The sequence below is a fragment of the Cariama cristata genome, unplaced genomic scaffold, assembly GCF_000690535.1.
Source record: "Cariama cristata isolate BGI_N322 unplaced genomic scaffold, ASM69053v1 scaffold40202, whole genome shotgun sequence".
Lineage (NCBI taxonomy): Eukaryota > Metazoa > Chordata > Aves > Cariamiformes > Cariamidae > Cariama > Cariama cristata.
In genome coordinates, this window is record NW_009603011.1 from 1 (window position 1) to 54,325 (window position 54,325).

Consider the following 54,325-nt stretch of genomic DNA (forward strand, 5'->3'; position numbering starts at 1 on the left):
TTTTAAGGGTATAAATGGTGGTATATAGTTGATAAGCTGAATATTTTTTGACCAGACAGAAAAGTCTATCTTATTTCCTTTAGTTACAAAGAACCGATGCCTCTCTTTCTTACACCACACACAAAGTGGGACAGAACCTGAGGAGCTGAGTGAGATAACAGGATAGGGATACTTGTTAGGGGTTGATGGGGACGTTTGGAATAGTCCTCAAGGATGCTTGAGATGAGCCTTATGGTAAGCAGAGCATCCCTGGGAGTGTACGGAGGTCAAGGGGGATCTGACTGGGGATGGTGAAAGGGGTGACTGGGATGAGACTGGGCCTTGAAGGAGCAAGAACAGAAAGAACTGAAGTTTTCACAGAGGGAGGGACTCTGTGGTTGGGATTTGGGTAGAGGGATGTGAACTTCAAAGCATTCACTGGCTTCTGGGGTGAGAGCGCTGTTGAAGGTGCTCATATAGTTACAGGGATGTTACAGGTAAAGGGGACGTTTCCGTTCTGCTCTTTGGAGGGTAGAAAACAGCGCAGGACTGGGGTGGGGGGGAAATGAGACCCCAACACTGAGTCCTGTGGTTCAGCTGCTGCCATGGGGGAGATTCCTGCCTTGGTCTGGGTAACCCTGCCTGCGCCTCGCTGCTGCACAGGAAGCGCAGCAAAGTGAAAAGCATCACCCAGCTCAGGGCCTCCCCCTTAGCTGCTCCCTCTCCTGCTAGGAAGCACTGCTTTAGGGAGAAGTTGTTTGGACTAATGAATAACCACAAGAAGTTGTCTCCTGTTCTGTGTGAGGGCTTCTCTTAACTTGCTAAGTAATACTGCTTGTGTTTTGGCTCACATTTTTCCATTGGAGAGAGCTGGGTGTCTAAGGAGTGCCATAAAGTCATACAAGAGCTCCCTGACAGCTATCTTGACAGGGATGGTTGAAGAGTGAGAGAGTAAGGCAAACTTTAAACCTTTGAGAAACCCCTTGTCAGGAGATGTGGGGAATCTAATCTATTCACGCATGTAAGTAGGAAGCACACATTTTTGACAAGCTAATGAAAAAATGCAGGCTAGCTCACCGTTAGTTGCACTTTGGGGTATGTTAAAAATAGCTTTGAACCACAGAGTAATTGATACTGAATGAAGACACAAAGTTAGCTTGCTGGTGCTCAAATTTTGACCTACCTTTGGCATTCTCTGTAGTCTGGCTGGAGGTGTCAGGTAATATGCTTTCTCTTTAAATCTTTCACTTTTTATTAAGAGAATTAAAAATCCAGAAGGGTGGAGTGGTAGTCAGAGATTGGAAAATAGATATTGCAGCTTCTATTCCTCTATTTTACGATTAAGGAAAAAGCAGTATGTTTGTCTCTGTTGCACCAGGTACTCAGCAAAATTCTTATGTAGGCTCTTTAACAAGTCAAGTTATGATTAAGAACAAAGTTGTAGTTATTTCTAGGATCAGCATTCTGCATGATAGGTTTCTCAAAAATAGTTGTCGTAGAGATACGTGCTTTTACAAGTGCCGCTGTAAAACTTACTCCTTTTTTTATTAGCACCGTTAAGAGAACAAGTTCAGCTGAGCGTGTGTCCCCAGGCGGTCGGAGGGAAAGCTATGGAGATTCCAAAGGGAGTCGCAACCGCACTGGATCCACCAGCAGTTCCTCTAGTGGTAAAAAGAACAGTGAAAGGTAATGTCGTCTGAATATCTATCTCCTTTCTCTGCATACTGCCCTAATAATGAAATGTTGTTTTTTTAGTGAAATTAGTTTCTCTAGTTTAGCAAATATTGGGAGCTTTTTTTTTTAAAAAAAAAAAGCTCCAGCACCTGGACAAAAATATATTTTAGAACATTTCAAATAAAACAGGTTTTCAAATTTAGATGAAATTTATTTGCTTTGTTTCCAAACAATTAACAATGTGAGAACCTGGAGTTGCCCAGAAAAGTTTGTAACTATTAAACATGCCTTTTCCATTATCTTAGAGGTTTCCCTTGATCTTCAAGTTCCTGACTTGTACTTCTTCAAGTTCCTGGTTGTGGCGCATTGACCCCAGCTGGCAGCTAAGCACCACACAGCAACTCACTCCCTCTCCCCCAGCAGGATAGGGGAAGAGAATAGAAAGGGTAGAAGTGAGAAAACTCATAGGGCAAGATAAAGGCAGTATTAATAAGTGAAGGAAAGAGGAAGCAAAAACCAAACAAGTGGTGGAGAGCAATCACTCACCACATCCCATGTGTAGACTGATGCCCAGCCAGTCTCTGAGCAATGACTGCCTTGGTCTGAGGGTCAACTTAAAAGAGAAATGGAGGGAGAGGCTTACATGCAAGTGCTATCCAAAGAAGTGGAATAAAGTGATGCCTATCGCTGTGCATCTCTGATGATGCTTCTCTGTAATGCTGACAGTCCATAGTAAAGAGAATGTCTTGTGCAAGGATTTCAGACTTAGGATGGTCTTGGACAAATAGGTGATTCATTGAGGTTTGTTGGTATTGTCAGTATCGGTCAACTGGTTCTCTCCTGTATTTACTAGATAGATTCTAGTCTTGGCCATTTCACTTGACCAATCCTATTCCAGTTTCCTATGCAAACTGTGGTGTTGGTGGTACTGTTTCACTATCTCACAGATGATGTGACCATAGAAACACAATGTTAATGAAGATCACACAATAATCTAACTTAACTGCTCTGTCTGGGCATCAGTGCCATCATAGGAATCATCGGGCTGCTCATGAGCCAATGGTGTGGCACAAAACATCCCTTCCTTTTCATCCCTTCGGCATCTTTGCTTGTTGTAAGGTGTGACTGAGGTTGTTGTGTAGTAATGGACAGGCTAAATATGGGTGATTACATTATTAATAGTTTGTTTTCTGGTTTATGTTTTCAGCTATGAAGCAAGACAGCAAGTGTACAAAGTTTATGAAACTTGTGAAAGGTTTAGCAGATTATGGGAATAATGAAAAAATTAAGAATACCATCAGACAAAAGGTTATAAAATTGTAACCAAGGAAGATATAGTATTTACACAAACTAAAAATTTAGCCAGTCTAAAATCTTCTTGGCATTGTGCATCTATGCGTATGAATGAGATTTTTATAAGCCAACAGAATTCTGCAGGACTGAGCCTTCTGGTACTTACAGAAATTTTACTTTGTCTCAGTATATGATTTTTTTTTCTTAATTTTTTTGTAGAACAGTTATGAACAACAGATAACTAAAATTCCTTTTAAATTCCTAAAAGACTGAAATATAATTTAAAAAAATTACTCTAGCAATTAACTGTTTAAGTCATTCATAAATAAATACTGCTTTTGAGAGGGAAAATCAATCTTTTATTGGATTACGTAGGAGCCACATGTCTTTCTACTTGTGCAGACTTGGACAAAGTTGTTAGTAAACACCTCTGACTATTCTAGCACAGAAAATGTGTACCTTGATACATCTGATAGAGTACTGCTGAAGCAGCAAACCAAATATCAACACTCTTAGGCACAAGTGAGCTTGAAAGTTTTGAAAAGCAAAACTAAGCAAAAAATTAATGACCAGTGAAGGGACTGCTAAGAAGATGAAAGCTTGGTCTTAGTTTAAGCTGGAAATTCTGTGTTGCAATAGTGCATAACTTCATGCAGCTGCATTGCCTCAGTGAAGTCATTAACAAGGAGCTGCTGTTTTCTGTATTGATCTTTTGAAGCTGATGGATTTTTCTGAGGCCTTACTTTTTATTTTGCTTGCGTGTGTAACTTCCTACTTTATTGCATGTATCAAATTATAGCAACAGCTCTTATGTTGTGACCTCATTGATTTAAAAAAAACCCTTATATAAACAAAACAAATTTCTTATGGAAAGTTTTTGTTAAAAAAAAATTAAGTTTCTATAATTAGATGGGTAGCCTTGTTTCTGGAATATGAACAGGAATATTTCACCTACCAATGGTGAATGTCATTACTTTTCCAATTTACTGTAGTAATTTACTGTAATTTTTATTGAAAAAGTTTTAACAAACATATACTGATCCTGCAGTGTCCTTTCTCTGTGTATTTTATCTTGTATAAAAAATTTCATTAGATCAAGTCCCCAAAAGGTGAATTCTGTGTGTGTTGTGCAATGGAAGATGTAACTGTCAAAATCTAAATATAGTGCTTTACAAAGTTTGGTTTTTGACGATATCCGTGAGTTCCTGCTAAGGTGATAATTATCTGAAATCAGTTATGTGTTAAAGATACTAAAGAAATAAGGTGAGAATATTAATTAGGTTGTTCATTTAAATTACGGAAAGATATGACTTCTGGCGGCTACATAGAGCTACTGTACACTTGAAAAATGGATTCCAAAATAGCTGAGAAATAAAAAAGTTACAACATAATTTTGCAGATAACCATTAATTGTTTTGTTTCTGCTCTAAAGTTGATCATTGTATTTGAGATGCATTTTTAATATTTTTGTACTATTCTAACAGAAACCCAATCGTTATGTCATTCTGCAGTTGTTAGGCCATGAAGGGTTGAGCAACAGCATTGATCAGAAATCACTTTGGACTCAGGGAGGAGGTCCAGCACACAAGTGATGCAATGCTGAAATAATGTGCAAGTACTAATTGAGACTGCGTGTTAGATTTCCTTAGCTGGAGCTAGTGATGTTGGTGCCACTATGAGAAAAATCATTGTATGGTTAGAGAGTTTCCCCTGATTTCTGTCACATGCAGCCTGAAAATGTTCAGCACCACAGCCCTCACCTCCTTGAACAGTGTCCTTGTCCTGTGGAAGAGGCTGGCTAAAGACTTGCCTCGTGCTTCATGTTGAAGCTGGGCCACCATGCAAAGTACAAAGAAAGAGTCATGGGACTAGAAGGAAAATGAGCATGATTCTGTATGCTGGGGGCTAAGGTTGTCCTCCTAAAGCTACCTGTATGTGTGAAAGGGTGAGGAGGAGGGTGTTACTTAACCATCTACTCACAGCCTTATTATTTGTGTCGTTGATCCTTATGGGTCCCTTCCAACTTGAGATACTCTGTGATCCTATTGTATGATTCTGGGTCTGGTGTGTAGATGAAGCTTAAAAGAGAATGCATGCCAGGAATCTAAAAAGGCAATAGTGAAATTATTGTTTTTCAAAGTATATAGAGTTGTAGACTGTTGTGCAAAAACATAATGCTATGGAAAGCTATTTTAAGGAGTTTTAAGCATAAGGAGTAAGGAGATGACCGTAATCTCCCATGCTACTATGGGGTATCCCAGCTCCCTACGGCTATGAGCCAGGGGTAAGCCTTCCTAAGGGTTAGATAAGTAGGAAGTGACTGAAGTTCACGAAAAGGAAAAAAGGATAGTCAGAGCTCTGAGCTGTGTGTGTGGTTAGGGTTTGTATAATTAGAAAGTACACATGATTTGCTTTATTACTGTCATGATTCAGCCTTTCACATTAACTTGATTAGCTTGAATAAGTCAGCATGGTCTGTTCAGAGCTAGGGACTCATTTGTCTCTAATATGGCAGCATTTCTGACTAGTGCTCCATCCCATAAAGTTTTTTATTTTCTAAAAATATCTTCATTCATAGGAGAAAATGTTAATCTTGGTGTTAACAATGGCAACACATCATGCTATTTATATAGATGAGATCGGCTATGCACGCCAGCTTGAAGCATGAATTTTGATGCATGATTAATACTAAGGCTGGTACTATGAAAAGTTACTAAATTGGTGGGTAGGATCAGTAGAATTATTTTTTGGTTTGGTTTTATCATTAAGTAAATGTATTATTCTCAGTATAACTGTAAAATCAAGGCAAAAGGAAAAATACTGTAAAATTATTAGCTACAACTTCTATCATAGAGAGAGAATCTTTTATGCTTAGAAGAAAAACTGTGTGTAAAAATCCAACCCAATTTCGTTTCTTCTTTTGGTTTCTCTTTATCTGCCCACTGCAGTCTAGGAACAGATGTGGAGATGACATCACAGCTCTAGGGATACTTCATGCTTCAGCATTTCTCTGTCAGACTGATAGGGCTTTCAACCCTTTTGGGATCACCCTAAGAAACACACAACAGTAATCTGATATTTCAAAAGTTTTACTGGACAGAAAGAAAATGGAAGTGGGAGGAAAAATAACTGCATAATATGTGTCCCTTTCATGCTTCATCAGAAACAACACCCTCAAGCCTGATTATGCAGGGGCAAAGGACAAAGAAAACAAATGACTGACTTTTCTTGAAAAAGGTTGCTTCTTTCTGACCAGAGTTTTAATATCTAGAGAGCTCCTCAGCTTTTCTATCTCTTCCTTTTCCACATGCTTCATGTATTTTTCCCCTCAAGTTTTGCCAAATATTTTCTCAAGACAAAAAGACAAACCGATTTCAGATTGTCTTCCAGGCAGCAGTGCAGTGAGAAAGAGAAGATATTTTAATCATGGTGGTTATGTGCTTTCTGGGTTTTACCAAGTACTGTCATTCACCAAGAAACAACTGGGCAGTTCCATGCTTTATGTAAACTGTTTGGAAAAGCAGAATTGAAACTTTGGTTTGCTCCTTAAATCCAGAGAGAACAAAGCCATGAAGTAAGGGAACACCCACACATGCACTGATACAGTAGCACCCCCCGCTCCACATGTGCAGAGGGATGTTGTAGTTAAGAATATATTCCTAGCTTTTTATTATAGTTGTAAACTGCTTCAGAGTAACAAATCTCACTGACTGGAAACTATAACTGATGCAGCTGCACATGACCAGTTCCCATGTTCTCCTATAACTAGACTAACTTTGCAGAAGGAGAGGCTTTGCTACTTAGTGGAGGAAAATCTATAGTTTTGAGAATGTAAGGAGAATTGAATGTAAAAGTTTTAACATCTGCCATCAAGGAGCCAAAATGTATACTGGTTTTAACCGTGTCTGCCTGGACATTTACCTTGTAAATGCTTTTATTGAAAAAGTATTTTTATTTATATGTACACACACAAAACTATTTTATATCTTTTATATTACATTTTTAATTTTATATAACATTGATACTTTTATATGTGCAGACTGTATGTGCATGCTTTTTTTAAAATAGAAATTTCTTCATTATTTTCACAGCAAACCCAAGGAACCAATGTTCAGTGCAGGTAGGAACTTTTAAAATTTTTAAGCAGATAACAACAAGATTTTTTTGGGGTTTTTTTGGGTTTTTTTTTGTTCTGTGGATGCCTAGAAACTGGTATTGGGAATCTAAACATGATACTTACAGGCTGCTGATGACATATTTTGAAAAGTTGATCAATTTGCTCTAGTTTTTATTGGACCAATAGGTTTATTTTGCAGTTAGGATTCTTTGTAAGAAGACAAAGAAGAAAAAGGCCATGTCTTCTTACTCCAAATATGTCTTCCCTTTCAAAGCAGTATTAAGGTTTTGTTAATTAAAGCATATACCAAGTTCCAGCTATAATGCTGTGATGTTAATTTAGTCATAAAAGGGAACCCTCAGCTACTGTTGTAGAATGCCACATCTGTCCCAATGCCTTGTAATAAGATTTGTCAAATTACAAATAAAAAAGGTGTTTAGTTACTACAGTTTTGGAAGTCTGTCTTTAATTTGAAAATCACGTTAATTTTTTCCTACTTATGTATTATCCCTGCAAAAAGATTTTAAAAGTGAAATAGTAGGTATAAGTGAATGCAAAGTTTGTCCTTGTTGTTAGACAGTTACAAACTTTTGACCCATCTTGATAAAGATATGAAACTCAATAGTTTATAAAACAGTTATTTTTGTTCTGAAAAACCCAGGACAACTAGGATAAAACCTTTCTTTCAACAAAATAAGGAAGGAAAAAAACTTGTTGATTTATCAGATGTATGTTATTCTTGTGTATAGTTCTGTGATAGTAATCATATAATAATGGAAAAAGTAGAAAATCTTTTTGTTTACTGTGCTGGTTGATCAGCATCCAACAAAGCTCTTAAGCCATACTTCAAGGTTTAGTGTAATTGATTTTGAAGTCAACAATACCTAAGCACTTAAGTATCTTCTGACAATACATTCACGGTTCATATCCCTTTCATGAAAACTGTTGATTTAGAAAAAGTGAACTTCTGATTCATGCAGAATATACTTTTCTTGCATAACTTTTCTGCTTCCCTTGCACCATGTAAGCAAAGATATTTGGAATAATTTTTCTTTTGAGATTTTCCCTGTAGATAAAGACCAGTAATTAAACAGTTGTCACACTACTTTTACCCTTCTCACTTGAGCAAAATTCCTACTGAAATGAATGATTTTTTCTAAGAAAGTTGTCCTTGGTATTTTACTTACTTTAAGGATATAGTTGCATAATGGAGCTTAAGCTACTATTTTAATGATAGAAGAACTAGACAGAGCCCCTAGCTGCAGGAAAAGGGATTTGACTGTAATTACCCAACGTATGGCGTGGAGTATGGCTCTGTTTTGTCAAGCACCAGGTTAGCCTCCAGCAGAATACCACTGGACAGCCTATAGAGCAGGTATTTAGTGAGTTTATTGTATTCAAACACATCTTTATCTAGCCCTTCTGTCTCTGTCTCTGTAATCACAAGGGAAGCGCCGTGTGACACACTGCAAAGGTAGGCTTCACTTCCAAAACCTCATAGCTCTCGAAGCAAAATGGTACTGGTGGAATAAAAGCTCAGTGTGTAAACGGTTATTTTCTAACTTGCAATGTTAAAACTTTTCTAGTTCTTTTGAATGGAACAAAAATATTGTATCATCTATTATACAGTCTACTGAATTATAACCCTCAGGTGCGCTTTAATAATAATAACGGGTTATAATTTAGATTACTGTGGACTTGTTCCAAAGAATTTGAATTAGAAAAAATATGTTGAGAGAGCTATATGGCAGCACATGGATGTTCACTGTGTTTGAAATGGTGTTCTGCACTTTTTGCTGAAATTTGTATAGAATTTGCCCCTTTGTTGGCTGTTTTGCTGTTAGCCTAACATGATTATAGAAGCCTTGGTTTTCCCCTTGCTTTTTCTTACTAAGTAGACTAGATTTTTCTGAATGTTGAATAAACAGACGTAGGCCTCCAACTAATTTCTGAGTGCTTTTTGCTCAATGTCATAAAACAGAGTGACATTTGGTAAACATACCATATTGTTTTCTAAAGCTTTAGTTAAATTGTAGTGTAAATGTGCACATTTTTGATGCATGTTTATATCTGTGTTATAATCACAGATTTGTCTTGCTTTTTAGAGATCCTAACAGTTTTTCCACTAATCAGCATCTTTCAGCTTTGCAACAAAGCTAAAATTTAACAAAACAGTGTTTGTTCTCGAGGCAAAGTCTTTTAGCGAATCTCTACCTCCGTGTATTCTTTGTACAATTTTATGCCTATAATCAGTAGTGATCTCCTTTGCAGATCCTAGTAGCATTCATGTGCCTTCTTATTTCAGTTCAGTAACAGTTAATTTTTGCAGTTATTTTCAACAACAATTTCAAATTTAGAAAATTGTAGATGTAAAAGATACATTTGTCTAAAAATGTCACCATTGGTCTTTGTAGTTTGATGATTGTCTGTCTTTATATCTTCACATGTAGAACTTTGCTGTCTTAAAAACTTAGTTAAAAATAGAACAAAAAAAGAATGTAGATTGATTATGTAGATAGTATGTTCAAATTAGTAACAAAAATGAGTACAGATGGAATTAATATTACCAAAAATTAGAAGTAAATACACAGTATGTATTTCTGACCCTGACCTAGTCAGCCTAAGTTCCTCTTTACAGTTAGTAGAGAGAGAGAGGCATTCTGAAGGCATAATGTATATACTTGGTATAATTTACTATACTTTCTTTTGGACATCTGCTTTAAAATGTGATTAGTTTGTCCAAAAGTACCTGTTTCTCCCTATTTGCTCTAAAAAGGAGTTTTGATTGACTAGGTCAAATACTTCCATTGTAGATGGCTAAATGCAAGTTTTAAGAGTCCCGTAAGTTTCAGGTGAGAAAAGCAGTTCAATTAATTAAACTTGTGTTCATTCCCAGTCTTTGATAAGCACAGTCAGTGGTTATCACTGCTGAAAATCTATTGACTTCTAGTGCACCAGTGTCAGTAGTATTGGCATGTGTTTCAAACTCATTAAATAGATACGGCATGCGCATACAAATAGTGCTGTAATGCTTTGCTATTTAATGCTCTACCCTCTATAGTTTGTTTTCCAATATAGATCTATTGGAGTAGATTTTTAAACAAAGTTCCAGTATTCTAGTATTTTAACAGGCATCTCTAAGCTCCAACCATCTGTCACCATTATTTCTCCATTATTTCTTCTTTTTAGCATTCAATTTTCTGTTTTCGTTATGTGTATGAATTCTGTAAATGAAACTAGAAAGCCCTAGCTATAACTTTGTTGTGACAGATCAGGCAGTTCTCTTTCCCAAATGAATTATTCTAAAGGCAAAATACACATAAATTTAGGTAATACAGCATAGCTATGATGTTTATTTGTTCAACCAGTAACTTTTATTCAGTTAGTCAGGATTTGTAACGTATGCATATTTCCAATTAAAATAAAACCTTAGATTTCAAATTAAAAAAATAATGGTATAGTTGTAATGATACTTAACAATTCATAGCATAATTTTAACAGTCCTAAATTGTATAATTTTTTTCATTTACATGATTTTGTTACTTCTGCCCTTCCATTTCCTCTGTGCCCACGATTATTCTGTCTAGTAACTCTACAGATGTCACTGACTCCAAAACTGCTTGATTCGCATGAGAACAAGGCTGAACCCCTTGATCTGCCGATGAAGCAGCAAGAGCCAGCACGTTCTGAATCTGGACAAACTTCACCAGAAGTTCACAGGACACCCACTTTGGCCTTGCCAGTTCCCAAAAGTCCTAGTCAGACCTTCATGGCATTTCCCAGATCTCCTAGTTTTATAAGCCCCATGAAGTCCCCAAGTCAGTACTTCCAGATCTGTTATTAATCCCTGCTTCTCTCCCCCAAAAATATTTCTTACCAGTTCAACACATTACTTTTAGTATTTTCTTCTAGAAATGTTTACTTCTGTCAGCCATTTCAGTTTTTGTAGCTTCTCTCCTGTATGTCATTTTCCTTTCTTTTAATGTGCTGTCAATGTTGTCATTCCTTTTTCAATGTTTAGTAATTCTTAAAGCACATATTTTTTCTGCATGTACATCAGCATGATTCCTTTTACTAATTGTTTGTGTTCCTTATTTCGAATGTATCTCTAACACTGTATCAAGTGTAAAGCATATCTTTACACTGAGATGCAAAGAATGCAACTGAGTGTTGGAAAATACTTTAGATGCTGATGCTCAACTGTAAATATTGATTAAAAAATAAAATTAATTTTAAGTGGCATTTCTGCGTTAATTGTAATCTTTGATGTTTTCCCCTTCATTTTTAATATTTAAAAGCTGTAATATTGTAACATTATTTCTCACCAAAAAAGTTTCAATTTCAGCCTTTTTAGTTTTGTAGTTCTTCATGACATTGTTTAGTTCTAATTCTGCTGCTGAAAATATTTAGACAAAAAAGGGACTTTGTATGTTTTAAAAAAATTCTGCTTAGTGATTATGATTTAGGAAAAAAAAAACCTGCTTAATTTCTAAGTTTGAGATTGCATGTCATTCTGTAATTGTAACACACCAAACTGTTAAGTGGGAAGGGATGGAGGACCACTGGAGTTCTCCGCTGATGCTTTTTTTGTGTAACATTAAACATTTCTGACCTTTTGTAGAGGAAGGATACGTAAAAATGTTTCTTCGTGGACGTCCTGTTACCATGTACATGCCCAAAGAGCAAGTGGAATCTTACAATTTGGAAGCAAAAGTAGAACTACCGGCCAAGAGGCTTAAACTGGAATGGGTGTATCCTTTCTGTGCTAGAGGACTACTGGAAATCAGTCATTTCTTAATGATTTGGTTTAAATAATTTTTCGAGCTAAAGCATAGCAAAATTAAGATCACAGGGTTAATTTCATTAATGAAGAGTGATTCCATTGCAAATAGGTGTTAATTTCTTGTGGCTGCTGTTCTGCACCTTGCGGAGTACAGGGTGGGAGCTTAAGAAAGATTTTGCTTAAATGTTGCCTGAAGGTTAAGTCTGAAGCATGCTAATTAGCTAAAGATTAAACTAGGCGTATTGTAAGAATGTAGTGAGCTGTGATTATTAATTATAATATGCATAAAACAAGCTCAGGGTTTTTGCTGATTTGCGGCAGTAATTTGTGGTTTTAAATGGTGTTTTATAAAATGTGCACCATTGTCCTTTAGAGGATGCTGTCATCAACTTCAGTACTTGCATAAGCCCTGAATTGAATAGCGCTTTGCAACTGATAGGTGCTAAGCAATAAAATTAATAAGATATTGTATATAAAATAATGTTTGAATTTAGATTTTAAACTATGTTTAAGCACTGTAAATACTGAACATCCAGAATTTTCCACTTACTTCTATGAGTGGACACAATTACAGAATTCTAACTTGAAAGAAATCAGTGTTTCATTACATACAGAAATTTTCACATTTCACTTTTAAATATAATGACAAAATATATTCTTTATTGAAAAAAGAAATGACATTTCATTTTTGTAGAATCTTAGTATGTGTAATAGATGATTCAGGATAAAATATAAGCACAAGATCTGAGTCTCATTTGTAATATCCACTGTCTTTAGAGAGATGAAGCCTTCATAAGGTTTTCTGTTTTAAGAAAAATTATTTTTTTTGTTCCTAAACAATGCAAATAGGAAGTTGTTTTTTCTTCATAAAAAAGAAGACAGGCTGCATGTAGTCTTTTTCGAGGTTGTATATATAGAACTGCATGTGGTTTCAGAATGCACACAGGGTTTCCAAAAGTCCCATTGTATTCACAAGAGATTAATGACAGATTTAGTAACCATTCTTATTATTCCTATTGCAGCTGAGCCTGTGGCCCCACTCTGCTGGAACTGCATAGATAATGCATACAGAAATAACTGAAGATGAATTAAAAAACAAAAATCCACAAAATTAATAAACCAGCTGAGATTAGAGTGATAAATACTGCTTGCAGCATTTTTACCATCTAATTGTTATACAGGCTTTCACCATATATCACAACAGAATTGAATGATGTCTTTTTACACTTATAAGGTGCCTCTCACTTTGGGGGCCTACGGATAGTACAGGAAAAAGTGTTAGGATGCTTGCTGAAACAACAAAAAACCCAACTACAAAACAAAACAGATTGTCATTAGCAGTGTGTAGGTGGGAGCTGAAGTTAATATTTCAGACTATTATAAGAAATGATAATTAGAGTAGGTCATGATTTCAGTCTTGTTAGTTTCTCACTTAAGCTTACTAAATGACTGAATATTTGCCAGATGAAGTATTATTTTTAGTTTGAATATTCATATGTCCTTCTGTATACCCAGCAGAATCCTATATATAAAGGTTATCTTTGAATAGAAAAGGTATGAATTACTAAAATTGTCTAACTAACCCTAAGTGGTTACTGAGGAGGATGCATATTTTTCTAAAAATACGTTTTCAAATTTTAATTTCTTTGCAGTTAAACCCAATCATGGTATCCATACTTACAAGTTACACCAATGACTGTGTATATGAAAGACTTTAAAGAAAAAAAAAAGAAACAGGGAGACACGATAATGCACAATTTACAGACTATCACAGACTGTAATAATGAGAAGAAAAGCTGGGGGCAGGAGCATAAAATAATTTAAGCAGATAGACAAAGACAGCAGAAGAGCAACCAATATTGCAGGCGTTCATTCCAGTTAAGTTAGAGAAGCTGAGCTGTTTGGCTGGAGGGTAACAGAACTGGAGTAAGAGAAAACATCTTTATAGTAGACAAATCAGCCTGGCTGTGGGATTACAGCCAGAAATGCTTTATAATGTGAGCATGGGGATAGAGAAACAAGATATTGGAGGTGAGACGGACAAACAGAAATGGCAAAGCAGACTATGATGAGAAACAGAAGGAAGAAAATCTAATGTGTGTAGATTTCAGGGCATACCTGAACCATAAAGGGGTTTTACAGTCATGTTAGCAGGTATCTGGGTAAGCCAAAAAAGTTTCAGACCACATCAGATGTATTCAGACATGAAGAAACAGGCATGCTGAGAGATGGAGTGTGAGAGAGGGCTGGCACAGAGGTGGTAAAACCTGAGCAAGAAATCCACACTGGAGACATCAGGGCAGGAGCAGTGGTCTGCACGGATCAGTTTGAGACCAGCTTACTTGGCAAGCAGGAGGTTTGAAACAAAAGCTACAGGCCAAATGAAAAGAAAAGGTCAAGGTAACATTCCTTGAAGTGCCAACTCGCCAAATCAAAGTTGAAGCCACCGAATCTGAGTGTGGGAAACAGTGAGGAGAAGGAGAGATCAACCCCAGGAGTTTACATCTGAGAAAAAAGGCTGATAGAAAGAAACTGAGTGTTTGACAACAGCAGTCATGCAAAGGGTTGAATGCAGCATTGTTCCCTACAGGAAGAATTGTAAAGAAAGGAGATTTTCCCTCAAGAATGTAGTCTTTCCCATTTAATAGCTATTTTTATGCACAGACATTTGTTCCTTATGAGTATCTGTATAATGTTTTCACTTCTTCTAAAAGTTCAATTCCTTAAGCTAACTTCAACTACTAGTTCATGATAAACTTGAGTATATATTGTTGAACTAGCAAAATTTTATGTTAGCTTCAGTTGATAATGCTATCTGGCCTTATAGGGAAAAATAAATTTAAGCAAATAAAGCATTCTCCTGTGATCTAGAATAGTAACTAACCTTTACAGACAGAATCAAAATTGATAGTAAATGCTTTGTAATTTGAAGATACATGTCTTCAAATTTGAATATCTCAAACTTGAATCAACTTTAGTTGAAATATTTCAGTTTGGGAGTCCAAAAGCTGTATTTTTGAATGCACATTTTAATGGTTGGGTATGCAGCATTATTTCTATTGCATTTCCTAGGAAAAAATCAGCAAGTTGCTATTTAAATTCCTACTTTAGAAGTACGATAACTATCATCTTTACTTCTTGGATAATGTTAACGTGAGTTTTTTAGTTTGACTGGGTTGTCATTGACTGTAGAGAATAGTGCACCGGTATCTTTTTAATATCATATAATTGAGGTTTCAGTACCTCTCCGTGTATTTATCACAGCCAGTTTCTCCATATTGACTGAATTAGAATGCACATATGTTTTGCCAAGATTCTGCTAGTCCTGTTTCTCTCTGTTCCCATAAAAGAGGAAAACCAAAATAGTTGTAGTCCCTAATGACTCTTCAGAAGAATAAAACTGCATAATTTGGCTAAATTAACATTCGGTCTAAATGAGATTATTTCTGGATTAATTCCAGTTATTTCATTGGATTGATTTTAGATTAGTGTTGATATGACTAGCACCAGAATCTGGGCCACTGCGTTTTAAACACTACAAAATTAAATTGGAATGGATGATGTATCCCTTTTACGATTTCATATCCATCTGGCTGATAATGCCCAGAATAATGAAATCAATCAACCTGCACAAAGGATAATGCAATCAATCCTAATGTAATGCAGGGAGATGTACTGAATGACTTATTAGTGTTTCCATCAAGTCTACATTTTAGTTTTAATTAGTCAACCAGTGTAAATAGTAAATACACTTGGGAAAAAATTAATATTGCCTTAGTCTGGTATTTAGCAAATTCCAGAGGATACTAAAGGGATAGTATGTCACAAAATCCTGCCTCCTTTACCATGTATTTTCTGTAGGATGTGTAGGTTTTCGGTTCATCTCTGAAATGCTTTAGCTCTCTTTACTGTAGTAAGGGAGGGAGTTCTGAAGGCTGCCAAATGATAAAGCTGTGCTCAAGGCAGGAGATGCCAACTTCGGGAAATTCAGGGATAGAGAATCCGTTTTGGTTTTCCTTGTTTTTAACTTCTTCATTGGTAGATAATGTTATTGCTGCTTGACCAACATGCTAGCTATGGATATAGGGGCCGGGACTGTCGCAGTAATCTCTATCTTCTTCCAACGGGTGAAACTGTGTATTTCATCGCATCTGTAGTTGTGTTATTCAATGTTGAAGAGCAACTTCAAAGACATTACACTGGTCATAATGATGATGTGAAGTGGTAAGTCACCTAATAGCCTTTTTTTTTTTTCTTCAAACAGTATTTGTGTGGTAATGTTTTGTTCTTTTAATATAGTTCTGAAAATTTTATTTAACTTCTAAGCCTTGTATAGGTTGGGTCCTTATGCTGGGCAGTGCATTCGCAAAATCAAATAAAGGTCTCACTGTAGTCGTGGTACAGATGTCAAATGACTGTTATAGCTCTATCTAGTCAGCACACAAAGCAACTGCTGTCAGGATATGATGGTACAGACCTGAGGATATCTGAATACATGCCTAATAGAGCCTCAGTTTGCCTGTGAGACCTGCCTTGAAGTCTGTGCTGCCATATGTGCTGTGCTGCCTCATTTGGATGTGTCTGTATGCAATTGCTGTATTGAAGTTCTCGAAGTTACTGCTTGTTTCTGTGTCTCAGCTGCCAACAATTCCTCCTTGTGTTTACTTGAAAAAATGTATTTTCCATAACTAATATGCTTTTTACATTAAGAATACAGAAAAGTAGAAATCTGACTTAATCTGTAGATCCACTCATTTTCCTTGCTCTATTTTTAGGATGATTTGACATTAACTTCTTCTTTAGACTTCTCTTCTTTCCCTTTTTAAGTAGGATTGAATTATTCATCTTCACCTGGGTCTGGGTGCCAAATACAGGTCCTTTGGGCTCAATCTAACCAATGAAACAGTTTTAATCTCATCTGTGGTCTTCCTAGTAGTCCTCAGGCATGTCTACATCATGGCAGATATGCTGCAAGCTAGTCCTGAGCAGCCTGGCTTGTCTACTGCCATGCAGGCATGCCAACTTGGGATTCAAAGTGGCTTAGCTATGTTCAAACTTAGAGGAGACTAGGTATCAGGAAATAGCAGTATCGTTAAACTGAAATCTAAATAAACATATGATTTATCTTGACTGTATCTATCTGCTTGCTGAGTGTAGCTGAAAAAGAGCACCCAGGTTATCTGATGGACCCTAATGTATGAAATGAGTTTGACATCCCTTCTTTAGATTAAGCATTATGAAACACCTGTTGTCCCTCAAAGCCAAAAATAGACATGATAATCAAATCTGGTTGCATTGTAAGCGTGTTTCATAAAATTGAATTATTTGTATAATCTAGTTGTTTTACAAGGAGATTTTTAACTTGGACCTGTTCCATCTCATTTCTTTCTTTCAAATTTTCTGACTCTTTAGATATTTGAAAGCTTTCAGGTTTATTAGAAAGAGGATACCTTTCTGCATTATGAAGCTAAATGAATTATTGCCACAGTTCATTTTGCAGGGCACTTTGCTTCTGGAACTGTATGTAAAACAGTTGCAGTATGAAAAGAATTAAGAGAGGATTCAGGGCAAAAGGAAACTGTACTCCAGGCTTTAATACAAATTTTAGGTTGTTTTTTCCTTAGAGACATTAGTTAACATTGATAACAGTTTTAAAAATCTCAGTTTTAATTTTAGAATTAAAATTCCTAATTTCTGTATCTTGGTTATAATTCTAGAATCAAAATTCCTAATTTCTGTATCTTGGTTCTTACTTACTAAAGGACTTTTCCACCTTTTAAAAAATACTAGAGAGAAGTCGGTATCTCCCTATAAGAGTCACTGAATATCTGATCAATACAATCTGAAGAGCAATGTTGGAGTGGATACACATATGTTTGCTCTGGAGGATTGTTGCTAGACAGCATTGACTGTACTGACCAGGTCTCTACAAACTCTGATTAGAGATATCTGAAGTTCGAAAAATAGCGCAAACTGTAAACTCATTATACACTGCAATCACTTTAGATCTAGGTGAGATGAATCCCAACATAAGTTAGACTGAGGCTTGTTTGTTACATGCTTTGCAGTGTTAGGCCTTAAGCAAACTACTGCCTTGTTCACAAGGGAATATTTTTTTCAAAGAAAGAGCACAAAAATTCTTTTATGAGTTCTGTATTAATATTTTTTAAATTTTTACGTGTGTGTTACATGTCATATATGACTGAAATAAGGCTATTTATTACAGGCTTAAGTAAAAGTTTGGTGAAATAGATAATAAAGGGCTTTAAGTTTGGCCTCTCTTTCTTTTCTTTAGCCTGGCTGTCCATCCTGACAGGATCACTATAGCAACAGGTCAAGTTGCAGGGACATCCAAGGATGGAAAAGTGAGTGACCCCTTTGCCAACATATAGTTGCTTGTATTTCACAAGAATATGCTGTCAAGAAGTTACATGTGATATTCTTTTCCTGTTGCAGTTAAACTGGTCTTACATTTTAGGACTGAATGCAAGTGAAACTTAATTTGAGAGTGCCTGTTGCACACTATCAGAGTTACCCAGTTCCATTATCGTGATCAGTCAGTGGTTTCTGGTTCCATTACTTACACAGGCTGAAGGTAAATTTGGAGCTGTTCTCCAAAAGAAACGTAGAAGGATGAGGCTGCAAAGGAGACCTGAGGGGGCAGATGGATGTGGAGAAAACGAGGAGAAGCAGCAGAGATTAAATTGTACACTATGCAACTTCATTTCTGACCACAACTACCAAAACCAAAGTACAAATAAGAATGACTTTGAATTGTTTGCTGAAAGAAAAAATTCTTACTCATGCCATCATCTAGGCAAGAATATTTTTCTCTCTTTTACTACCTGTATTGTTTTAAAGCTAGGAATTTATTTGAACAGAGTAAGATGAACATTGCTCCAAAGAGCTAAGACAAGTGAGAAAGAATGGGTACAAGCAGAGGCAGGAAAAGCACGAGGAAAAAGTCACTCAGCAGAGTATGCAGCTGATGTCACAGCCAAACTGTTGCAAAAATTTTGGTAGATGTCAAAGATGAATTTTAGGATAAAAATGGATTATCAGTATGCTAACTACTTTAAGTAAATGAGGAAAACAGAATCCCAGTTATGCAATATAAGGTTTGTGTAAAGATAATTTAATTGAGTAATGTAAACTATTACTTTTTATTGTGTGTTGAGAAATCTCTGGAATTTTTTTTTTTTTAACTTCATAAATACAATTCCTTGCCATTGTATTTGTGAAATAAAATCTAAAGGTCTGATGTCTATGCTAGAGGGGAAAGTGGTGTATAGGTATGCTTATATAAAGCCATTTATATACTGAGATACTGAGGTGGCCTTGATTTATTAATTTATTTATTTCTAAGGGCAATTTCACTACTTATTAGCAAGAATGACTGATGGCTGTTGGTTTTGGTTTTGTTTTTCCCTGATATTGTAATAAAACATATTCACTTCATTTGAAAAGGCAGGGAAAAAATTGAAATAAAACTTGACCTTTGCTGTTTTCCTGCAAAGGCTGAAGATACTGTGTTAAACTCCTATTTTTAAAATAAACCTTCCTCAGCAAGTACTTCCTGGGGTTGCCCTCTAGTGGCTTTGAGAAGCAGTTCTGTCCCCATGAGGTTCAGCCTGCGTGGGGCTGTCTGTGGGGTGCAGAAGTCAAAGATAGAGGGGAGGGAGGGGGAACCACCTGGTTTGCATAGGGAATTCATCTTGGACCTTTATGGATACCTGGAATTTTATGTACAAAAAGGAATTTAGCTCTGATTACAGTTGTACAATTCTTTTCTACAGCCATTTTTATAACACTGAAATTAATTACATTTTAGAAATTCTTACTCTTTTTTTTGCACTTGCTGTTTGATGTTGACCAGAATTATCTCAGTAGCTACAGTTTAAACTGATGATCTTGGACCTACAACAGGTCCCATGTTGCAAGGTCATCACCAGTTTTCACTTATTGAAGGACATCTCAGTGCCCATTAACTTCAGTGAACTAAAAAATCAGTGAGACCTGACAGGCTGTACAGTCTGGATAGTCAGTCCCAGATATTCGTTCTAGGCACAGTCATCAGCAAATCACTTGTAGCGTATGTGTGCTTACATGGGTGACTCTAGAGAAGTTCTGATAATTTTCATACCTTAAGTAGTATTAAAATGTTTTTTGGATGCATTCTCATTTTTTGAAATTCTGATTTTTTTTGCCACCATTGTTTCAGCTATTATTTCTGTGTCTGTTTTATAGCAATTACCACCACATGTGCGTGTCTGGGATTCTGTAACTCTGAATACACTGCATGTCATCGGAATGGGTTTTTTTGACCGAGCTGTCACATGCATTGCTTTTTCTAAATCTGTAAGTAAAGTAAATGAATAGTCATATTAACGTTTGCTGAACAGGTCTTTGAAGTCTTTCAAATTTAGCTTCTTTGACCAAAACAAACTTCCAAGCTGTCTTTTTTCTCAGCTTCCTCTTTAGAGGAGGAAATCTGCTTGCAACCCAGTTGTTTCCAACAGTTTATATTGCTACTGAGGTTAGCAGTATCTCAGCAGTCTCAGAGGTCTACCTTATGCATAGCATAAAATGCAATTAATTTCTTCAAAGACAAGTAGTTGCAGAAGTACTTGTCTTCTTGAAGTTTCAGTATCCTTACTTCTTCTGTTTAATCATTCCATTGTGTTTCTCCCTACATAAGAAAGTTGCGCTCTCTGCATCTTTTATCCCGCGCACTGTGTCTAAGAATGACTGATAAAACACCTTTACAATGGCCTGTACCTCTGATTTTGGATTTAAAAAATGGGAGCTCCCATAGAAGCATCAAAATCTTTTGCTTGAAAGCAGCAAAGACATATGGATAAAGGATTGTAAAGAATAAGAGTTCTGTTGTTAGCCTCTTGAAGCCATCCTTTGAGCTCCAGTCTATCAAGGAGGTACAAAAATAATCATGTGGGCAGCATTCAAGTCCCATATAAAAACGTGAGTTTGTAACCTGACAGGCACAAGTCTGGAAACCCTCTGTGTGGAACAGAATCCGTAAGCGGTGTATGTGTGGGGTCTGGTTGTCTTCACAGTATTTTTAAAAAGCAGAGGACTAAATGGTGTATTCCCTAGGCAAAATGTACTTCAATGAAAGTTTCCACAAGTACTTGAAATTTACTGGTGACAATATTTTATAGAAAATAAGAAAGAGAGAAATTAATTGGGAGAGCTGTTTAACAATACAAAGGTGAAAGACAACACAGTTCAAGATCAGCTTTGAAGGATAAATAAAAAGGAATAGCAAGCAAATACTCTGTAAATATCTCCCTGGAGGAAGAAATAACTGCTTAATAACAGGATCCCTATTGGCAGATGCCACAAGAAAGTGAGTGTTTAATATGTTTGCTTTATGCTGTGATTTCACAGTCAGAGCTTAACCTTGTTTTGAGCATCACTTCCCAACCCATAGCAATACTGCTTATCTCATTTTAGACAGCTGTCTCTTCAGGCTACTCAGTCCTGTCTCTGTCCCACCTCTTGAGTTGTGTTGGCACAGTTATTTTTGTAGCTGCATCTGAGATGTGTATTAGGGACCTGATTTGTCAAGAAAACAACCGTGCATCCTTATATATAAACAAAATGAAGCAGAGTTTGCTTGGGTCTTTTTTTTCCTCAAAAAAGTTGATCCATTCCCAAAACAGGCTCACTCCATGATAGCCCAAAATTTTGCGGTAACACAGCTCAAGAGGCAGCAACAAGCGGCCTTGCTATGGGTGGCAGAAGAAGCACTGTTTGTGTCAGTGTTACTGCCAAAGGAATGCTTGTGTAACCACAGGCTGGCTGTTCTGGCAAGCTCATCTGCAGTCAAGGCTAACATAGCTGATGCCAGGAGCAACAGGATACAAAGGTCAGATTTGAATGTGTGTAGACACACAACTAGGAATGAACACCAAAGACAGGAAAAAAAGATCCAAAAAGTACCTTCCAGATGGCTGCTATGTGGAAAAAGATCTGATGATTGTACAGCAGTTCCCATCACTAGTGAGACCGATGTTGGTCACCTCCCCTCAGTTCAGGTGGAGTCTCGGTTGGAATTCCTCATGCAGTCTTTGGATTCATACTTCAGAAAAATGGGTACCAACTGGAGAAGGTCTAGCTAATATGATGCATAAAGAAAGACTGAAGGAATTAGGGTCAATAAGATTATAAAGACTGATAGAAGATATACACCTGATAGCAATAAATTGTTTTCTAATTTCTTACTACATTCCCTGATTTTGATCCGTTATTCCTATATGAAGAGTAATATTGTTCCCCCTGTCCGTAACAGATCTGACAAGAAGTAATGGGTTTAAATTGCAAACAAAGAAGCTCAATATAATTGTCAGGAAAAGTTTGCTTAACAGTGTAGATAATGACATGTAGTTTGCCTTGGGAATTTCCATCACTGAGTGTTCGGAAAGAGATACCTATCACATTCCTGACAAAGTGTGTTTGTCCACAGTTTGCAAGAGTTTCTCTTCTAGATCCCTTTTTAGCCCTATTTTTCAATGGTCCTATAAATTACTATATTTTATGGACAGCTATGGGATAACTAAAATTATAACAGTTTTTGTAAATATGTGTAAATATTTTCACCTACACAGAAGTACTGAATTATTTTAAATGTTTATTTACATGTTTCTAATGTTGGTTGGTGGATGCAGTAATATTTTCCATTTTTTGCCTCAGAATGGAGGAAGTAGCCTGTGCTCCGTGGATGACTCAAACGACCATGTGCTTTCTGTGTGGGACTGGCAGAAAGAAGAAAAGCTGGCAGATGTCAAGGTGTTGCAATAAGATATTTTGTACTATTTCCTTGTATGTAGATTTGGATTTCTTGTCATAAAATGTGTTTCTATATTTAACATCTTGTGCCTTTTTAACACTTTCATTTTATAAAAGGCAAAGAACATGAAGAAAGGGGGTATTTTCTCTTACTGTTGAGATTATCTCAGTAGTTTGGCTACAATAGCAACATTTTTTAAAAAGTCATTCTGGAGTTGATTAGAAAAGTCTAGGCAGCAATGATAGGAGCGTGTGCAGAAAATAAATGTCTTGAACTAATCTTTTGTGTAGAACTTCTCGTTATCTGACATAGTTTTGAAGAATAACTTTCGATATTAACTTATAAAAACATAAGATCTTTTGACTTCAAAGTATTTTACCAAAGTATTCCAGTCTACACCAATAAATGAATAGCTCAGAATTTTTCTAAAGTCGGGAGTTCATCAGTTCTAACTAGATAACCATTTGATATTGTTTTATTTTCTTTGAATTTTAAATTTTGATACAATGTTTTTCTTTTTTCCTTCCAAGTGCTCTAATGAGGCTGTATTTGCTGCAGATTTTCACCCTACTGATACAAATATAATAGTTACTTGTGGAAAATCACACCTTTATTTTTGGACACTAGAAGGGAATTCCCTTGTTAAAAAGCAAGGATTATTTGAGGTAAAATAAATATTTTCCTTAATTTTATGTTTGTAATAATGGTACAATCATACAGAAGTAAGAGTTAATAAGGGTTGAGTAAATCAAAACAACGGATCATTATGAAACTTGAAAATTTGCAGAAACTCGGGTAGCATTCATGGTATGGCACAGAGAACTTTTCCGTGGGTAGAACTTCCACAATGAAGTTTTGAAATGCAATTACTATTTTTCTCCTTGCATTCTTTTTCCTATATTCTTTATGCTACACTCTCCCCCCGCAAAATAAAATTACCTTAAAACTCCCTAGGTTAAAAAAGAAATGTAGAGAGTGATATATGCTGGGGTTTTTTTATTTTGTCAGAGGAGAGACTTGCAAAACCCCATAAATTGCGTGAATACGAATATTCTTCCCTTTTCCTCTGTTCTGCTCAGACACATACATAATGTAATTCACGTACAGATTGAACTGGCCACTATTTGTTAAATATAATTTTAATTTCAAGGTCTTGATTTGATTTTGTTCTTAAATATAGACTAAGCTCTACAACAGTTGCATGCACAAATGAGGGATGTTTGTGGTGACTGCAGATAACTCCAATAGGGCCTACTTAACTGCTTGTGGAGTCGTGGCTCCAAATTATAGTCAAAACAACTATTTTAAAATGTCAATTAATATACTTTGTGTGAAATCAGGAGGAGATGCTGAAATAATGCATTTAAATTTTGTTACATTTTATTTTTCATTCATTTTTAACTCCTAAGCTACTTGGGCAGATTTCTGCCTCTGTTATGGCTCTGTTATTCTTGATATTTGTTGCAGATGGAAAAGTGTGGTGGCCCTAGTTGAGAACAGTTCTTAGTTTGAGGGAGAAAGAGGCCGTACACACTGGTAGTCAACAAACACTGTAAATAATGTCCTTCAAAGCTACTAGCTAGTGAATTTTTTTGTCTCCTTATACGTTTCACTGTTTTGTTGCCATCAGTATCTTAAATGCTGGGTCTCAAAGCAATGTTTCCATTACTGAACCTTAGAATTCTTTCAAGAGATGATTTCTTAATTCTTAACTACAGCCAAACTCTCTAGTAATATTTTTCTCCTAGAAACTTTGGAGTTAAAAATTACAGTAATAAAGCTTGTTTACATCTTCAGCCATTTCTAAATACCTAAAGCCTTTGGGATTGTGTAGGAGTTGGGGGATTTGATTTATCTCGGAGCTTTCCTGGTCTTGTGTTAAAAGTTGACAGACCTTCTCACTTGCTCTGTCCGCAACTTGTAATTAAAGGATGCAGCATTGGGCCAACCTCAGCTGATGCATCTTTTGCCTTTGCATAGATTAACTGTTTAGACTGTAGGAATGAATTTAACTCCTGTGTAGATATTTAAGTAATTACAGAGCTGCATAAGATTAAACTAAATTACTCAAATGCATACAGTTAAAATGAATGGGTTGTGTGTTGCTGTGAGTGTATATTTTTCATAACCATGCAGAAACAAGAGAAGCCAAAGTTTGTCCTGTGTGTGACCTTTTCTGAAAATGGTGATACTATTACAGGAGACTCAAGCGGAAACATTTTGGTTTGGGGGAAAGGTAAGACAAGATTGAAGTTAATAGTGAAATTTTAATATAAAACACTGAATTTTTACATGAGTGTAGCCCCATTTTAAGAAGAATAAATTTTCTATATCTGGAGTTCTTTCCCAAGACCAATCCAGCAGGTTATGTCTGGATTCTCCTCTATGAGCACCTAAAGAACATATATACCTGACTGCTAGCAGACAAAATTCTGTGGAATGTGTTCCCTATGGTCAAATTTTGAATCATAATGCTCTGCCAGCATGTATGGCTTTTACTGATGTAAGAAATTGCAGGAAAAGTTCTTTTCCTTAATCAATGTGATAGTAAGAAACACCGTTAATATAATTGATGATCTCCGGTCTCCTGTACTGTCACTCTGTAGTGTTTGCAAAAATTATGCCTATTGACATACACTTTCAAAACGACAACAAATAGCTTGATTTGTTTTCCTAGGGAGTCAAGCTAAAATATATGCGGATCTAAATGAATTCCTCAGCTTTATTTCAAAAGAACAGATGGATAGGACAAACTTCTTAAAAAGCATTTTCTAGTAAGAAAAGACTTTTTTTTTTTTTTTTTTGAGGCAGCAGAAGGCAATGCCTGCCGGAAGGCAAACAGCAGCAACATCCTAAACGTTTACTTAGTGCATGAGATGCTATGCATAGAAATAAGGAGAATCCCCTAAAGGAGACCTTATTAGTAAAGGAAGAAAGGATATGAATGACAGCTGCTTCTTATTTACTCAGTGCCTTCTCCCAAGATACTCAAAGAATATAAGACCTGGGAAGCAACATGGTGAATCGGTTACACAGTTGAGCCTTACTGAGCTGTTTTAGTAGACTTTTTTTCATCCAAGGACTGTCACCCAATTATCTCCTTGTGCTTTTGACCAATATACTACTGTTGAGGAAAGGGGTGGATATGGTGTTTGTAACTCAGCTCCTCTTTTATTTCCCTTTTTCCTATGATAGTTTAAAGTGAGGCACTTGGACACTTTTCCTTCCCTACAGGGTTTAGAAATTGCATAGTCCCATCTCCTCCCTATTCTTGGTTGTTATTTTGGACTGCCAACAGACAAGGGAGATAGTGGCAGCTGTAGAATAATTTCTGCCTTGACTGCAAGCAGCCTCTTCTGCCCTTTCTCCTAGGAACAAAAGGGAATTCTTTGTGTGCTGCAAGATGTCCTCACCTCTGCCAGTTCTTTTGGGTTGGACAAAAATGTTGATTTTGTTTTTCTATCTCAGTACAGTGTACTTCCTATGTCTTCACTACTTTTGTCTCAGAGCTCTATGTTCAAACGAGGGCTGCTTCCAGCAGGGCAGAGTACCCTTAGCAAAAACTTCTGTTAATAGAAATCACTTGTGACTGTCACATTACATCCATAGATGTGGATAGAAGCAAATGGGATTTATAAAGGAAAAAGCACTTGTTTCTTCCTAACTTGCATCAGCCCCTCACTTGTGATAAACGTAAAGTTAGCCAAGCTTTGATGCAAGGTGCACATTCCAGTAATAGAATCACTAGTAATCATTTCTTTATACTTCATAATAGTAATGGTTCATCAAATCAGGGTTATTTAATCAAATGTAGATGGTTTTGAGTCTAAGAAGGTACTTGAACCAAACCACATTCATCAATAAAGAAGTACAAACTCTTTCGGAGAGTGATTTAGCACCTTCTGCCAAATGTACAAAGACCTCTAGCTTAGTCAGGCTTTGGTGCAAGTTCAGTGTTTGGAGGCTGTGGAATATCCTTGGAGGATAACAAGTGACTGGGTTATGGTTTCTTTGTTGATAAGGTGCATGGTGTTATTGCAGGTCAAATGTGATGTCAAATGGTTTAGCTTAAACTCCCATGAAAGGTTTAAATGAACCTGTTTTACTTTGTGTTTGAACTAGACTGAGTGAGTGTGTATACTTTTCATTTTTGAGATGGGGGGAATGTGTTCTTAAGCTGTACTAATTCAGTTTCTGTGTGTCAGCACATGTTGGTGCAACATGCCGTTATCATTGTTTAGATAAAATCCTTGACAGGTAGTAGAGAAATGGAGGAAAAAAAAAAAATGGGGAAAAAAGGAGCTATCAAGCTGAGTATTTCAGTAGTAATGTCTTTTCTCCTTCTATCCAGGTACCAACAGAATAAGCCATGCAGTTCAAGGGGCACATGAGGGTGGAATATTTGCGCTGTGTATGCTGCGAGATGGCACATTAGTATCAGGAGGTGGAAAAGACCGGAAGCTGATATCTTGGAATGGAAATTACCAAAAACTTCACAAAACTGAGGTGATATCACCTATCTTGAAATAATTCTGCTACTCAAAATGAAATTCTAGCTGTCTTCTGAACGGTGCTTTTTAAAAAATTTTTTTCTTATGGATGTGTGTTCTGTGGAAAAGCAAATCAGTGGTAAAATGCAGTATCGTTTGAGTCATCATGTCGTTCCTGTGATAGCCTATTCATTAACATAATATTTCCTTTTAAAGATCTATGATAATTGGAAAACAAATCTTGTATCCATAGTTTTTCATATTATTTCTTCCTTTCTTTGTAATTAATAACGTAAGGTCATTTTTCTCATCAGAGTATTAAAATATTAAAATGTTTTTGTACTTTCCGCTTTTCCAAAATGATGCAATGATGTGAGGATTTTTTGTGGGTTTTAGTACTTACAATTTTTCATTAATTTCTTGGTTAGTGTTGTTTTTTATTTAAAAAAGAAATTCCAAAAATGAATTCAGTTGCTATGTAGGAACTTAAAAGATTAAAGCAGAATTTGTTTGAACAGAATTACATGATTGTTTATATGCTGAATGTAAGAGAATGATCAGCATAAAACTCTAAGGAAGGGTTTCAACTCTACTATATATTATTAAATGTTGCAAATGTATTTACAACTGGAATGGCATGTCTGTTTTGGTAATTCAGTTTTTAACACAGCACAAGGCATGTGCTTGTTCTGTTTCTAACCATGCTGTCCTTCTTTTTCACTTACTTGTTCATACAGTGGTATTCCTTGTTATTTTAAATTTTATATGTTCCCTCGAATTTTATGGGGGATTTACACTGACTCTTTCAGAACCTAGGCTGCAATTAAAGAAACATTCCTTGCAAGAAAGCAGTAGTGATACAAAGCCTGACACTATCTCTGAGTAGAAATGCTTAGTCTGATATCACAGCTGCAATTAAAATATGATCCAGTTAACACAGCATGAAGGAACTTTTTCTGTTTGTTGAAATACTTGGTTTATCTGTATAAATGGAGTGTTCTGTAGATAAGGATGTCTTTTCTTGTAGTGTTATAAAGATAGTTACTGAGCTGATACAAGCTGTTACAAACTTTTGAAAGTCAGACAAATATATTCATCCATTTCATTTCTTCTCTGTGCAACAGTTATTAAAATGTGCTTGTTAGGCCATATGTCTTTAAAAATAGCAACTCTTGACAAATTGTCTGACTTACTTATCTCTTTGTCTGTTATGACCACAGATTCCAGAGCAGTTTGGTCCAATAAGAACAGTAGCAGAGGGAAAAGGGGATGTTGTATTAATAGGAACCACTAGAAACTTTGTCCTACAGGGCACGCTATCAGGAGATTTTTTCCCAATTACGCAGGTAAGCTGTTGCCTTACAAGAACATTTCTAAGTGTGTAGTAGCAGTAAAGGTATTGCTTAAAGTTAAGTTTCATAAATATGCATCTATTTGATTTATTATTACAGTACTTTTGGCAATAAATAACATTATAAATATGCATCTATCTAAGCCAACATTATTGTAATGCTTTAATGTACAGTTTGGTAATTTTAATCCTGTTTAAACATGTTTAGTTTTGAAGGTACTGTCCTTCTTGTCAAGAAACATTTCTGCTTGTGTAGGGTCACACTGATGAGCTCTGGGGACTTGCAGTCCATTCCTCTAAACCTCAGTTCTTCACTTGTGGACATGACAAACACATTACTCTCTGGGATGCTACCACTCATCATCCTATCTGGAACAAGATTATAGAGGTATAAATTTATTAAACACAGCTCTGCTCTTATAGAACTTCTCAAGTAATTTGGGTTTTTCATAAGATTATTGATTAAAAGTATCTTAAAGTATTAACTTTAGCAAAAAAGTGAGAGTCATAAAATTTATCTTTCTGAAAATGGATGCAAAACACTCAAAACGAAGAATTTAAAACCCTAGGTTATTTGGATCTATATGCTGTATCATATAGAAGTGTACAGTGCTGTTGACACTTAACATTTTTTTACTAGGAAGTGAACCACGAATATAAAGCTAGGAAATACTTACCATTTTAAAGCAGTTCTGATCAGGATTGCTATTAATACCACTATCCTGAGCATGGTGGTCAGAATTCAGAAGGAAAAGATTTTTTTGGTGATTTTTTTTTTTTACCTTCTTAATTTATTTTCTATAATTTACTAGTATTTTTATACATCCTGTTCACAAATAAACAAATGTGGTTTTTAGAATGTCACTTCCTATCTCTGGTCTGAAACTTGGTGTTTAGGTACTGAAGGAATACTGGGTGGAGGCTCAGTTTTATGCTGTACTTAGGCACTCAGTTGTGTATTTGCAGACTCCTAATGGCTTTGTGGTAACATGTGATCTTGATTACTACATGCATTACTAGGAACTGATTTTTAGAGTACATTTTTTGGACACCTGATCACTCTTCTCATTGTTTATCCATAAGAAGGCATTGGCTTAGCTCCTAGAGACAGCAGTGATGCTTTTATCCCCCTGTTTTGATATGCTACTATAACATTTTTTCAAACATTTCTCTCTACATTTTTTTAATAGGTGTGTGAGTATGCTTTTGTGGCAATACATGTGCTGATTGTAATAGCCAAGTTATTTCTCAGTCTTCTTGTCTACTCTCCGTACAGTGGAAAAGTTCAAAAATTACTTCAGGAAAAACAAAACAGCACCTAGTGTAGATATATATATATCAAATACACAGGTTTGCAAATCAAATTGTAACCCATAACTTTTCTGTGACCCTCATGTTGCTGACTACATTGTTTTCTGTGTGGTGTAGTGAATAATCCTTTATTAGTTTACGTGAAGTTTTGAAAATCTTACTTATGCAACTTTTTTAATAACAAGATTGTTCATTTTCAGGCCTACATAACACTTTAAGTTAAAGCTGGTATTGATAAGACTTCTTGAATACAACACATCTGCAATAAGTGTATGCTGTTGCATCAGGTTGAAGCAGTCTTAACACAATAGCATTTGCCAAGCTGTCTCACGTAGTATCCCACTCCAGTTGTGTGCACTTGTTAAATCATACTTGCTTGGTGAATGTGGAAATTGGAATTTATTCGGTCTAACCAAGGTCATATGTTCCAAGGTCCATATTTTTGTTGACCTCTAAATTAATTGGAGAGACCAAATCAACAGTTCCACTGCCCCAGAGATGGAGCCATATTTTCACAGTTCAGTTCCTCAGTTACAAAGTCAGATTGACCTGTAGTATAAGGAACTAAAAGAAAGGAAAATAAAAGTAGTTCTTTTAATCTAAAAAAAAAATTGAAATCAATAATACTAAGGGTTTGACCTGAGAAGCAGGTAGATAATTGCATTTTTCTACCTCATAATAATTTTAGAGTCTAAGATATGTTACTATGATTTGGATTTAAAAATATGCTCTCTCCCCTTCAGTCTTTAGGAATACTGTAGCTGGGCCTCAGAGGAATGGTCAAACCTTGAGATGCACCAAAATCTTAATGTGCTTGCAAGTCTCTTGAACTGCTACCAAGATGCCAAATGCAAGATCAAATAAATACCGGCACAGTTAGGCTACAAACTTCAGAAATAAAAAGTATCTTTAAAAAATCAGTGAGCAGTTGTGAACCGAATTTTCCTGGATCTGTCTTGGTAGACTCTCTAAGAAAAGATAAACCTGTACTTTTTTTTGTTTTGAAATACAGCAATAGCAGTGTGCTGTATTGTACGGTATGGAATATGAACACACAAAATTGCAGAAATCCTTCACGTGCAATTCAGGGTGACTTGAACAATGACACAACTGGAAACTTTTACATAGAACTTTCTGGTTTTCAATATAGGTTTGTTTTTTTTTTTTTATGGAGACTTAATTTGGTTATTTAGAAAGGATACACGACTGGTTTTGTGCGAGTCTTATTTATAAATATCCTGAAGTGGAGAGTAAAGTCAATGGTACCATTTTTTATACTTTCCTAATAAATTTCTTTTTGGTCGGAAAAAAATCATCATGTAATTCAATTGCAGGTACTAATGTGATCCTTTACTCTGCTCAATGTAAAGGTGTACGTTTTTGTATACTTACAAACACTTTCAAAAACACTGAGAGAATAAAAAGTTAGTACTTCTGATATATTTGCATTACAGGAACAATATACTGAGGAGGGCCTATAGTCATGAACAAAAGTGCAATATTTGCAGCTTTGCTCTCTTACAGTCTAAAGAAAAGAGCATTTAGAAGTTGGGATTGATAGTGAAGCATCATTAGTGGAGATGGGGAACAGGAACAAATCTGTTAATCAGATAAGCTGCTATCTCAGAAATAAAATTACTTAAGTAATCATCAGTTCCAAAAAGGATGTTGTTTCTGCTGTTTTATCCTTTGTGTCCTCTGAAAGACAGAAATGGTGTTTAGCTGATTATGGCTTACAGTGAGCTTCAATTAATATGTAGCTATGGTTTTGGAAATATAAGACACTCTCTAAGAAACTGTTGTTACTGAAACATTTAAGAAACTGCTTTATTTACTTTGATTCTTTTGAGAAGGTTGATGGCAACACCAGTAGGTCTATTAGACTAAACTTAGATTTATTTCTTTTCTCCTCCAAGTACTCACTACTTCATTAAGATAAGATTTCTTTTATCCATCTTGACAATAATCTCCTTATTAACCACTTGAAATGTCTAAGACTATGTTTCATAAGTCAGTGGCTGATTATCTAGAGTAAATAAATCATTTAATGTTAACCTATTTTTGTCAGAGATCTGTGTAAAAGCTTTTTAATGTAGTTATAAATACAAGTTACTGCTCAGATTAAATTCACTGTTTCAACCTCTGGTTTATTCAAGAGAATATTTTAGCATTTACTATGAAATTATACTTAAAAAAAAATTTTCCTTTCTGGAGTACTTTAATGGTTTAGAACATGCATATAGAAATCCTGGATCTCAATTCTCTGAAATTTCTTTAGAGTTAGTAACATCTTTGAAATTAGTCACTTGTTTAAAATTAACGAGAATATCCCTTACACCTAGCCTCTAGAGCTGGTAATTACAAATTGCTAAAACTGTGAGCAGGTTTACTAACATGGCTACAAAGTGATACTATTTTAGGATATAGAAAATCAAGGACATAAGCATTTCTGTGAGATAGGTTACTGAATGATTTTTGCTTACATTTTATTTAAAATTATTTTTGGCAGGTATCAGAAAAAATAATCTATTTGTTTTGGGACTTTCTGCTGTAACCTGGAGTTCTGGAGCTTGTTCTTTGTAACTGAACAAGTATTAGAAAGAAAAACACTGCAATTCTACCTGTCTCCATAATAATACACCATACAAAGTAAAATGCTTTAAAATTGTGTATCAAAATAAGAAACCTAGTGTATGCCCTTAATCTCCTAGTAAGCTGCAACTGGCAGGTGCTGAAAAAGGTGTTGGTGTGCATAGAAGTTAGGCTTTACCCTTCCATGCAAAGTGATACATACCTTTGTTGAGTAAGGTACTTGCTTGTCCTTTAGACAGTAGGTAAACTGCAGCTTTGATACTTAATTCTTAGGTCAACTCTAATTTAATAAGTTATTTTTATCTCTTACTTGTTTGTGATTTGTTGAAAGCTGCCTTTGCCAATGTTATTGTTATGGAATCACTGGCCAAGTTATTTTTAGATAGTGAAGAAAAGAAAACAGTGGCCTTGTATAGAGGGGAAGAAATCTATTGGGTAATATTTCAATCAGTTAAAAATACTTTTTTCCCCTCAAGTTTGTATTTAAACACAAACAAACAAACTCAAAAAGTCAACAAGAGAGACTGTTCCTGAGGCAGATAATTGAACTGTGTTTTTGGTATAACTTGGACTGGTAAAAAAAGTGTGCTTCCTTCTGAAACATTTTAGGATCCAGCACAGTCTTCAGGTTTTCATCCTTCAGCATCTGTTGTTGCAGTAGGGACACTGACTGGAAGGTAAGATGCACAGAGCTACACCTTGGGCACCAACAAACACGGCATGATTTTTCCAGCTCATGTCCAAGTTCATGTTCTTGTTTTGCAGATGTATGCATGACATATATTCATCCCCTATTTACTTCTATTGAAATTCAGAGAGACATTTATTTGTATTGCCTTAGTGCCTAGAAACCCAAGTCGTGGACCAGTACCCCACGTTTGCCGAATGTTGCATGAACGCAGAATGAAGAGATGGTTTCTGCCCTGGGAGAGCAGCAATCTAAAAGATCAGTGGGAGGAGATGGGTTTGGACAGGGCAGGAAGTCTAGGTTAGCAGTGAGACCGTGCATGGGGAGGTGCTGTCACCATACCAGTGCCCTAAATGTTAAATCATTGTGTCCATGGTGGCAAAGGAGAGGCTAAAGGAGGAGCTTTGAGGTAATGAGTTAACTTTGCAGGTGCCTACAGAGATCTTCTCTGAGGCCTGTAGGGCAGCATAGAGAAAATCACATAGAGAAAAGCTGCTCATTGGAAAATTTAGCAAATGGTTTATTATCTCTAATGCAGTGACAACCAGAGGCTTTAACAAAAATTTGGCAAATGTTCCACTGTGCTAGACATAGTGTAAAAATGCATATTAAGAGACTTGTTCTACCTGAAGAGTGTAAGGCATAAACAAGATAGACAAAACTGAGGTGAAAGATGGTATCTGCATTTTACAGGGCAGATTGAGCCCTTGGTAACATAATGAGTCAACAGCAGACCCTGGGTTTAACCTTGGCTCTCTGTCATAGGAGGAAGGACTGCCTTCACCAGGACTTCATCCTCTCCTTTAATGTCACTTGAGGGCAGGCTTTGCTGTTAGTATTGAAAACAGTTCCACTTAACTGAGAATCTATAGGATGCTTATAGGTTATGAACCAAGGTTATTTCGGATTGTGTATCAATCCTAAAGAAAGGATTTACTTTAGTTACTAAATTTACTTTATTTACTAAATAAAGTAAATCTAAAGGAGGAGCTTTAAGAGGAATCTTTACTTTGTCTTTAATAATTTGATGCAAGTATTGAAATGCAAATTTTATCTTTGTCCTTTCTACACATTTCCACAAATTAAATTTTGGTTCATTAAAATGAATTAATTTAATTAATTAAAAGTAATGAATTAATTAAGTTTAAAAAATTAATAATAAAGCTATTCCTTCTATCAAAAAAGAATGACCCTGATTCTTGCTTGTGTTTTCCTTTGCTGTAGGATTTAATGTAGGCATCAATTTAAACATCAGCATAGCATAGAGGAGGATGAGTAAAGGAGAAAAGTCATTATATGTAATGCTTACTTTATTCTAATGCATGAGCCGTAGTAAAACAGACTAAAATCTGAAGATTGATATCAGGGTCAATGTCTGATCATTTTTCTGGTTAAAAAACATGGGAAAGAAACTATCCTTGTTTTGAAGTAAAAATAAACCAAACCAAGTAGCAGTTGCTGTTTGTCTTTTCTTGGTGTAAAACTTATGCTATTTTGACAGAAGAAAAGTTGGTCAAGATTACAGTAGATTTAAATTCCTTATGGAATGATTTATTGGCTTCTTTCTCTATTTATAACAGGTGGTTTGTGTTTGACACAGAAACAAAAGACTTGGTCACTGTACACACAGATGGAAACGAACAGCTGTCTGTAATGCGTTACTCACCAGGTTTGAGAGCATTTATTTACTGGTTAAAAAAAAGTGTTGAATTTTTTTATTAAATTCGGGGTTGGTTTGTTTTAAAATAATTCCCCACTTGCCATACTGAAGTTGAAAATAAATATGCCATGAAACGCTGGCAACACTGAATGGGTGGTGTCTTAGGATCTAGTTTTCTTTTCCTTCCCTCCCTCCTCCACATGTTCAATATGGTTTCACTGGGAAGAAGAAAAGCAAATATGACTTAACTGTGCAGGTTGTTGCAATCAGGTTAGCCCTAAATGGACTGTAGCTGCTTCCAGAAGTCTCATGTGTTTTTAACAGTAATATTTGCTGCATAAACTTGCTGGTTTGTAATCTTGAAACATGCATCAATATGCAACTGAAAAAGAAAATATAGAATTTTATTTCTTCATTTTTCAGTATCGAGGCCTTTAAGAACATTTACTCTTGTCTGTGACACACTAACTTTTCAAATTTAGCCTATGTTCTTTCTTACAGGAATAATTACAGTTCACTTTTGTATTTATAGATGGAAACTTCTTGGCAATAGGTTCCCATGACAACTGTATTTATATATATGGCGTAAGTGAAAATGGAAGAAAGTACACTAGAATTGGCAAATGTTCGGTAAGTAACCTTTTTTCCTCCTGGTTCAATATTAACAACTTAAGTATGTTTTGTAGCACTGTATTAGTACTGTCACATTGAGAGGTACTGTCAGTGTTAGTTAATAGAATATTTTTCTCTTTATAGGGTCATTCCAGCTTCATTACTCATCTGGACTGGTCTGTTAATTCACAATATCTTGTGTCTAATTCAGGAGACTATGAAATCTTATACTGTGAGTAAGAATTACATTTAGTCCTTTTGTGCAAAGTTCAGGCAGTCTAATACAGATTTAAAATTTAAATGAAACCATGTAACTGCCAACATAGAACATATGTTTTAATTCATCTGGTGCAATCAAAAATCTATACAATACGAGAATTAAAAGTGTTATCATGTGGTTGGTTTTTTTTCTTTTGTAGGGATCCCCTCTGCTTGTAAACAAGTTGTGAGTGTTGAAACAACTAGAGATATAGAATGGGCCACATACACCTGTACTTTAGGATTCCATGTTTTTGGTAAGTATCTTTCCTCTTACAAACTCTTACCATTCTTGTTATTAACAAACACTTGGATTGCCAACTTTTTCTTATGAAACATGACTATTCATATTTCAGGGGAAAATACAGAACTTCTGTTATGCCATTTTTATTACAATCTGTCCTCTTATTTCGATCCAGAAAGACATTGATTTAATAGTCTTGCTAGCTTCAAGTACAACTATTAAATTACAGTGTAAGTGGGAGACAAGGAAGAAATCACACACTGCCCTTTCTGTCACACTAGAGCTGCTTCTCATCATTTTTAATTTAAAGTACCAGCTCTATGGAATTATCGTTTATTTAGGCAGCTACTGGACCAAATCCCTGTACCAGAACCAGTTTCACTTGCACTAGTTACTGTGCAAACACAAAACAGGAGACAATCTCCATCATTAAATACTTATAATGTATTTTGATACAATATATAGCAATTGAATTAGGTGAAAGGTATGCAAGAAGAAAGAAGAAAAATGTAACAAAATCAAGATGGTTTGTTTCCATGGGACTTCTGCCAGTTTTGAAGGAGCTGCTTTCTCCAGTGTACTCTGAAGCTTTGTACTCGTTCCACAACGCATGCAGAACTAGACAGAGAGTTACAAAAGTAGAGTATGAGAAGCTTCAAATTCTTGAGTCCTCAGGATAAAATAGGAAGCCATGGTAGAAGTTCAGAGAAGAGTCTGGTTTAGTATAAGCAGTAAGCAAGGAAGATTTTCACCTGTGTTTCAAGTAGAATTGATACAAGTGATGTGTTTGAAGGCAGCTGGAAAGGACAAGTTTTTAGAGCTAAAGATGGGATGGCAGTAATAATATGCTAGGAAGGCACATTCAAATTGTGTATAATTCTGCTGACAAGCAGTACTTGGATATCACTACAACATGCAGATTTAGTAAAAGAAGGAAATCCTAGAAGACTGGCTGCATGTTGACATAATGTGTTTCTAATATGAGGGATGAAGGCCCTTATAGAACTATTAACATGTTCCTGGGGTTTGAGTATACCTGACACACAGTTACAGAGTTGCAAAGTCTTTGCATTTAGCATCACAGGTTCAGATCTTCTGAGATGATAAATATTTTAAGTGAGTATTCCTTACTTTATAATTTGAATTCATGCAAAACGTAGTGCTATTAGAATATCGGGCTGCTTTTGGTGCATAGAGAGTCCTAGCAGAGGAGTGTCCCACCTGAGAGGGGTTTTTTTCCCCCCTTGCAACAGATCGGCTTTTGAAGCCAGACTGTAGAACAAGATGATCTACTGGGCCAATGGGGAACTTGTGGAAACTGCATATACATTTTTATACTTACAGTCCTCCATGCTGAACTGGTTTATTGTAAGCTAAACCAACAAGGATGAGGAATAAATAAAAGTAGCTGCTAGTTTTAATAATTATCACAATTATCGTTTTAGTAATGTCATTCCACAATGACTGTGGAATTAGGAAGGTGCCATCCTTAGTAGAGGAAGGAAAAAGAGCAACGAAATTAAAATAATGGACTTCAGGGAGGCAAACTGCAAAAATCCAAAGCCCTGTTAGGAAAGATCCGAAGTTGGAGAAAAGGCGAGATGTGGTAGTTCCTTAGATGGTATGAAGTGCAGAGACTCTTCCAGCCCAGAGGAAAGATATCAGTGGCAGCAAGACACAAATTTGGTTAAACTGTTGTTGGCCTCTCCTACAAGGAAGAGGAATGCAGAAAGTAGAAGCTGTTGGAGGACCGAGGAGACACATAAACAAAACCTAAACATAAATGCATACTTGTGACAAATGCAGAAATAACAGAAGGGCCAATGACAATATTGGTCAGCTATGCAGAGAAGAGAGATGACACTGCTAAGGCTGAAGCGTTAAAAATCCCAGCACTTCTTTTTCTTTTTTAATATGTCTTTATTAGAAGACTTACTACAATCTGATGGCTAACCCAGTTAGTGCCAGTAATGAAAAGATAAGACCTCTCTTTCAGTAGGGAAGGAGTAGATTGGAAAGTAGTTAGAAGTCGGGTATCTTCAAAGTATCTGAGTGCGATGAACTGTGTTGTACCCATAAAAATAACTGGTTAGCATAATCTCAGAACCATTAGCACTTGTTTTTAGAACCTCACAGAGAACAGGCAAAGTACTGGAAAAATAGAGAAGAATGAATGCAGTATCTGCGGAATCATATATTTACCTTCAGACCCATATGGAGAGGATAAAGTGTAAAGTTAGTGGCTAGAATAATAAATTGAAGAAGCTCATAAATTGGAAACCAGTCTGATAATGTTGGAAGTCACTCTGCTATTCAGTACTTTTGGGGCCTCAGAGCAGCCAGTATGAACAGTCTTCAAATGCTTGCCGGGATTGCCCCACTGGACATAGAAGCAGCAATCACGTCATCAAGGATGTGAAGTTTCTAGTATATTGATTTTTCAGTAGCTACTGGCTGACTGAAACTAGGGATATTTTCTCACTCTAGTGTTTCTTACTCACACACATAAAAATCACAAATAGTACGCATAGCACTCACAGATCAACATAACCAGTGCAGGGGGAGAAAATGGACATTGATCTGTTGAATGCCTGTCTTCAAGCATGGGAACAGATTAGTCAGCCTGGAAAGGTTTAGAAATTATTCAACTGAAAATCAACAGCATGTAAAGAAGCATGTTCAAGGGAGGATATTTTAGTGATATAAACACATGTAAATGTGAAGGACTGAAAACTTTAAAATGCTGATCTGTATGTTCTTGCAAGAGCCATGTGCTGCTGGATACACAGCCAAGGCATCAGTTCATATCACATGACCAGTTTTGGAAAAATTAGTACTTGAGGTGAAGGACAGGAACAGAAGAAGATGCTGTGCAAAGCCAACATTGAAAGCAAAGCAGAGCTCAGACTGGTTGGGTTCAAAACTGACTAGAAGACTGTATGATGAATGTTATGTTTGTTTGAATGTATTTAATAGCATGGATGATAAAGCAGCATGTATAATTTGTAGGTGGCGTGAAGCAGCATGATTAGTAAGTTGTCTTGAGAAACAGAGGAATGGTATGAAAAAAGGAGTCAATTCAATAGAGACAAATAGGAGGTTACACACTTGAACAGCAGAACCCAGTTGTACAAATACAGAATGGAGGAGAGCAGGCAAGAGAGCGGATCTGCACAGAAAGATCAGATTACTGTTGCATACAAACTTGTTGCAAGTCAACAGCATTATGCTGTTGTATGAAAGGCAGATGCATTAGTGGGATGTATAATGAAAAGGTTCCATGCAAAATGTGAAATGATCGTCCATTTATCAGTATCTGCTTCAGTCACAGCTGGATTAGCTGCTTCTGGTTTTTGCATGTTGGACCAGCAGATAATGTGCTGACTAGCAAGAATAATTATCCATCTAAATGTTGTTCTGGGAGAAGAGATGTAATTAATGAATTTTAGAGAAGAAAAGGAGGAAAAGAAGCATGACATCAATCTTCAAATGAGAGAAAGGAAATGGTCTCTTTCCATGTCTGCAGAGGATGGGGGCGGGGGGGTTGTGGAAACGGACTACTTTTTTAGCAAAGGGGATTCAGTTTACATATTTGGAAAAACTGACAGTGAGGCACTGGAATAAATTTTGAAAGAGCACAAAGAAAAGCCCTCATATTGATCCTTTCGCCATTTCAAAATGGCAATCTTGTTTCTTAAACCATTTTCTGTAGGGCTTATCTCCAGCTTGTCATAGTGACATCTTGAAAAGACTCCTGCCTCTTTTCAGCCAGCATTTCGTGTTCATACAGGCTCCTTTTTGTCAAAGCAGTTATTTAAAACAGCTTTTGTGTGTCACTTCATTCTACATGTTCATAATTCCACAAGTAGCAATTACCGTGTTTCTTCTTTTCACCTTCCTTTTCTTTAAGCCTCTTTTTAACTGTCCCTGATCTAGCAGAGATGTTTCCATACACATCAGGAGAATTAGGGGCAGTCCCCAAATCAGTACTTTGTGTTTCATTTTATTTACAATTTGTAATTCCTTATAAAGACATGGATTCACTTCCTCTTTGTGCTTTTTGAATTGCTGTGCAATGATGCAAAGACTGTATTTGGAAAGAATTACATGCGGATCAAAGGCTAGCTGTTTGCACAGTGCAGGGCAGATGCCCACTTTGGTGTTATCAGTAGCCCAAAGAAGGGAAGCTGGAGTGTGCCTGCCCTGCCTGCAGGCATAGGCATCCTTCCAGGAGATGAGAGGGCAAGCAGGGGGAGTAGCAACTGTCTCATCCTGACCTGTAGTAACAATGAAGGAAGAGCATGCACTCAAGTGGTAGGACTTCAGGAGGACACTGCAGAGGATGTATAACATAGGGACACTCATTGAAAATCATAGCGCCGAGACAAGGCCGTTTTTTGCCAAATCATAATGGCAGAACACACATTATAACCGATTATGACTGTGGTCTCTGAAAGTTAGGTATCATTTATGTTGAGTAGGGGTTAGATAAAATCTGAATTGTGAAAATCATAAAAAAACCACCCCCATGGTACTGCATACAAAAAAATGAAATTTCAGTAACTGGTTGGATTTTGTTAAAATTACAGTTTATTACAGGTGAGTATTCAGAGACTTTAAGGATATGGTGCATAGATTTGGCCCATGCATTGATAAGCCTACAGTTTAATTTTAGAACAGCACTTTGTGCAAGAACAGGAAGCAGTAGAGTACATGACGAAGGAGGAGAATTACTACAGTAAAACAAAAGCATCTTAAAAATTTATACTATGTTCAGTTTCTTTTCAAGGGATTTATTAATTACTAAATAACATTTTAAACTATATAATCTCGTTTCATAGGTTTTAGACTTCAATAATACGAAGAAAGTATGTTGAATCATACATAGATAGTTTTTTAGACTACAGTAGTATGAAGGAAGTAAGTTAGCTCATACGTAAGCAGAAGGGAAAATAAAAGCAGTAACTGTTATTTTTCTACATAACCATTTGAAAGTTCTTCTAGGCTCAGACACATGACCATAATTCAGCAGAATTCTTTTTTTCAGAGTAAAAAGCACTTTGCTGACTAGAGGAAATAAAGTTTCTGTTTACGTGCTGATTTCCTATTAGGATCTGGTCTTTTGCTGGTACTGAAGTACGGATACTGACTCAGCTGCAGTTATTTTTGTAGTTTTATATTTTTCTTTTTTTTAAACAAGTAATCCCTTATTAATATTTTAACAAAAACTTAAGCTTTTATTTCCATTATAGAAACCTTTAATTACTCCCTCTGTCTTTCAGGTGTATGGCCTGAAGGTTCAGATGGAACAGATATCAATGCTGTCTGTCGATCACATGGGAGAAAACTGCTATCAACAGGGGATGATTTTGGCAAAGTACATCTCTTCTCATATCCGTGTTCACAGTTTAGGGTAAGGTATTTCAAAAAAATTTACTCTTGTAACTTGCACAAATGCATTCAATGTTGTTTTCCTATGTACAAAAAAAAAAAAGATGGGGGGGAAGAGTGGAAATATATATATATGCCCAAGGGATTTACTTAAGGTTGATTAAGACTACAATTAAATTTAAAATTTAATTTAATATTAAAATACTTGAACAGAATTATGTGATACCTTGGTTTCATTGTCATATAAATGTTATGTTATAATGATATGTTTTTATGACAAATAATATCCTAACTACTATGGTGTTTTCTAGGCTCCAAGCCATGTGTACGGTGGACATAGTAGTCATGTAACTAATGTAGATTTTCTCTGTGAAGACACCCATCTCATCTCCACAGGCGGAAAAGATACAAGTATTATGCAGTGGCGAGTCATTTAAAGGAAACATCAGTGTGAACATACACAGTTGAGTTGACCATGCACAGAACTTATGTATAAATTGTATATTTAAAATTTAACAGTATGTTTGCAGTTTAGCCTGGTCACTGTGATTTTTGTTTAAAAAATTCTTACAAACCTCAGGAAAATTAAGCCCTGTGCTGGTTACCTTACTCAGTATAGTGATTTTTTTTTTTTCATTGTGTCACACCTTAAGAATGATCGTTTTCTCTTCTGTTGTACAATATACAATGCAGTACAAGTTTAATATAAGAAATGTGGCTTGATAGTTTGCAATACAGTGCTATCAGCGGAATGTGACTATCTTAAATGCTTTCTGTAAACACTGCTAAAATGGTCACAAAAATGCCTTTCAAAGACTGTATATATGTGCTTATTTCTTTCACTATCTACACTTTGTACTGTATATTTACTTATTTAGAAAAATCTATGACAGTGTCGAGGTACCGAATTGTTTCTGATGGAGGATGATGAATAGATACAAAAAGTATAAACCGAGATGCAGGATACAAAAATTAGTGTTCTAGACCTGAAAATGTGAATGCTGGTAAATTTGCATTCTGTTGGGAACACCACACCTTGGGTATCACCCATGAGGAGTTGTGTTCCCTTTCAAGTGAATCAGCAGGTTATGCCCCAGTTTGACCTGAGTATCTCAGCAGGGTTTACAGATGTCTGTGTGGTTCAGGTATTCCATATGAGTTGAAACTAAAAAACTTTTTACTTGTATATGAACAATTTCTTTTTGAAAACAAACCAGAAAACCTTGGCCACATCTCCATTATTGGTTGATATATTTAACTAATATGTATATTAATCAGCATGATGCTATATTGTACATGTATAAGATTTTAGCAGTTCATAACAAATGGTAAGGCAATCTAGCTTTACTTTTTTATGCTTATGGATATTGTATATTTGTATTTTAAGACCAAGTAGACCAAGTCTAAAGATATCTTTTTAAGTGTACCATAAACCTGCAGAGGGTAAAGGAAGTCTTGGAAGCCTACATGAGATATTAATGTGTAACTTCTGGCCCCTGTGTTTTGTGCATGGATGGATATTTATAGTATGAAATAAGATTGTGTTTTGCAATGAAGTAATAGTGGAGGTGGTATAAAATGGTTAAGAAGGCCTTATCAATGGTGATTGTGACACAGATTGAAATGTATTGTTTACTTTGAAGAATGTATCTGAAGAATTTTAAAAGGAGTTCTAAGCGGACTCGAAAAAGGTAGTATTAAAATTTTGCTTGTAATGGACAGTAAACATTAATTCTCTGAACTCTAAAGCACTGGTTGTTTAGAGTGATTGAAATGAAATGGAATCAATAAATTTTGAAACTTTTTTATTACATCTCCAACCTCCTACACTGAAAGTGCAGGACACCAATAAACATGTATTAAAGTGAATTTTCAATGCATTCTTCTTGTTTAGTAAAATATCTTTGTTTTGATGTGAAATACCTATAGAAAAGACAGGCTTTTACTGAACGACACACATTTGTGATTTCTCAGTTAGAGCTGCATCTGAAAATATTTGGACATAAAATCTAGGTTTTTGGGGTACCTAATTTCATGCATGAGCATGACCCTGTGAATGTGATCCCTAATGCATACCTGGAGAGCAAAACTCCAGCTTCATGGCAGGGAAGAAGGACACGCTGCATGCTTTCACCTACAGACTGCCTTGGTTCTGCCTCCTAGTACATATCACTTATTTCTGAGCACTGGGCTGGCGGAAGAGTGACATTCCAGTGCACAGGGTTATGTTCATGGCAAGAGCTCCTGACAATTTCTCTGTGCTAGGAACTTGTCCTCAGGCAAGACTTTTGAAGGCCAGGGTTTCAGGGTCACTTTAACCTGACGTTACCTAGCATTGTCACTGAAGGAAGAAGTCTTGGCCCCAGCTGTGTACTCCCATCCCGTGCAGCAGCACAAGAGTTATTGTGGCCATAGGGAGAACCCAGCTGGAAGATGGACCCAGGTTAAAATCAGTTTGGGGAGAGAGGGGGTGTATGTGTGAAGGCCAAGCAAGCAGACAACAGCTACTACAAAACAGAAAACACTTTTTCTCAGTTTGCTCATCTGATTTAGCTGTGCAGCTGTATGAGTGCTTGTACTGAGCTTTTGCAGAGGAAGGAACAATGTGGAGAAGAAAATAAATAGACAGAGGAGCACTGGAACAACTTCTTTTGATGGCAATGTCAATCTCCCTCTGCTTGAAGTTTGTGAAATTAAGGCATAATATCCCTAACCTTTCTATGGTTAATCTAATCTTAAGAGGTCATAATATGCAAGTGACAGGTTCTCATCTTGTCTGGGTACTTGTTTAATTATGCCATGATATCTTCTGTTTATTAATTTATTTTTTTTGCTTTTGCGGATGGGATGCTTTCAGGTTTTCTGCTTTCAGGATTGTGGGTGATTTGTCATTACTTGCAACAGAGGAAACAGGAGCTGCAAATTAGGTTGGCACATTCCCTTTTCGTCCTTCTCCCATGGTGATACTCTTGGGATGTAATAATGTATATGTGATCCCTTTCTTCATTTTAAACTATTATCCCTTTCAAGAAATAGATGAGGAATCCTGCAAGTTCATCCCTAGCATTACTGATCAAAGGGGATTTTCAACAATCCCATCTCATCTGTGCCTCTGCTGCTCCTCTGTTTCTAACTTTTGCTGTTAAATGTGTCTTTGTTCCTCTATGAAAACCTGATAAACGTATTAGCTGAATTGGCAAAGGGCGGGTAGCATCTTGAGCCAAATATCTGTTTGACGACTCTTAGAGTGATTGTTCTTTCTTTATCCAGGAAATTCTACACAATTTTGCCATTGTTATATATAAGCTTCAGCTCTCCTCACTTCCACCCTTGTTCCTTGGTTCTTGAATTTATTTGTTTTCTCACAAAAAAGAAAAAAAAAAAAAAAAAGGAAGAAGGGAAAGAAAGAGTTATTCCCGAACTTTGTATATCTCATTCCCTCAGCAGCACCCAGGACTCTTAGAACTGATTCCTTCACCTGATACTCACTCTGCAGCAGTTGTCTTTTCCTGCCCTTCCATGTAGCATAAGGCTGGTTCTTAAGTTCACGGCTGGAGATACAGCCGGGCTTCTGCTTCTGCTCCTTCCCTCCCCTGATCTTGGCAGCAGGTGTAGCATTGCTCAAAGAAGAGAGTCCTCTCTTTGTGTCACTTGTGTATTGCTGTTGTCTACCAAGCATTCAGCTACTCCCTTTTAACTTTCTTCAGTTTCAATTCCTGTTTCTTGCTTTTCTTCCCTTCATTTCTAGCGTTGCTCTTCTGTGACTTCAGCTTCCAGGACTGCATCCATCTTAGCCCTTACTGGCACATGTTGCTGCCCTTAACTGCTTATAAAACCAGCAGCCCTGACTTACCTCTCTGATCGTTTTGGGGCTGAGTTCCTGGTTTCTTACTGTACCTGTATCCACGCTGCATCTTTGACTTGCACTTAATTGGTATCAGTGATTGCATCTGCTTTTAGCCCCTTCCTCCCTGCCCTTATACCTTCCTTGTATGAGTGTACTGAGGTGATCAATGCTGTCTTGTTGTTTCCTGATTCTCCTCCATTTGTGGGCAGCCCTGTAATGTATATCACATACTTAGATTTTAAAATATTTTTAGGGTAGGGATTTTTTTCTCTGTTTTTGTATGGCATTTAGCAATGGGATTTTGTGATCCTACACTCACTACAACATTATGACTCTCGTATTTGTCCAAAATGATGAGCGTGTATATTCAGGTAACACTTCTGTGACAGGATATTCAAAGTAATTAGCTACTGAAGTTGATAGCGTCTATTCTCTAAGTCTTAAATTATTCAGAAAACAATACATATGCTTTCAAAAGACTTCTTCCTCCCTCTTCTATATGCTTATAAAACAAATGTAGACTCAATCTGGGTTTTAGGATCATCTCCCATTTTCTAGTAGAGGCTTTTCATGATTTTGTTTATCTCTCTGGCCTGTTTTCATATATTTATTTTACTCCTAAAGGACATGTGTTTGTATTACATTAAAATTACAGCCACCTTCAACTTAATTCTCTAGTATTTGAATTACTACCTGAGAGATGGTTATTACATAGATACTTTTGGTAGTACTTGGTTTTGACAGGTTGTTGAAACCTGACAGATATTAACAATTTCCAACAGATGAGCTCTACAAAAATCAGCCACTGTATTAAAAAAAAATAAAGCAAAAAAAAAAAAGGCAAAGAAAGGAGATAAACGTAAGATAAAGTAAATAGTTTTTTAATACTAATGAATTAAAAAACCTCACCATTTCAAATGATTAAAAAAATCCTCTCATGAAGCAAGTCAATTTTGTAAAAATGGATTTTTTACTATTCTAATTAATACAAGGTTAATTAATACAAGGTCATATTTCCTATGTGAAATGTTAGGATGAAATTTATTCTTCAAAATAATTAATATTAGAGGATATTACTTCCTTTCAAAATTATTCATGTGACAAGAGCTTGCAAGGGCAAACAGCCCCTTTTTTGCAAGGGTTCGCATTTTTCATTTCTTCTGGTTCTGCTCAGAGAAGCAGGCGATCTTTTTGCTGTTTTTTCTCCTCCATCCCTGGAACTAGGGCTGTTGACAGATCACTTGATTGCATCCTCAAAAATCCTACAGATGGCAGGGAAAATGTCACTTTAATTACTAGTTAAAAGAACAGACTTACGAGAAGCCTAAACAGAAATTTTTCTTCCATTACTGGCCGAGATTCATAGCCATGCTGGAGCGGTCTGATCACTGCCATGCCGCTCTGGCTGCAGCAGGCTGCCCTTCAGAAGAGATGCCCCAAGCCAAAGCATCTCCTAGCCCAAAAGAGGGGAAGTGAGGACCGACTCCTGAGGGGAAGGACAGAATGGCACCCAGATCTGTCTGCTCCTGGACAGAGGCTGCTGGCTGCCGGATGAGTGCGTACATCAGCGGTTCACGATCTTGCTGGGAGAGGTTGATGTTTCTCCTTAGTCATGCAGTTCTGCGGCAATTTAATTTTTCTTAATGGAACAACTTTGCCCCCTGAATTCATTAAATAATTGTAGAAGACTAAGTGGTAATTTACCTGGAGGTATTGATGACAGTTCAGCCAAAGCTGCCATCTAGCACTAAGTTTGGTAGATCTTATTTGTGTCAGTGGTGATACTGACGGGCTCATCTGTGAAAGCCACTTGGCGGACCTTTGTCAATCAGGATGTTTCACAGTGCTCTGGGTTCCCCCGGTCTCCTACCACATGTGGAAGTGTAAGAAGGTGCCTCCTTTCGGCAGAGCTGCTACACAGTTGGTGTCACCAGACTCTGTGGGCTCTTCTTTGGACCTTGCGTTTTGTCTGTGTTGTCACTGAAAGCTGGAGGTCTTGGACTCCATGAAAAGTAGTTCCTCCCCATCAGCTCCACAGTCCCAACTTAGCACAGGTTTGTTTTTCCCATCTTTTGGCTATCTACAAACTACATTAAATTAATTTAGACATTTTTATTTATTTGTAGTGGACATATCTGTACCTTAAAGGATGCCTCTTTGGGTAGTCTGAAGTGCTAAGGTTATAACCATAAGAATGGAGACCTGTTTTCTGGGTCTCCATGCAAGTGAATGGGTTTTTAGCAGGAGCTGCTAAGAGATGAACATTTTTAAAATCTAACCCGTGGAATTACCTAGAATAAACGTGTAGGCTGAGGGAAGCAAATTCAACTGCTATGTGGATTCTGGCTATCAGCACTACAGGAGCTATATTTGCTCCAGATTCCAGGTTGTAGGCTAAAGAAATCTCCTTCAGGCTGTTCAGTCATTATGGTTACAAAGCAAAAATTAAAAAGGCTGGATGAGTTTTGCAGCCATGTTAGATTATTGTAATTTGTCGCTGCCTTGCATTGCCCTCGCACTGCAGAGACGTGCTGAAGAGCGAACTGTCTGCTTGAGGCAGCCTGAAGAGAACTCCCCTCTCTACAAAATCAATTGCCTTGGCTGTTCATTCTGGATTCAGTTTCTCATTAAGATAAATGTCAACATTTTAGGGCTCCTTCCTTCCTGCCCAGCTTCTCCTTTTCAGCAGCTTTCCTTGACATCATAATTCTGAATTTACGACATCAGTGTACAGCCACAGGGGAGGTTATTACGCCAGAGGTTCGAGTGTTTTGGCCTCCTTACAGCACCTAAAAAGAGCAGAAGCTGAGCTCTGAGAGTCTCTGTCTATGGCTTGAACAGTTGGAGAGCAAGCTGACAGGAGGCTCAGTTTAAGTGAAAAGCCCTCTGGCATTTCCCGTATGCACAGCCCCTGTTCAGCAGCAAATCTGGCCACACGCAGTTTAGCAGCCTGGAGAGTCCCGACTATCTCTGACTTAACGAGCACAGCATTGCCTCTGTGCTGAGATCTTCAGACTAGTTTTGGGTGAGAACACTGCTGCTTTTGTTACCCCACTGTGAGAAGCCTGGCCTCTTTCAAAAAAGTTCAAGCCCAAACAATCTTGACCTTGCAAGAGTGGAACCAAGGGGATTTTAATAATGATAAAACAAACAAAATGAAGCAGCTCCTTGCCTGGCTCAGTACAACCTTCTCTGCAAGATACAGCAAAGATACAGACTGTCCTCTGAGGGCACTGCGTTATGCCCTGACTTGGAATATGCTGTATCAAAACACAGACCTTGGCAATGCTCAGATGGGGCTAAACCATAAACTGAGGCAGTATTTCTTCAAAGAAGCCAAAGTTATTTGTTAAAAGGGAAGCTGAAATTGTCAGGTGTGTTTATGTTTCCCATTCCTGCCCTTCTGCTCTCACCTTAGCATGAAAACGCATTCCTGGGGATGCCTCTGGATCACAGAAGGGTGCATGGTCTTTGGAAACACACTTACTGTTTTGGCTTTTGCACACTGGGTACCTACACACTTGACGTTTACTGGTTTCTTTCCTTAAGTTGCATGTAAAAGTTGTTAAGGAAAAATCACCAATGGCCTTGAACAGGTAAGACCATAACAGGTCCCCAGGGCCTGCCTGCAAAGCGGAGCTCCTCTCGGCTGCCTGGAAGGCTGCAGCTTTCTGCTTCAGCCTTCGGGTGATTGTAAACCCTGCTCTCCTGAGGCGTAACAGGAAAAATAAAAGTGCCAGTGGGCTCCTCCCTTACCGAGAGAATCATAGAATCATAGAATCATAGAATCATTATGGTTGGAAGAGACCTCAAAGATCATCAAGTCCAACCGTACACCTGATGCCACCCTGTCAACTAAACCATGTCTTGAAGTGCCACATCTAGACGTTTTTTGAACGTCTCCAGGGACGATGACTCCACCACCTCCCTAGGGAGCCTGTTCCAATGCCTAACGACTCTAACAGTGAAGAAGTTCTTTCTAATGTCCAGCCTGAACCTCCCCTGACGCAACTTGAGACCATTTCCTCTTGTCCTATCGCTAATTACCGGGGAGAAGAGCCCAATCCCCATCTCACTACAACCTCCTTTCAGGTAGTTGTAGAGGGCGATCAGGTCTCCCCTCAGCCTCCTCTTCTCCAGACTAAACAACCCCAGCTCCCTCAGCCGCTCCTCGTAAGGCTTTTTCTCCAGGCCCTTCACCAGCCTTGTTGCCCTTCTCTGGACACGCTCCAGTAGCTCAATGTCCTTCTTGTAGTGAGGGGCCCAAAACTGGACACAGTATTCAAGGTGCGGCCTCACCAGCGCAGAGTACAAAGGGATGATCACTTCCCTAGTCCTGCTGGCCACACTATTTCTGATACAGGTACTGACTATCCCCCACCACCATCCTGAGAGCGCAGTTGGTCCCTTCCTTTCCTTGGCTCCCATCTTCACTTGAGGAAGTGTAATAAAACGTAAAATTAAAGTATATCAACGGTGTATTTTTTCCTACTTAGTCTCTGCCTTTTCCTATACCACTCCTCCTTCCTGTCTTCTTTCCCTTCTTTATTCTTTCCCCTCCTTATTTTTGCCCTTTCCATCTCATTTCCTTTTCTCTCCTTTTCTTGTTAAAAAAATCCCAAACCTCTCTGTTTCCCTCATTTTTCTCTAGTCTCCATTCTCTTATTCCCTTTAGCCCCTGCCAGACTCTTCTCGTTCATTCCTCCTCACCCCAAGACTGGATGAAGCATTGCTAAAGAAATCCAGGTTTTTGGGATTCTCTGGTTGCAGCCCTGCTGCAGCTTCTTCCTTTCGGTCTCGCAGAATCACAGAATCGATTTGGTTGGAAGAGACCTCTGGGACCATGGGAGTCCAACCTTTGCCCTAACACCACCCTGTCAGCTAGACCATGGCACTAAGTGCCACGTCCAGTCTTTTCTTAAACACCTCCAGGGATGGTGACTCCACCACCTCCCTGGGCAGCCCATTCCAATGCCTAACGACCCTTTCTGTGAAGAAATGCCTCCTCATTTCTAGCCTGAACTTCCCCTGGCGAAGTTTCAGACTATGCCCTCTTGTCCTGTCACTGGTTGCCTGGGAGAAGAGGCCGATCCCCACCTGGCTACAACCTCCTTGCAGTGTGGACCACGCTGGCTGCCCGTGCGGGCGGTGGGTGATGGGCACTCCCTCACTGCCAGTGCCTCACCAGCGCTGTCTTTTGGGCTGCTGTAACAAATCAGAGATGAGGCCTAGACCCTTACCAAATGGTGCTGAAGATCATAGGGAATGTTTAAGTGGCCAAGCACGCAGGCTTGATGGGTGAAAACCAAACATCCAGGACTGAACTTCTCTTGAGTTTTTGGAATCTTTGAATCTCACTTGGCACCTGAATTTGGTAATCGTGTTCTCTCTGCCCCACCGAGGTGTCCGTGAAATTGTACAATTGAAACCCAGCTTCAGCTTTGGCAAAGTTATGAATCACATTGCTGTCTGAAGAACAATTTTTTAGAAACAAAAGCATATGTGTATTACTGGACATAGTTTAATGAATTGGTATAATGAATTCCTCTCAAGGGTGACTTTCACAAGGCTAAATCCTCCATGCTTAGGAAAAACCTTCCAAAAAACAAGTGTGTAAAACCAACTATTGTGGACATTTGTTTTCCTTGAAAAGAGCTAGATATTTTTGTGAACAAGCCCACAGGAAAGCCCGAGAGTTTCAAGAGAAAGCTCTGAGCTGGACAAATTCAGTGACAAAAAAAATCACCACAAGACTCTTGCTGCACCAGCATGTAGGTCTGGACATGGCATTGACTCACTGAGAAAAACAACTGGATGACCTTGAGCTCCTGATACGAGGATATTTACAAAGGATGTTGCCCCAGGCTGTGTGACTGTTTAAGGAGGGCATCCTCTTCTTCCTTCTCCTCCTCCTCTTCCACCTCCTCCTCCTAGCATGAACTCTCTGAAGTGACAAGCAGAGCAGGCCTCCAGGCAGTTGTTGCAGCAGGACCTGGAGGGAGCAGATCCATCAGGGTTTGCCATGCAGGAGGTCTCAGCCAGGAAAGACGTCACCCTAGGGACAGCAGTTTTCTTGTGCAGGTCTTTGCTGGACCGTGCAGGAGGATTTGCAATTAGGGAGAGGTGCGAGGCGGGGCGGGAAGGCGAAGGAGGCCAGCAGGATGGAGATAGACCCTGGTGGGTCAGGATTTCCCCCTGGGCAAACAGCAGGTGAATTGACAAGACTACAGTCTGAGATTACATGCGTGGTCATAGCTTTATGTCTCTTAGAAGACGTATAGTTCTGATAGCAATATAGGGTAAGGTTTGTCCCAGAAAAACAATTATTACATGGTTCAGTCATGTCTTTCAATCAACACAGTGATCTGGTGGAGACTTGAACCCATGAACATTGATGAGGAAGTCTTGTGGATTCTGATACAACAAAGATTCTTAATCCTGCTATCCTATTTCTGTGCTGTTAGTGGCCAGCAAGATTGGCATCTGCAACAGTACATAAAATTCCTTCTCCTGTTCTCTCGTGTTTCTGTATAAAAGAATATAATTGACCACTAACCTCACATACTCTGCATATCTGCATCAGTTCTCAAACCACCTCATGGACAATTAAGCCTCCCAACCCTTTGCAAGGGTAGACATTGCACAAGTTTATAGCCAGTGAGGTGTTGCAACTTGCCCAAGGACGGTACCTCTTCTGAGGAGGCAGTGCAGGTACAGAGCTGCAAGTGGTGGGAACCACCCCATGCCCTATCCAGTTGTTTCCAGTCCCTTCTGGGCAGCTGCTGGGGGCTTGATGTGCTGGGACAGCAGTGGTGGTAGTTTCAGCTCTTTGTAAAGACTCACAAGTCTCTGCAACATCAGGTGCCCCTTTATGCTGTGCAGCCTACATACCCAGATAAAACTCTTGGCAGAAGACGTTTTTGCTTACTTTAGTTTTATGTCTTAACCATGGCGTAATTTACATACATTTCTTTGCCTATTTGATTTGTGCCTGTTATAAACCTAGCTTAAGGAAATTGCATTTAAAAAAATCAGATTATCAGTGAACTCACATAAGGATTTGCTCTTTTAATCATGTTTTATGTTCTAGTACAGTTACCATGAAACTTTCTAGTTTAATAAGCATCCTCCTTGCCTTATGCTGTCTCCCATATGTTGCATGTGCTGGTCAGTGACCCACACTCTAAAGGATTAGTCAGATGATAGTAATAAGAAAATAGGTTTTATTTTTGCTCATTATTTCTTCATAAGCTTGCTACCTTCAGCAACCCTATCATAAATTATGTGGATGAGTTTCTCCAAGCCACTGTCACTCGGAGGAAACTGTGTATCAAATCTATGGTCCGGCACAGTTGTTTCTTTATACAAATAACATATATTGTGCCTTCCAGGAAATTTAGGATAATTGCTTGTAAGAAAGGACTATAAGCTTTGGTTTCAAACAAACGAGGAGGCCCCTTAGTAATAGGGGGAGCTGCTTCTTTGGGAGAGACCTTCTCTGAGCTTAGATGGTGGGGCAACGTGGGAAGAGGATGGCACAGACTTGCTATGGGACAGGGAAGGCACTAGCCCGGCTGCGTGCTAATGAGGCACAGAAGGGGTGGAGATTCACACCCTTTGGCCCTTCAGTAACTCTGTCGCTGATTATTTTTTTAACATCTTAATGATAATCGAAAAGAGCAATTATCAGATATGCGTTAGGTACCAAGAAACAAGCATGGCCTTGAATAAAAATCATATAGATTATTACTACCATGGGTTTTGTTGCTGTCATATTGTTGTTGTTGTTAGTGTTCTTGTATATTTTTATTTGGTATGGAGCTGCAGTAGGCAGCAAGCAAGGCTTGACAAGCCAGTGGTGAAATAGGTCTCTAGGGCATCAAATCTATGGGCTTGATTTTTGCTACATTTATTCTAGTGACATAGGCTACTATTACAGTAAAAATAAGTGTTGTATTGGCTTAAATATATGGAAACCTTAACTTTTCAGAGAAACAGAAATGAAAATGTAAAGCATTTCTATTAAAAATAGCCCCCACTGCTTTGCTCAGTACCTCCTGCAGAGGCTGTGCCATGCCTGATTGCCTCCAGCACGGTCCGGCAGCCTGCTTGCCCTCCACCGTGGGCACGTTCCCCTGAGACCTCGCACAGCTTTCCAGCCATACGCCCTGCCCCGCAGCCCACCTTCCCCAGCCACGCTGCCTGCACCTTCCTAAAACTGCCTCTGCCCGCAAGGAGAGGGGCTGCAGCTGCTTGCCCTTCACGGCAAGTGCGGATGGAGGTGGGTCTCGGGGAGTGGTCCGAGCGGTGTTCATCAGGCCACAGACACACGGACGGAGGGACAGAGAGGGCCAGAAACCATTTCTGTTCCAGACACAATGTACACACACATGCTATCTGCCTGGAAACCCACTGCTTGCTGTGGGATTACATGGTTGGTGGGGATTTTTTTGTGTCCAAATTGGACGATGCTGAACTGGGGATCTGTGGGAGATGGACTCACAGATTGTCAGTTTGAAGATCCTTTACTCTTGAGAAGTGCCAATCAAGTTATGGTGACCTATGTATGAAAGACCTGAGAAACAACTGCAGTATTTGGTCCCTTATCGTACCAGATCCTTGAGGACATCCAAGCGATATCACTTTCAATATAATCTTTTTCTAGTGGGTGGTGCATGGGAAGAAGCGAAGTGATGCAGAGAGAGGCAGGGGAAGATCCAGGCTCTGGACCTGCAAAGAATCTGTTCCCACTGGTGGAGAACATCACTATGCGGTTCAGGCTGTGGAACAGAACTGGCAGGAGGTGACTGGAAGGAGAACAGCAGAAGACCGGGGACGGGGCTGGGATGTGGAGTGGGGAGGAGACTTGCATGGGGAGAAGCAGCAGAGCTGGGAGGCAGCCCAGGGCACCCGGGGGTGGGGAAGGTGGATGCAGAGGATGGATGCGGCTGACCGCAGCGTGAGAGAGCTCACAGGGAAGCTCATCTGGGGCAAGTGGGAAGGGTGAAGGAGCAGAAAACATAGCTGCCTTGCAACAGTAACTGGAAATACAATTTCTGCCTTTGCATCCATCCACAAAAGCACTTTTTTTAAACGCTAGTAGACAGGACCCCTACAGCACTCTGCACAGGAGAGGTCTGCAACCGCGGCACTGCCCCTCTTAGTTCTAGCATGGCCAGTTCCCCGGTTATTCGCCCCGGCACCGGCACCGGCACCGGCACCGGC

At 37.8% G+C, this 54,325-nt stretch overlaps 1 protein-coding gene across 1 annotated transcript; it reads left to right on the top strand.

The window, feature by feature from the left end:
• Nucleotides 1-1,530: 1,530 nt before the first annotated feature.
• On the top strand, nt 1,531-42,320 carry EML1 (echinoderm microtubule associated protein like 1; the record flags this gene model as incomplete). The annotated part of the gene is made up of 19 exons (XM_009694975.1): nt 1,531-1,665; nt 7,038-7,066; nt 11,685-11,814; nt 15,921-16,070; nt 18,142-18,211; nt 20,094-20,204; nt 22,560-22,655; nt 23,187-23,321; nt 24,793-24,892; nt 27,008-27,162; nt 28,367-28,492; nt 28,754-28,885; nt 33,010-33,077; nt 34,669-34,757; nt 35,281-35,378; nt 35,505-35,592; nt 35,780-35,875; nt 41,145-41,275; nt 41,565-42,320. Coding segments are annotated over 19 exons (2,065 nt in total), but the record flags the coding sequence as incomplete, so codon positions are not given.
• Between the last annotated feature and the right edge of the window lie 12,005 nt (nt 42,321-54,325).